Genomic DNA, 72,089 nt, shown 5'->3' with positions numbered 1-72,089 from the left:
TGTGTGTGTTGTGTCAAATGGTTAAGGGCATTAGCAATTGTGTGTGTGTTGTAGGGGTGTTGAAAATAATCGTTTCTACGATGCATTGCGATGCGGACGTGAACGATTCGTTCTCGATGCAGTGACGGAAGATAATCAGTTATAGCGTAGTAACGTTGCTTCCTGATTTTCCGGCCGCGGCTTTACTATAACGTTTTTTTTTTTCTGTCACTTTAATATCAAATCGGTCGGTGACGCAGAGATCAGGGAACAGACGTGACAGCGGCACAGCAACACCAAACACGGAGCAGTCTGCTTTATCCACCAACACAACACCACCAGTCCAGAACCAACAGCAGAAGGACCCGCTCTGAATCACTCCGTGTCGCTGCGGCACAGGGATTTATGTTTTTCAAAAATAATCGCGTTACAATCATGTCAGGTTTTTGGTGGATTTAATGAAGTCTTGGATTGCAAAGTATGAATGTCCTCTAGCAATTTGCAGACGATATATACATGTGCAAAGTTTGTGAAGGCAAGAGGAAAAAAGCTTCCGCGATCACCGTCTCCTCTCCGTTCCTCCAAACCCCGCCCCCTCCCTGAAAATAATGAGTGACAGGCTGATAGTGACCCGATAGAAACTTTATTATTCACTGAGATATAATGAAGCTAACTTAATCTCATACATTCATGGGATTTATGCAACAGTAAGACAGAGAATGTAAGTGTGCACCCACATGCAGTATTTTTGTTTGTATATGCTGTTGTAAATACTCCTGTTGTCTGCTGTGTTCAGACTCAAGTCCTGTGTGTGATGCCTCATTCAGGACATTCAGTGTCCTTTCTTTAACAGAAGGCCGTTGCTAGAAGCTGCAGCTAGACTGCAGAAGCATTATTTTTTTGTTTTTGAGGATGGAACAACTTCACACACAGATATAGGGAGGCTAGACCTATACAATTCATTTATTTTGGTTTATAAATTAATGTCAAGACATTTATGTTATTGATTTCTGAAGCACTTTCTAAATAAAAAGAGAGTTCATATGTATTTACTGCATGTATGCATTGATGAAAAATAAGCCATGTGCAGTAATATAGAAAATTGAGGATGCAACGCATTGGTATGAATCGTGATGCATCGGGATATCGAATTGAATCGAATCGTTGACAGGATAATAGTAATCGAATCGAATCGTGAGACCAGTGAAGATGCACAGCCCTACTGTGTTGTGTCAAATGGTTAAGGGCATTAACAATTGTGTGTGCCAAATGAATAATACATTCTGGCAAGACCCGCCAAACTAGCAGCTAAGAATTTGGTTGTTCATCATTTCTCCTGTTTTGCAGGAATACTATCTGTCATCGCGCCCTGCATAAAGATTGTTACACAAACACAACAGTACGTTATTGTCCTTAGAAAATAAAAAAAATATTTTGTCTAGGGATGTCCCGATCACCTTTTTTTGCTCCCGATCCGATTCCGATCATTTGATTTGACAATCTGCCGATACCGATTTTTCCCGATCCGATCTTTATGCAATGCATTAAGAGAAAAAAAAGGTAACAGATAACGGCTGGTCATCCAACGTGATGAATTCAGCTATCTTGGCTGTTATTTTTTTGGCACTGTTCTGGGGCAGTTTCTCTTTCCTTTTAAAAGTCTCTGAAAGTGTTGGTTGTTTCAGTGCCGTTACCCGAGTGGCCGCTGTGTACTCGTCGTGTTGTTGTTGGTGTTTGTTTCTCAGGTAGCGTATTAGATTGGTCGTGTTGAACCTACGTAGCTCTGTTCTATTAGACACTGCACCCACTCTGTTGCCAGATGTGAGAGAAATAAGCAACCAGGGGCCTATACTACGAAGCTGGTTCAACCTAACCTGGATATGTTTGAGTTAGCCGGTTGGCCTAATCCAAAACATACGCGCTCTCGCTAAACTGTACTACAACGCTGGTTATCAAGTGGATCGCTCAAGCCAGCCGTGTCCTATCTAGTTAGGTGTTCACATGAAAGGGGTGGTATTTGGAGCATTCGCCCAATCACAAACATGGAGAAGCGTACTGACAGCGCAGCGTCATACTTCCTGAATGAAAAGTCAACTATAATATTAGACATATGAAGAAGTTAAACTTTAAACATCCATGACTTAAACACTTTATCCAGGATAAAAGCCACATAGCTGCACCTGCAAGGTGAATACAGCTGGGAACAGAACAAGTGTTTGAATGCGTACATTAACAGGTTTATGATATCACTGCCCCGTCTAAAACACGAGTGGATCTGACTTTAATTACATTTGTCTCGAGTGTTTCGTCAACTTAATGTGTTGCTTAAAATAATACTTCTGCATACAGTATGTGACACTGTGAGTGTTGCTCGGCCAGATACGGCTCAGCTGACTCAGATCAGGAGATATATGATACATTATGAAGTGATATGCCGCGGACTGTAGGCCTACTTAATGTTACTCTGATCCGGTTACTTATGTTGTGGCAGATATTTAAGTAAGCTTTCTTAACGCTAATGTTATAATAGTCAGATTGCTCTGAAGATGGAGGTGATATTCTATTAATGTTCACGTTCACACAGTCGGTGATTTTTGCCAGCCGTCTTTCCTGCAACGGCAGCTTTTCTGTATTTCCTTTCTCCTGTAATATGACTTGATCGCTTTAAACTTCGCACACTGAGCTCTGATTGGTCAGCAGGCAGTGCTTTCACTGAGTTGAGCTCTTAGCCTGCAACCTAACCTGGTCCCGACCAGGTTAGCTGCTAAGCATAAGTTACCATGGAGATCTAGCCTGCTAAAAAGAGAACCAGCTTCGTAGGACCGGAAAGCCGGAGTTTTCCCTGAATTTAGCCGGCTAAGCGAAAATCCTGCTTCGTAGTATACCCCCCAGGTCTATGAAAACAAGCCCAAAGAAAGCAACACATACATGATGTTGTGTAATTTTAAACCAAAACTAAGTCCTCAGGATGACTTTAAGACGTGAACATGGTCATTTTTGTTTTGTAACATTAAATAAAATACAAATATTTTATTAAAAAAAAATCTTTTTCAAAATTCCCAATCTCCGATTTTTTTCTCCCGATTCCGATCTTTTGAAAATCACGTGATCGGATCGGGACATCTCTAATTTTGTCCACCGACATAATACAGGCACCTTACCCTCAAGAGATCCTCACGTGCTATGAGAATCTCCCACAATCCATTACCGTAACAAAGCTAATGCAGGCATACGTTTGTGACACTAGATGGCGCAATTGTGTATGTGCGTTTGGGGAGTCTTGCAGTAGAACATTTGACTGTAGTGCAGCCCCGAATGTTTCCAGGTCCAGGCAACGCCCCTGTGGCAACCTATAACCCCTCTGTTTCCGTAACAACAATTCACGAGAGCCTCCCTTATCTCCTCCCCCCCCTTGACAATTCAGATTGCCCGGGAAATGTAAGTTTTGGGGTGGGCCCGCCCTGGTAAATCAAATGCCCGCCCAGAGACGTATGTCTGCCGCCAGGTCTGTGTTAAATTAGCTCTTTAAAGCTCATATCATTGATCCACATGATCTGAACCCATGAACATGTGTATAACATAGTAAAGCGGCTCACTACGGTCTCTGGATTATTGTATTTTTTGCATTTGCAACTATGGAGGAAAACATGTCTCTGCAAACTTTGTGGGACGCGATTCAGCAAATCAAGACCGACATGCTGACTCACATTGACTCAAAAATGGATCCCATTCAAAGTAGCTTGAGCAGGATACACAATTCCCTGTCTAGTTTGGGAGACCAGGTCACTTTGTTAGAGCAGCGTGTCATTTTTGACGGTTTTCACCCGATGTAACTTGAACGCACCAAAATGGCTGATCGGTGCAAACCATAGACTGTATATATAAATGGACGTAGGGTCCGTGACGTCACCCATAGGATTCTGCAGAGTTGCCGTGAAGCCCTTAGTAGGCGGAGCCGGCCACTAACGGCTCGACAGTGACGCCAGAGTTCAACTCCCGCCTTCTCCAGCCTGCTCCAAATAAGGGCAAAGAGGCGGAGCCGAGGCGGGACCTGCTGCCACCGAGCTGGAAGTGCCAGAGCTAGCTGAAGCTACCAAGCTAAGCTAACATGCTCCACATCTGCACGCTGCCGTCGCATTTTACGTTTCTAAGGTAAGCGGACATGAAACTATTCAGCAAAACTATAAATAATAATCTAAGTTATTGAGCTTTTAGCATAATACTTCAGAATCTTAAAACCCCTTAACGTTTGTATGCAATTGTGCTAAATTCAACACTGGAATCAAGCAAATATTAATATGTTTGCATGACATTAGTTATTTATATTTTGATATCACTTAACTATACGTTTAAGTCAAGCTAAGGTACATGTGATGGTAGCTAGTTAGCGCTCTTACCTGTGAGGCCTCCTCCAAACAGCATAATAACCAGACTATCATTAAAACTAAGTACCAGTTATAGATCCTTGACTTTAGACAAACAATTCAAAAGACAAAATGTATTTAAAGGCCAATCTTTATTTGAATGTGCCTCTTAACCTGAGATATTAGTTATACAGTAATAGTATTGACAATAAAAAAAAACTGAGCAACTCAACAGTCAACTTTATGTTTCTTATTGTCTAAAGCATTTATTATTTTCATTTTCCCCCTCTCATATTCAGTGTGGACGGATTGAGACAGCATGGTGTCCAGAGAGCTGCAGAGACTTCAGGGAGAAACCTCCATGTGATGGACGTCCTGTCTGTTGGTTTGGAGAGGACTGAGGGTCTTCCCTCTGCGAGGAGGACTGAGGGTCTTTCCTCTGCGAGGAGGACCAGGCCTGATGGAGGATCCCATGCTGGGCAAAGCTGATACCAACTGCACAGGCCTAGTCGGTCACTTTATTTGACTAAATGTGTTTAATACATTTAATAGGTTTACACCTTCTGTCCATATGTGCTTTTTATTTAAAACATTTGATTAACTTTTGGTTCACATTTCAATAAATTGTATTTGTCTTTGCACTCCTTTTGTCCATTAGTCTTACTGAAAATGTTAGATTACACATTCACATCCGACTGAAGATTGGCCCCATTTATTTGTGACGTTGCAAAACAAGGTACATGTTGTGAAGCTCATAAAGTGAGGCAAATAGAAATAATCAGCTGATGGAGTGTAGATGTGGAAATAGCTGCATTCGATCAGCTGACTGTTTTTACAATAAAAGTAGTTTCTTAGTGAATGTCCTGTACTGGTCTTAACATCTCATAACATCAGCTTTTAATGTTCCTCTTGGATGTTCTTCTTGACCCTCAGAGCAGGAGAAAATGTCCTGTCTTTCAGGCATGTCCTTTCCTAACAAAAATGACAGGAAGCATAAAACATATTATTGCAGAACAAGTGTGTTATTTATGAAAGCGGTGTGTTTGTGTGTTTAGGCTGTAGATATAATTATTTTGTAACTGTAATGTTTTTTTTTTTATTTCAACAATGAGCTACAAAGACAATCAGATTATGAATGAACAGTATGAAGTTCATCAACATTGAAATATATGTTATTATCAAAATAATATTTAACTTATCAAAACGTAGTGCAACTGTAGAAGCTTGCTCTGTTGTCTCACTGAAAGAATCACTTTTACCACGTTTTTTACAGACAATATTGAGAGATAAATAGTAGCAGTTCTCACTATGTGTTAAATATCTTTGCCTTCAATACATTACATTAGAAAGCTGACAAAGTCATATTGCTTGTTATCATCTAAATGTAACTTTTTGCATGGAAAAAACCCTCAACTTAACTGATGTGTAGGTGATCTAGTATTTAGTATTGTTTAATGGAATACATATCAGTGTATTAAAGTCAATACTTCATTTATTTAAACCAATATCTTTCTTGATTCTTTGTACAGTATGAAAAAAGAGTCTTTGTACCTGAGCTGAAGTTCACTGCTGTGAGGAGTCCAGTTCTGCCTCTCACTCTCTGGTCCAGCCTGTCTGCATCACCTGGACACTTTAAACAAACAGAGATATATATATGTAAAGTACCATGTGTACAAACAATATAACTGATTCTCTTCTATTGAACATGTTGGATTGTGTATTGTCCGAGTCAGGCCAACCAACCATATTGTAATATCTAAGTAATCATCTTGAAATATGACATTAATAATTGTAATATACACACATCTTATTGTGAGGTTGATTTCACATACACTACTTCGACGTTAGCTTGTCTACATACTTGAGCATAGCCAATTTAAATTAACCTTAGATGCATACAGTTCTACCTATATAATAAAATATCTCTAAGTTACAAGGATGTAACCTTATTTTATCAACCTCAAGCAGAAGCCGTTTGTTCAACAGTATTATCCCACTTAACACTTGTCTATTTAGTTGTAACCTTTATATATACAGTCTATGATTTTAACTTGGAGGCTACGATTACAATCGTTAGCACCAATGTAGCTACCACTAGCTTACATGCTAACCCAAGCCTTACCATTCATTACGTAGCTGATTAAAATCATTAACACATAAATAAAGCACTAGAATTTCACTTACCGCAAAACCGCATTCATGCACCGTCTGTTTTAACCGCAGAGCGAGTCACAATAGTCCGATATATAAGCATGAAGAACAAACAACCACGGCCGGCTACAAGTTGTGTTTCCTGGATGAACTGACCAGGCAGAGTCCCTGTAGCTTCACGGAGCAGCTAGCAGAGAGACAAGAAGCTAACAGCGGCAGGCACTTGACAGAGCCGTCACTCAATGTGACCACGCCCTAATTTATGCACAAACTTTAAGACCCGGGCTGCTTCTCAGGTCAACTATTTTCATTTCCTCGCTCCTCTTTCCTCGGTCTCACCGGAAGTTGATTTGTCTGCGCCATCTTGAGTACCGTCCCATGGCTCTTATTTCTGCCGGAGGACCGAGGATCGAGGAGCGAGCAGCGATCATGGAGGAGCGATAACCGAGGAACCACCAGACCATCCTCCGATGAAATCCTCAGATACTCGCCCCGCCCCCTTACTGTGTATCGCTCACTGATTGGACGAGGCAGTGCATGCACTGATCTGATGCTTCTTGACATGAGAGCAGTTCCCCAGCGGAGTGAAGAAAATACATGAACCTCACGGGACTCACTCCTCAGTTTATACCGTGTTTTGTTTCAATTCATGTTTCATTTATTTACAAATATGTGAAATATCTGAACAACAAAGTGGTCAAAAATCATTTTATTCATTTATTGGAAACATTTTCATGATCGTTTTTTTCGTTTTACATTTTCATTTATTGTCATTTCCATTCAGTCATTAAGTGCTATTAAAATGTTAATGTGCTACATATCCACACAAACACACAAAGTGTGCAATCCAATGAATGTTAATCTAACTGGGTTTTGATAGATAACATATCTGTTTTTGTTCTCTGAATAATTGTATTCCTATTGTGCACTCTAATCAATATTAATCAAACTATTGTTCGTTTAAATACATTTTAAGAATGACTTCTTATTTTATTTCATGTATTTGGATCTACAACAGATGATACTAATGTTTGTGTCAGTAAATGTGCACTAACAGAGGCGGGGGTGTGTGTGGAAATAACGGGTACAGAGCTGGCTGCTGCCAGACGAACAGCTGTGCGGCGTCATCACAAACGGACGTCGCTTCACGTGACGCTCCGGAGGAAAGGACGTCCCATTGCTCTTAAAACTCATTTCCCTGCTTCTCGTGGTTTCCTTGCGTCTCTCCATGCTTCCCTGGAGGGAGGGACTAAACGCAGGGAAACGACGTAAGTGAGGGAAGCAAGGATTTCATTTAATCGACCTGAGAAGCAGCCCTAATATAAATATAAAGGGTCGCGTTAGAAAACAATTCACTCACAGATCCATAATCATGAAGGTGGAATCTAACTATATCGATAATAAAATGTATGGAGCCAGGGGTAGAAACATGTTTTTTTCTGCTGTAAAATCGGGCATTTTAACATGGGGGTCTATGGAAATTGCTCCTTTCTGCAGCCATCGCCTATCGGCCAATATTTGAACTGCAGTGTGTGGCACTTCCGTATTGGCTTCCCGGTGTTGTGTCACATTATGCCTCCCTGTCATGAAATGCCCCCCTTGTCACGGGAACGCGCATTTCTAAATGACACGTTTACACCTCTAAATGACACGTTAACACCATAGGTTTACACCTTAAAACGATGTTTAAAACGAAAAGTAAACGTTCAGGGTTTTTATTAATGGTAATTTTCAGACTGTGAGTTGTTTAGTGGTAGCTCATAGTCTTGATTCTTCTGGTTTAACTTTTCGCTCCGTATTTGAGGTGTCGAAATTCGTTCGTCACTTCCTTTTCAGTTTGTTTTTTAAAATGTTTTTTTTATCATTATTGTTACGTCCTGTCTGTATAAACGTGCTTTAAAATGTATTGTTTAATTTTACATAGTTGTCATCTAATAATCTAAATATGTTTACAAATGTTACATAGTCTTTGTCAGCATATATGCTATGCGTACAAAATAAAAGTGTGACATTCATGAAACTTGCTCCATTTATTGGTACCAGTCCTAGAACCATACTCTGAAAAATTCTTGAGGGTGGGATTCATAGAAACCTCTTTTGGTGGTGGGGGGCATTATATGACAGGCCTGGCCGTCACAATATGCCCCCCCTTGCTATTTTACAAAATAAAAGTGTCACATTCATGAAACTTGCTCCATTTATTGGTACCAGTCCTAGAACCATACCCTGAAAAATGCTTGAGGGTGGGATTCATAGAAACCTCTTTTGGTGGGGGGGGGCATTATATGACAGGCCTGGCCATCACAATATACCCCCCCTTGCTATCTTACAAAATAAAAGTGTCACATTCATGAAACTTGCTCCATTTATTGGTACCAGTCCTAGAACCATACCCTGAAAAATGCTTGAGGGTGGGATTCATAGAAACCTCTTTTTTTTGGGGGGGGGGGGCATTTTATGACAGGCCTGGCCATCACAATATACCCCCCCTTGCTATCTTACAAAATAAAAGTGTCACATTCATGAAACTTACTCCATTTATTGGTACCAGTCCTAGAACCATACCCTGAAAAATGCTTGAGGGTGGGATTCATAGAAACCTCTTTTGGTGGGGGGGGGGCATTATATGACAGGCCTGGCCATCACAATATACCCCCCCTTGCTATCTTACAAAATAAAAGTGTCACATTCATGAAAGTTGCTCCATTTATTGGTACCAGTCCTAGAACCATACCCTGAAAAATGCTTGAGGGTGGGATTCATAGAAACCTCTTTTTTTGGGGGGGGGGGGCATTTATGACAGGCCTAGCCATCACAATATGCCCCCCCTTGCTATCTTACAAAATAAAAGTGTCACATTCATGAAAGTTGCTCCATTTATTGGTACCAGTCCTAGAACCATACCCTGAAAAATGCTTGAGGGTGGGATTCATAGAAACCTCTTTTTTTTTGGGGGGGGGGGGCATTTTATGACAGGCCTAGCCATCACAATATGCCCCCCCTTGCTATCTTACAAAATAAAAGTGTCACATTCATGAAACTTACTCCATTTATTGGTACCAGTCCTAGAACCATACCCTGAAAAATTCTTGAGGGTGGGATTCATAGAAACCTCTTTTGGTGGGGGGGGGGCATTATATGACAGGCCTGGCCATCACAATATGCCCCCCCTTGCTATCTTACAAAATAAAAGTGTCACATTCATGAAAGTTGCTCCATTTATTGGTACCAGTCCTAGAACCATACCCTGAAAAATGCTTGAGGGTGGGATTCATATAAACCTCTTTTGGTGGGGGGGGCATTTTATGACAGGCCTGGCCATCACAATATGCCCCCCCTTGCTATCTTACAAAAATAAAAGTGTGACATTCATGAAACTTGCTCTATTTATTGGTACCAGTCCTAGAACCATACCCAGAAATCAACCAGCGCAATGACGGTCAAGCAGCTGTTATTGACAGCTACGCTATGACCGCCATCTGGAAACACAAATTTGGAAGAATCCGGGTATGTACATGATTGGAATGACTTTGCTTTTGTAAATGTTGCAAATGTGCATTTTTCAACAGGAATGTAATACTTTTGCAACTACTCTCAGGTTGATCCAATGGCACACACAGTCATCGTGGGAATTGTGAACGAGAACCATCACTGGATGTTGGTGGTGAGAATAGGAGCATATTTTAAGCTCCAATCTGTATCTATAGTGCTGTATACACCATATATAATTAGTGATTTGCAAGATAACCGGGCCACACATACATGCTGTCACTTATTATTGATCAAATCTAAACAATACCCTACATCGTACCTGCGTAATGTATGGTTCCTGCCTAATGCATGTTGTGTTTCCATGTGAATAATAAAAGGTAATGTACCCCCATGAGAAGAAAACCCTCTTCTTGGATCCACTTGGAGAAGGGAAAGGCAAAACGAAGGTGTGCCTGCAGTCTACAAGGTACATTTGATACAGTGTACTAGTTCCGGTGTCTTATGAGTATTTTGACAATGATGTGCTGCATCTTGACACATGTACTATCTACATACTGTAGAGCCTTTATGAGGATGAAAGGCTGCAAGGTGTCAAGATGGACATGCAGCACCCTCCCCCATAATCGCCAACAAGACAGCACATCCTGTGGTGTCCTGGCCTTAAAAGTGAGTGTGAAATTTATTTAGCCAAACATTACTCTCAAACTCAAATTCAGTAGCAATTAGACTGAATATCTTGACTTGCTTTTATACATCTTGATCAAAGATGTATTGAATTGTGTCAAACTACACATATACAACATGTCATTCTTTAAATATGTTGGGTCATTTGTCTGTATTCCATTTGAGGGTAAAATCATAGACCATGCAGTCCAGATACTAATCAAGGTTCTCTTCAGTTTGCAGAGAACATTTTACTGGGGGAGGTAATTGAGTTTGAAACCTCACAGAAGGCAGTGCACGAGCTGAGGCTGGACATTGCTACTTCTCTCCTCAGAGAATCTGGTTTGTTACCTTTTCTCAACATTGTCAATGACTTCATGTAGTTACTTTTATTAATTGTATCTCATAAGTATGCATCAATAACCTAGTATATTAATAATGTGCCATGCAAATTGTTGTATTGTATCACTGCTTGGACCATTGGTACTGTTGGGTTAATGTTGACCAGGGACATTATCAGGGTTTTAAAAGCAACACAGTGGCTTAAGTATAGATTAGGGTAAATAGTCACTACATACAGTATATTGTGTATCTCAACTCCAAACAGATAACATATGAAGCATCGCAGGCAGGCATCTTCAACTGCAATTTCATATAGGCTACACACGTCACACTCTAACACACCCTTTCAATTCTGCGGTTTATTTAAGATGTGAGATTTCCCCATCTTCCTCCTTTCAATGTGCTCATTGGTGTGTATTACTTTTAACTGATATCCTCAGTTAATTTTTACCTTGAACTTATTATAATCAAAGCTGTAAAGCTAAGACATGTGATGAACAACAAAAGAACCATGAGAACCAAACTTAAATTGATGCGTACAGTGCGAAATAAGTTTTTGGATGTTTTGTAATGACATTGTGCAGGTTCCCATGATTCTACAGCGGGTAAGGAGAGAGTGAAAGAAGGAGCAGATGGCTCCTCTGTGCTCAGATTTAATCATTTAGAAAATCTATGTGTTTGTGTGTGTTTTGCCTTTTCTTCACACAAAATAATAAAAGACCACAACAAATGTGTCCTTATATAATTGACCTTTTAGTCAAAAATTGGAATGGGTCACCTTGACCCCAAATCTGCAATGTGGTTTATCTGAAGATATTGATTACGTTTTGTCTCAACAGATGATCTAAGCAGGCTTTGCTTTTACTGCGGGATGGAGGAGCAGGATGAAGAACATTGGGTAATTTCCTACTGCACATTACAAATAAAGAAAATTAGCAGAAATATGTTTCCAGACTTTATAACATTTGCGTTGGTAATTGCTACTATATTTGGCATCTTCAGCATGAACTGATAAAGGATTAATGTTTTGCTTGTTTTTCCATACATTTTTGTTGAAAATGTATTTCTTTCTCAAAACACAACATTTATGTTTTTGAAAGATTTCGATAATTGAAGGAATGGTTAGAATGTTAGTGGGAAATACATTAGAGATATTCTATTATCATAACAAAATCCCATAATGCATTCCTTACATAACAAGTATTTATTGTTTTCTCAGATTTGCTGTGACATTTGTCAGCGGTGGTACCACCACCAATGTGTACAAAGGCCGCCAGTTGATCAACCGTACTTGTGCCCTGGATGCACATAATGCCCCGAAGGAACCATCATTAACTGTCCACTGTCATTTCAACCAATGCAACTATTGTTTGGCCTGTCATAAAATGCACCCCACCCCAAAAGAGGTTTCTATGAATCCCACCGTCAAGCATTTTTCAGGGTATGGTTCTAGGACTGGTACCAATAAATGGAGCAAGTTTCATGAATGTGACACTTTTATGTTGTAAGATAGCAAGGGGGGGGCATATTGTGATGGCCATGCCTGTCATAAAATGCCCCCCCCCACCAAAAGAGGTTTCTATGAATCCCACCCTCAAGCATTTTTCAGGGTATGGTTCTAGGACTGGTACCAATAAATGGAGCAAGTTTCATGAATGTCACACTTTTATTTTGTACGCATAGCATATATGCTGACAAAGACTATGTAACATTTGTAAACATATTTAGATTATTAGATGACAACTATGTAAAATTAAACAATACATTTTAAAGCACGTTTATACAGACAGGACGTAACAATAATGATAAAAAAAACATTTTAAAAAACAAACTGAAAAGGAAGTGACGAACGAATTTCGACACCTCAAATACGGAGCGAAAAGTGAAACCAGAAGAATCAAGACTATGAGCTACCACTAAACAACTCACAGTCTGACAATTACCATTAATAAAAACCCTGAACGTTTACTTTTCGTTTTAAAACATCGTTTTAAGGTGTAAACCTATGGTGTTAACGTGTTATTTAGAGGTGTAAACGTGTCATTTAGAAATGCGCGTTCCCGTGACAAGGGGGGCATTTCATGACGGGGAGGCATAATGTGACAACACCGGCTCTACCCCACAGTTTGCCGCTTGGTGCAAACTATTGATGTATAATAAGAACGCTGCAAACACAACTTCTTCTCCAATAAAGGCTCAAATCCACAAAGTTAAAATCATATACCCGGCGGGCTGTGCGCGAAAAATATGATAGATAGTTAGACATCGTGTCTTAATTTGAAAAGCGTGCATCATAATGTAAGCATCCTTTTAAAGCACAGCTAAGGTTAAAACATCAGCATTTACAAACTGAGGCTGAACAAGAGGACTTACCGAACAGCGGAGCACCAGCCGGATCACCGGGGGATCACCGGGTGGTCAATGGAGGGTCACCGGGGGATCACCGGGGTCAGAAAGTCTCCGGTTGTTTCCGTTTGTTTGGCCTGAAATTCTGTCGAGCCGCTGCAGCACCGTGAAACTCCACCTTAAAGGGCCGCCTTCAGGGACGCGTCGGAAATTTCGCTTCTACAGTCATTTCATTTAAACTGAGGAGGTATAAGTACTCAGATCTGCTTCTTAGGTAAAAGTAGAAGTACTCAGATCTGCTTCTAAGGTAAAAGTAGAAGTACTCAGATCTGCTTCTAAGGTAAAAGTAGAAGTACTCAGATCTGCTTCTAAGGTAAAAGTAGAAGTACTCAGATCTGCTTCTAAAGTAAACGTAGAAGTACTCAGATCATTAGCTACAGTACTCCTTGTCGATTCTACTTACTATTGTCCGCATTAGCCCCGACCAAAGCCATATAATAGAAGAGTTACGACAACGGAAGTCCAAAAACGGTTATCGTCACGTGGTTCATGTAGAAGAGGATCGTTCCCCGGAAGTTCATGGCGGGCAATGTGAATGCATTGATAACAGGAGATAGAACTACGATTTTTGGTAATTATTAGTGAATAAAGGTTTTGATTTGCAATATTTATACAAAAAATCGATATGTGTATGTATTTACATCAATATGTTTTAAAAAATAAAATAGAATTTGCTAATATTAAGTGATAATATTAGGATTAGTGTGAACAACTAGTTTACATGTTAGGCTAACAGTGCCTTGGTTAAAGAGCCTGTTGCTGTTTATTTATAGCTTTGAATTCTTTAAAACCAATATTATCTTCTTAAACTTGTATGGTAGTCAGGAGCATCACTTTCTAATGTGTATTGATATATTTAGAGGGAGGGGATCTAAAGTAATGCTTTAAAATTCAGATTAGATTAATGTCTACCATTTTCTTAAATTCATGGTAGTTTCAGTAACCATGGTAATTGAGGACACAAGTTATCTAAATGACTAATGTCATCTTTATGGCTTTCAGAAAGGACAGGAGACCGACAGCTGACTATCAAAGGACTAGCAGCAGCAGCATGATGATGATGTTAAATGTGTTGTTTTAGGAACATCCATTGCAAATACATGGAATTCAATAAACATTGAATAGCATATCATGCAGTTTGTCTGTGCCTTTTCCTCCGTGTTGTCCTGGTTTGCTGTGCTGCCTCTTAGTCGCCACCATGGTGTGCTGTGCTGCCTCCTAGTCGCCACCATGGTGTGCTGTGCTGCCTCTTAGTCGCCACCATGGTTTGCTGTGCTGCCTCCTAGTCGCCACCATGGTTTGCTGTGCTGCCTCTTAGTCTCCACCATGGTTTGCTGTGCTGCCTCCTAGTCGCCACCATGGTTTGCTGTGCTGCCTCTTAGTCTCCACCATGGTTTGCTGTGCTGCCTCCTAGTCGCCACCATGGTTTGCTGTGCTGCCTCCTAGTCTCCACCATGGTTTGCTGTGCTGCCTCCTAGTCGCCACCATGGTTTGCTGTGCTGCCTCTTAGTCTCCACCATGGTTTGCTGTGCTGCCTCCTAGTCGCCACCATGGTTTGCTGTGCTGCCTCCTAGTCGCCACCATGGTTTGCTGTGCTGCCTCTTAGTCGCCACCATGGTTTGCTGTGCTGCCTCCTAGTCGCCACCATGGTTTGCTGTGCTGCCTCCTAGTCTCCACCATGGTTTGCTGTGCTGCCTCTTAGTCTCCACCATGGTTTGCTGTGCTGCCTCCTAGTCGCCACCATGGTGTGCTGTGCTGCCTCTTAGTCGCCACCATGGTTTGCTGTGCTGCCTCCTAGTCGCCACCATGGTGTGCTGTGCTGCCTCTTAGTCGCCACCATGGTTTGCTGTGCTGCCTCCTAGTCTCCACCATGGTTTGCTGTGCTGCCTCTTAGTCTCCACCATGGTTTGCTGTGCTGCCTCTTAGTCGCCACCATGGTGTGCTGTGCTGCCTCCTAGTCGCCACCATGGTGTGCTGTGCTGCCTCTTAGTCTCCACCATGGTTTGCTGTGCTGCCTCTTAGTCGCCACCATGGTTTGCTGTGCTGCCTCCTAGTCGCCACCATGGTGTGCTGTGCTGCCTCTTAGTCGCCACCATGGTTTGCTGTGCTGCCTCCTAGTCGCCACCATGGTGTGCTGTGCTGCCTCCTAGTCGCCACCATGGTGTGCTGTGCTGCCTCTTAGTCGCCACCATGGTTTGCTGTGCTGCCTCCTAGTCGCCACCATGGTTTGCTGTGCTGCCTCTTAGTCTCCACCATGGTTTGCTGTGCTGCCTCCTAGTCGCCACCATGGTTTGCTGTGCTGCCTCTTAGTCTCCACCATGGTGTGCTGTGCTGCCTCTTAGTCTCCACCATGGTTTGCTGTGCTGCCTCCTAGTCGCCACCATGGTTTGCCGTGCTGCCTCCTAGTCTCCACCATGGTTTGCTGTGCTGCCTCTTAGTCTCCACCATGGTTTGCTGTGCTGCCTCCTAGTCGCCACCATGGTGTGCTGTGCTGCCTCCTAGTCGCCACCATGGTGTGCTGTGCTGCCTCTTAGTCTCCACCATGGTGTGCTGTGCTGCCTCTTAGTCTCCACCATGGTTTGCTGTGCTGCCTCCTAGTCGCCACCATGGTTTGCTGTGCTGCCTCCTAGTCGCCACCATGGTTTGCTGTGCTGCCTCTTAGTCGCCACCATGGTTTGCTGTGCTGCCTCCTAGTCGCCACCATGGTTTGCTGTGCTGCCTCCTAGTCGCCACCATGGTTTGCTGTGCTGCCTCCTAGTCTCCACCATGGTTTGCTGTGCTGCCTCTTAGTCTCCACCATGGTGTGCTGTGCTGCCTCTTAGTCGCCACCATGGTGTGCTGTGCTGCCTCCTAGTCGCCACCATGGTGTGCTGTGCTGCCTCTTAGTCTCCACCATGGTTTGCTGTGCTGCCTCTTAGTCGCCACCATGGTTTGCTGTGCTGCCTCCTAGTCGCCACCATGGTGTGCTGTGCTGCCTCTTAGTCGCCACCATGGTTGCTGTGCTGCCTCCTAGTCGCCACCATGGTGTGCTGTGCTGCCCTCTTAGTCGCCACCATGGTTTGCTGTGCTGCCTCCTAGTCGCCACCATGGTGTGCTGTGCTGCCTCTTAGTCTCCACCATGGTTTGCTGTGCTGCCTCCTAGTCGCCACCATGGTGTGCTGTGCTGCCTCTTAGTCTCCACCATGGTTTGCTGTGCTGCCTCCTAGTCTCCACCATGGTTTGCTGTGCTGCCTCCTAGTCGCCACCATGGTGTGCTGTGCTGCCTCCTAGTCTCCACCATGGTGTGCTGTGCTGCCTCCTAGTCTCCACCATGGTGTGCTGTGCTGCCTCTTAGTCGCCACCATGGTTTGCTGTGCTGCCTCTTAGTCTCCACCATGGTGTGCTGTGCTGCCTCTTAGTCTCCACCATGGTGTGCTGTGCTGCCTCTTAGTCGCCACCATGGTGTGCTGTGCTGCCTCTTAGTCTCCACCATGGTGTGCTGTGCTGCCTCCTAGTCGCCACCATGGTTTGCTGTGCTGCCTCTTAGTCGCCACCATGGTGTGCTGTGCTGCCTCTTAGTCGCCACCATGGTTTGCTGTGCTGCCTCCTAGTCTCCACCATGGTTTGCTGTGCTGCCTGGGGATGCTCAAATCGCTCAGAGAAAGGAGTACGAATGTACGGCTTCCCCACTGACACAGAGCGGAGGAAGCAGGAGCAATTTCACGACCAACAGCAACAAAATATGTGATTTATATACAAACACTGCATTTGCACTTTTTCACAAAACGAAAACCACACCATTGGGAAAGCTTAATGTTTTTGTTTAATACAAAAAAACAGGGAAAGGCTTGAAAAACACTGAGAGTTGAGACTCAGGGTGCAGGGTGAGGGTCTCAGTGCAGGTATTCAGGCTCCATTGAATCCCCCTCTGGTTCTTGTGCTGAAAGAGGGATAAACAGACAGGAGAAAGGGTTATACACACCTATATAGCACACCTATATAGCACACCTATTGGATGGGAAATTGCCTTGGGGAGATAAGGTGTGGTCTTTGTTCCCAACTGAAGTTATGGAACTTTATTATTTGTGAGTTTAACAAAGTATGACACATGGCATCAGTAGCAGATGTGATATGCATTTCTATAAAGTTGTCTCACATTCTTGGTCATATTGTATATACAGTATGTAATGAGTATAACATGTCCAGTAAGTATAAAGTGTTTCCTAATACTGTGTATTCAACCACTATGGAATATGTATGTGGGCAGACAAAACTGAGTTGTTCTGTGTGTGAAGTAACCTCAAGTCACTCCGCAGGCACATTTTGATGCAGACCAGTTTGTCAAGACAAAAAAGGGCAAGACTAGGCTGAGAGCAGAGGCTATACCCACCATCTTCATGCATCGCCCTGTGGTCAAAAAGAGAAGGGCCCCTGCACCACGATTCACCCCGTGACCTGTATCTACAAAGCCCATAGCTCATGATCACAGCGATAGTGTGAAAGGTGACACAGGTATAATAAGTATGAACTCTTAGTAACAAAAGTAATATTTGTTATTTTTAAGTGGTATAATATTTTAAATGTTGGAACATTTACAGTGCCATGTCTTCTACTTACATTAGTCTCAAAGATTGAGGGAAGAAGGGAAGGGATCACTGCCCTCCACCTGCCAGAGGAGCGCAAACAACAAAAACAAGCAAGGTGTCCCGTCATGTACCTGGAAGTTTGGGTTGGCAAAATGGAGTAAGAGAGGGACTTGAAAAACCTTGGTAGCCGTCTACTCATGTTGTTACAGTTGTCTTGGTTACAGCTCTCGTTTCTTTTTTGTGCCATTTCCACATCTTTAGAAAATATGAAAAAAATTGAAGTGAAATCAACCTCTTCTCTGGAGAACACACTTTGAGTTCTCTGTCTTGTGAGTTTGCAGTCTTGCAGTCTTGCTCCTCCACCTGTAACATCACTGCCCCTCCACCTGCCATACAGTAGTATTAAACGTACCTTGTGTGTTCACTCTCACTTAAGTTCCTCTCCCTTTGCCATCAATCCAAAATCAGCTGAGCTGCAACATTATACACACAGGTAATAATCAACATAATCACAAGGACACAATATGGCTCTGCTAAAAACACTCACTCTTACACGCACCAAAGTTATATTTATCTAATATTTAACTCCCTCCACCCCCGCATACAATCCCGTTTAGAAGCCCCTCTTCTCTAATTCAACAACGTTGGACGAAATGACATTAAGAGAATGGAATTTACAATTAAAAGGCTGTTCAACGTGTGTTGCTAACTTGCTTCGGTATCCTAGCTTGATCTGTTATCTGTAAACGTTCCCTAAATCTACTAATTTAGGGATAATCCACTGACATCCTTTAATACACATGTTCAATTGAATCAGATGTACTGATAATATCCGCAATATAAATCTTTAAACTTCTTCTTACCTTTAAAAGTCCGTCACGAACGGTCTATTATGCTGCAACTCTACAGCTCTGCTAGCCTTGGCGCTAACTTCCGGGGAACGATTGAGAGGCTCCACGATCCGCCATTGCTGTAAAAAAGTGGTTCATTGGAGTGAACGGAGATGTCATAACTCTTCTATTATATGGCTCTGGCCCCGACACGCTGCTCTAACAAATTGACCTGGTCTCCCAAACTAGACAGGGAATTGTGTATCCTGCTCAAGCTACTTTGAATGGGATCCATTTTTGAGTCAATGTGAGTCAGCATGTCGGTCTTGATTTGTTGAATCGCGTCCCACAAAGTTTGCAGACATGTTTCCCTCCATAGTTGCAAATGCAAAAAATACAATAATCCAGAGACGGTAGTGAGCCGCTTTACTATGTTATACAAATGTTCATGGGTTCAGATCATGTGGATCAATGATATGAGCTTTAACCTGTTAAGCCCCGAGCCTGTTTTTCAGGTTTCAGGCTCGAAAATGACATGCCCAGAACAAATGACTATAACTTCACTTCTAAAAGGTTTATATGAATAATTTGTTATCAAAGCAAGGTTACATCTGTGAGTTGGATGTAGAAGTGTAAGAATCAATATAGATGTTTCTGTGTCAGAGTAAATTCAGATGGAACATAGCAAAAAAATGTAAATTCCTGTCTCCGCCTAAAGAAAACCCATTACTTATAGTGAAGACCAACCTTGAATGATGGGTTAGTAGCCTAAAAGCTTTAGGAATCCAAAGTATAACATATAATAAGTACCCTGTATCAAGATTGAGGCAAAACAAGTGACATTTGACCTTTTTAGAGAGGTTTATGAAATAAAAGTCCAGGCGGAATAAGCTTTGGGCACATTTGGTTCCATTTGACCTTTTTCAGGTACCAGACTATAAAAATCATTGTATTACATTTAATCATCACTATAGGTATTCATTCCACCCAAAACAAAAATAAAAAAAATAATATTTTTTTTAAAATAATTTGTTTTAAATATATATTTTTAAAATATATATGTGTGTGTGTGTGAGTGTGTGTACTAGGTGTGTGTAAGTGTAGGTGTGTATGTGTAGGTGTGTGTAGCTGTGTGGGTATGTGTAGGTGTGTATGTGTAAGTGTAGCTGTGTATATGTAACTGTACCAACGCACTATACAATAAAACCACACTGTAGGTCATTGTGTGTAGGTGTACTTGCACAATAAAAAAAAAAAAACAGAAACATAGGTAACATTTGACTCCAACTGGGGCAGATTTATTTCAAACATTTTACCAACACACTATAGGCATGTAAAAACAAACATTTTACCAATGTACTATACAATAAAACCACACTGTAGGTTTGTAAAAACAACAAATATTTTACCAACACACTATACAATAAAATCACACTAGGTATATAAAAACAACAAGTATTTTTTTTTTAAATAAACACTCGCAAAACGTTATACCTACCTGAACTTTATACCTACCTGAATGTTCCAGTATTTAGGTCGTGCCACTCCCTGAAACAGTTCTTTTTGACAGTGAAGCACAGAGGGACCTGGCACTTCCTGCAGTACACAGGTGTCTTCACCCTTTTGAGTCCAGCATCTAGGCCCCTCCTGCAGTTCTTCCTGACCTTGGTGGCATCTTCCCCATAATACTTGGACATGCATGTGAGTGTTGGAGGAGGAGGTGGGGTGGTGGAGGTGCAGGGCCTTCAGCAAACTCCAACAATTCTGCAGCAAGCTGCTCCCTGAAGGACTTCTGGGTGTGTGTGGCTTTGTCCTGCTGGGGTCACTCCTCATCTTGTGCAGCTCCTTGTGGAGAAGGAAGCTGTTCACCACTGCAATGTCCATGAAATGGAAAAAAAAAGTCTTGAACCATTTCATGGTTTTGTGGAGAACGCTGTAGTACCCGATCAAAGCGTCGGACACATCCACGCCGCCCATGCTTTGGTTGTAGTCCACCACAGCGTCAGGAACGGGAACGTTCTTGGTTTGCCACACGCCAGCCCGTTTCACTTTCCGCTGGACCGTCTGACCGCTGAAGGCCTCGTGCACGGTGGAACACTTGGACACTTCACGGGTGTCCATCCACTTCACAAACAGGAGTTTGCCTTTCCTTATCCACCGCAAATCTCCCCTTTCAGCCTTCTTCGGAAGGGCGTTCAACTGAGTTTGTGGAAAACCAACTTGATTTTTCCGAATGGTCCCACAACAGCCAATGTTTTTAGTGGACAAATCCCCAAAGAGGGTGGGGCTTGCGTAAAAGTTGTCCACAAAGAGTGTGTAGCCCCCACCGAGCAGACGGAGTGGCAGGAGGTCCATCACGGAGGAGTAGCTGAGTCCCTTGCCTTCGGTGAACTCACTCTTCCCTGTGTACATAAAAAAATTCCAGGTGTATGCCGTTGAGGAATCCGCCAGCACAAACAGTTTGTATCCCCACTTTGTTGGCTTGTCTTTCATGTACTGCTTCATGCTGATGCGGGCCTTGGAAGCAACCATCCTTCCATCTATGGAAATCTTCTGATAGGGCTGGAAATGTGCTTTGCAGGCAGCAATGATGTCAGTGTACAGGGGCTTGATTTTGAAAAGTCTGTCGTACTCTGCGGTGTTCCTTTTGCGATCGTTTTCCTCGTCTTCTTCAGGGTTGCTCAGGTGCAAAGACCACATGATGGCTTCAAAGCGTTGCCGGGACATCCTATCAGTTGGGAATGAGAAGTAGTACGGCCATTTCTTCCTCCAGTAGTCCGATCGTTGGTGAACGTGGACGAGGCCTGTGAAAATGATAATGGCCAGGAAAGTGTAAAAATCCCTTGCAGTCAGCACTTTCCAAAGATATTTCTTTCCTGCCTGTAATCTCCTCAGGGCGTGGGCGTTCGTGTTCGCAATGATTATATTAACCACGGCAGTGCTAAAAAAAAGCCTGAAAATGGAGAGGGGAGACCATGCTGCAGTGCTGTCAACGGTTGGGCCTGGGATCCTGGCTGGTATGAACCTCAATGGCTCTGGTCTTCGGTCTTTCTCCTCTCTGTTGTGCCACCTGAGTTCTTCCTCGGTTGTTCTGGAAGAGGAAGACCCACCTCGGCCACGCTTCCTGGGTTTTAGAGATGTTTTTCCTTTCCTTTTGTATGGCAGCTCTTTGGGTGTCTCAGAATCAGAAGATGATGGCTGAGGAGGGGGAGCAGAAACCATTCGAGTGGAACGGCCTAGCTGAGTGGAAGCAGACGTTGATGAATGTGAGGGTGGGGATGGCTGAGTGGATGGTCGTGGCTTTGTTGAGGCAGGCTGAGTGGAAGTAGACGGCTGTGGATGTGAGGGTGGGGATGGCTGGGTGGATGGTCGTGGCGTTGTTGAGACAGGCTGAGTGGCAGATGGGGGTCCAGAAGCCATTTCAAACTCAACTGCATCACTGAAAACAAATGTGGAAAAACAAAGAGATTAGATTAATTCACTGGCTTATACTTATAGGATAATATTGGACTATAAATGAATAATATTACACCAAATAAATAAACATATATATATATATATATATATATATATATATATATATTCATTCACTGGCCATTCATTTAGAAAATGTAACTCCAAAAAGACAAGTAACACTATTTAGCATTTTGGCTAATCATTCCTGTAGCTTCTTGGTTAAACTAGCACTGTGACGCAGTTCCACCAAACACATAATATATAAAAACAGAGAGATTACATACCTTTCCCGTGGTGGAAGTTCAACATCCGAGTCACTACTGTCCGGATCCAGGTCTGGCTGGAGGAGATCTTCATCATCCGATGAAGAGTCATCTGGTATCATAGCCCCGCTATCGTCAGCTAGCATCTCTAGCACCTGCTCGGTGGTGAACCTCTCCCTTCTGGCTGCCATTATTTGCTAAAATGGAAAGAGGATACACAAGAAAAAGATCTAAAAGCAAATAAATCAACGTCCTTGAAATGTGCTCTGTTACCTGCTATCGTCGCTGCGTGCTGTGGTGATGTCCTGCTGTGGTGCTGTGGTGCTGTGGTGCTGTGGTGCTGTGGTGCTGTGGTGCTGTGGTGCTGTGGTGCTGTGGTGCTGTGGTGCTGTGGTGCTGTGGTGCTGTGGTGCTGTGGTGCTGTGGTGCTGTGGTGCTGTGGTGCTGTGGTGCTGTGGTGCAGTCCTGCTGCGGTAGGGTCCTGCTGCGTAATGCGTAATGGAGCCGGAGCAGGCGTAGTTTATACTACGCAGGATCATATCTTTGGAACCCATTGGTCGATTTGGGTGATTGACACCTTTTCTGAACCGTTAGAGCCAATAGAATCGAGTGGCAGTTAGTAAGTCCCGCTAAACACTTACGTCAAGAAGAGAGAGGTTCGCGTAAACAGCATGTGAGACAGCGAAACTTTATACCTACTCTGCTGCCATGAATGTAATGATAGATTATCAGGAACAATTCTAAAGTGACTAATAGACATTGGATTAACCTTAAACAGCGTTTTTATTCCCTTGAACACGAGCTTTGATCACAAAACAGCAACGGTAAGACATAATTATTGTTATGGTTTTGAAAACTGTGGTTTTTTTTCTTCTCTGTTCTGGCTGATATCTCAGTGAGTTTGTGTCCTACAGTGATGATACTTATAATAAAATAATCTGTGGAGTATCAGCTTCCAGATAATATGTAGTTTGTGCAGAAAATATTAAGTTTTAAAGATCGTTTTTGCTAGTTAGCACCGGAAGTAGCATCTGCCCGTTTTAGCTAAGGGCTAATGCTAACGCTTCTTGTGAGACTTGTGTTTTGTTTCGGTAAAAATAGTTCGTATAGTCAGTTAGCTGAGATTCTTCTCGTTAATCTGGTATAACACATTAATAGGTTTTTAAATATTAAGATGCCCTCTGCTTAATTAATTTCTCCTGTTCAACAGGTTAGTAGTGTGTACACTTATGTCATATTTCGATCTAAGAAGTGTCTTTGAAACTGTTTTATGTGTAGTTTAATGTCATTCTGTGAGCTACGCCACTAGCGTATGGCTAATGGCGTCCGCTAGCTTCTTTAACACAGGCTGTTGCTCCCTGAATAATGTAGCGCTCTACTATGTTACTATGTGTATGAGTCCCGTGCACTAGTCTGGCTTACATTTCAAGTTTATTCTGTTTGTATAAATATGTGAAATGCTGGCCTGAGGTCATAATTGTTCATATGATTTAAATGCTAAAGCGCTAATGCTATGCTAATATTGTGCCTGTACAACAGCCATGTTAAAGTGAGTACAGTCGGGTTGTGTGTGTTATCTGTTATATCACTGTATTATATACTGTAAATGAAAAAGGCTTTAATCCTTCATGAAAGTCATAATATGGCATCTGCATTTATGTCCATTTTTGATTAGAAAACGAAATATGTCAGACATAGTTATTTTGATTGGCTAAATGTATTTTTACATTCTCAGTTAGCTTCAGGCCTCAGAGGAGAAGTATTGAGGTAGAAAGCTGGTGAAGCCATTTCCTTATATTCTGTTTGCACAGATAATAAAGCTGGTTGGCAAGAAGAAAGTCATATTCATTCGACCACACAACACAACGCAGAGATACATAAATAGAGAAAACGGATATAATTTGTAAGTGAATTTATTAATGTGTTTAATAAATTCTGGCTAGGAAAACCACACAAACGGCAGCAACCTTCCCTCTGCTTCATTATTTTCTCCTGTTCAACAGGCTTATTATCTGATTACCAGCTCTGCACAGCGGACTTGTAACAGTAGCAGCAGTGGAGATGGAGCATCAGAAACTGGAGAATACAGCAACAACAACAAGGATCCATTTGAAGATAGGTAAATATTACAGTAATAGTGTACTTTCATTGTGTGGGTGTAACATAGTAGAGAGAGAGAGAAGAGAGAGAGAGAGAGAGAGAGAGAGAGGGATAAGAGAGAGAGAGAGAGAGAGAGAGAGAGATAAGAGAGAGGGATAAGAGAGAGAGAGAGAGATAGAGAGAGAGAGAGAGAGATAAGAGAGAGAGAGAAAGAGAGAGAGAGATACTCTCTCTCTCTCTATCTCTCCTCTTCTCTCGCTCTTCCTCTCTCTCTCTCTCTTCTAGCTCTCTCTGCTCTCTCTCTCTCTCTCTCTCTCTCTCTTCTGCTCTCTCTCTCTCTCTCGCTCTCTCTCCTCCCCCTTCCACTTGGAACTTTATATTTGAATGAACTTAGTAGTAATTATTGTCCTGTATTTCTTGTTCAGATTGTCCACAGCTGCAATAAACCCTTCATCTGTGCCTCCCGCAGTTCAATATCTACTCCGGGCTCAAGGGCCTTCACCATACAATCACCACAAGGACCCAGAGGAGCAGCATCACTAACAGCAGCCTCCACCTCCATCTGTGCCTGCCACAAGATTAAGATAACACCTCGGGTACAAAGGCCGCACCAACAGCCATCACAATCAACCCCGCCAGCAAAGAAGTCTCGCCTAGCACACCTCCCTCCCCGCCGACACAGCCACCAGCAGCCCATGCACCATCACCCCCACCTACACAGCAGCCAGACCCACTGTCTTGGAAGAAAGACAAAGACCATGGCACTGCTCCCCCTGTCTTTACGTTTATAATGAATAGTTGGTTGAGAAAGTTCTGATATTGTCAGGGTCCGTACAGTCATTAAAAACCTGGAAAAGTCATGGAATGCAATATTTTTCCCAAGGTTTTGGAAAAGTCATGGAAATATAAATAAAGTTGCATCAAATATAATTTATATGTTATCTAATCGCCAAAATAGTAATTCTATAATGATAATAAATACTGTATCGTATAATGAAACGTAAAATGGCAACTGTGGCAGTATTTCGCTGGTGAGAGATGTTTACAATCACGCCCTCTAGTCTACAGGAGCTACTATTTGATATAAAGATGCCAGGGAAGTGCAGTTTCAACAATGTATGGCTTCTAAAGAATAAGTACCAATTGTGGTTATCAAAAGACATTGACCCAAGACGTGCTAAATGCAAACTGTGTTGTAACATATTCAATATTTTGAATATGGGCGAGGCAGTGCATGCTAGCCACATGAAAGAGTCATTATAAAATCATTGGTGAAAAAAGTGTATGAACCCTGTATTGTAAACATTGAGATTTTACAGTTTCTTATGTTAACATAAATAGTTGGTTGAAAAAATAAGTTGTAATGCTCAATTTGTATTTGTACACATCACATGAACCTCAGTATGGAATATGAAGTCATGAATCAGTCCTGATGTAACTTTTCTGTGGTGAAAGTAGAGTGATAGAACTATTTTACTCCAAATTCTAATTTACACATTTTCGTTTTAGACATGAACAACACATTTATATTGGCCTATAGTGTAATTCATATATTTCACTACTTTTGTGAACCAAAAACGTTGGTAAACCAAATCTGAAACACCAAAAAAAATGCATGACATGAGTACATCTGTGTTTTCACAAGAGTTTTTAAGTTTTCCAAAAATCTGATTTCTAAGCTAAGTATCTCATAAGACAGTGCTCTAAGTCTAAGGTGAGTGACATTGCATTTCTAGCAAGACCAGAGACTGAACATTTTGATATGTTACACCATGCCATGTTATAAGAAGTACATTTAAAAGGTGATTTAAGGAGACATAAATACCCTTCACTTTAGTAAAATAAGGTAAGGCGATTTTATTTTAAAAGACAATGAAGGCAGGTTATATTGATTGATATATTTATTATATTGAAAGCCAAATTAATTCATAGTCCCCTGAATCTGGAATAACGTACAATTTACAGCGTCACAATGTCAGGAACTTTTCATCTACAGATTGCTTTGGTCTGGTTTTGCTCTTCACTGATTGGTTACTGAGACTTTGAACTTAAACGGACCTCCCTGTTTATAAAACGGACCTCCCCGTTTATTCGCGCGTAGTTTCGCGCGAATAAACGGACCTCCCCGTTAATCCGCGTGAAACTACGCGCGAATTGTGGCGCAAAGGGCGTTCCATAAGCGCCGTCTGGACCCGGGGAGGCAAGTGACCCAGGAAAATCTCCGTGAATAAAATTCGGGGATCATCCCCCCCTAGCAGATTTAGCATTCTCTCCATTAGCTGGGATGGCTTGCTGTCTCCTAGGCCTTGAATGTCAAGTATCTGGCGGACCCTCTCCTTAGCAGATAAGCTAAATGTCTTAAGGAGAAGGGCCTTAATCGCCTCATATTTGCCATGGTGTGGGGGGGCTGCGATGAATCCCACCAACCTGGACGACGCAGAGCTGCCCAGCGCTGCTACCACATGGTAGTATTTCAGGTCCCCGTCACGGACCTGTCGGCAGGCGAAGTGCGCCTCCACATGTGCGAACCATGCCTCCGCGGCGTGCTCCCAGAATTCCGGCAGCTTTATGAAAACATCGCGTTCAGCCATGCTCGTTAATTTCCCGGAAAAGTCAAGGTCACCAGTGTAGTGCCAGGAAAAGAGAGTCGGAGGTGGTGTATTAAGAACAGATTTCCAATCTATATTAGCCATTAATAACAGAGAGGTTATCGCATGAACCCATGTTGTCCCGAGCGGCGTTTCCAGCCAGCTCCAGGATCTCAGCGGTCAGGTACTCCAGCACAGCGGCCAGGTACACCGGGGCTCCGGCACCGACACGCTGGGCGTAGTTACCCTTCCTCAGATGCCTGTGGACACGGCCGACGGGGAACTGGAGCCCGGCCTTGGAGGAGCGGGTCTTAGCCTTGGCACGGGCCTTTCCTCCGGACTTTTTATGGCACAATTTTATTTTACAGATTCTGATTTTTATAAAAAATAAAATCAACTCGTGAATTATTTCGTATTTCAACAAAAAATAAACTACCAAGCAGCATAGCCAATACTGCTATTAAAAATAGCTCCAACTTTATCAGCTTCAATACTAAGGTGATGAACAAATTGAAAAATACATAATTATAACAAATATGATTTATTAATAAATGAATACTTTAACATTTGTAGATGTTGACACTGCAAAAAGTATAATAATTTGTAATATTTGTATTCTTTCTATATCCCTAATAATCTTCAAAACGCTTTCTGGTTCTTTGAAGGCTCTATCCAGACTATCTTCTGGTTATTGTCTGCATCAATCCCTATTATCTCTTACAACAACAAAAAACAACATCTTGGACATAACCGCAAGACTGTAACCTCTTCACATTCTGTTGAGATTGTGAGTCAATTACTAGCCATGTCTCACACATTGCTGTTTTGAATCATTACTATGTGGATGACAGTTGAACTGGATGATGTAACATGTCTGCCATCTGCTGGAAAGAAGACGTATCGCTCTGTTGGCGTCATTTGGATGACAAAAGCAGAGTGAAGCTCTCATTTCATAAACAACCTTTGAGTACAGACACCGTCCTGCAGAGAGCACACAGCCCAACAGCACCTTGTTGGTCTAGAGTCATTTTACAAAACGTTTGCATTAAGACACTAAGACTAGCTGGTCCATTGTAAAGGTCAGTCCACCTTAAATGAGCAGTGGTTCATCAACAGTCAGTGTTTAACGTAAACATCAGAATGACAAAAACATGAAACATATTGTCCACAGACAGATTTCTCTCACGTGTGAACAGTCATAAGACTTATTCATTGTCCTCTCCATCGGCTTCTGTTTCCATGTGTTCAGCTGAGCTGCTGATTGGAGGCTCTGCCTCTCCGTTATTTTCATTAAGCTGTGAGGACTGAAGACCAACACACTTGTGCCTTTTGAAAAAATGACGCCATTTAAATCTTTTGTCACAAACATTGCAGCTGTATATTTCCTCTCCTGTGTGGATTCTCATGTGTTCCTTTACAGTTTCCTTCCGTGAAAAAGCTTTCTCACAAACTGAGCATTTGAATGCCTTCTCTCCTGTGTGGACTCTCATGTGTTTCTTTACAGTTTCCTTCTGTGAAAAAGCTTTATCACAAACTGAGCATTTGAATGCCTTCTCTCCTGTGTGGACTCTCATGTGTTTCTTTAAATGTATATTCTGTGAAAAAGCTTTCTTACAGACTGAGCATTTGAATGCTTTCTCTCCTGTGTGGATTCTCATGTGTTTCTTTACAGTTTCCTTCTGTGAAAAAGCTTTCTCACAAACTGAGCATTTGAATGCCTTCTCTCCTGTGTGGACTCTCATGTGTTTCTTTAAACTTCCACTCCATGAAAAAGTTTTCTCACAGACTGAGCAGCGAAAGGGTTTCTCTCCGGTGTGGACTCTCATGTGTTGATCTAGTTTATATCTATATCTAAAAGCTTTCTGACAGACTGAGCAGCTGAATCGGTTCTTTCCAGCACTACGTCGGGGATCACTGACAGATTCTTGTCTATTTTTCAGTGAGTTTGAGCCTGAGGCAGGTTCTCTGGTCTCCTTCCAATCAGCACTGTCTTCAGTGTCAGGTTCAGAAGAGTCATCAGTGTCTTCAGAAGAGTCTCCAGTGTGGTCCTCAGTCTTTGGTTGTAAACTGCTCTCTGGATCTGAGTTGCTGGCTGGTTCTGGTCCTCGACAGTCCTCTCCATCAGCTTCTGTTTCCATGTGATCAGTTTGTCTTTGATGAGGCTGAGAGGACTGAGGTTTCTCTTCATCATCTTCACTCTTCACAGGGTCAGGAGTGAAAGTGGACTTGGTGATATCAGCCTCCTCCAGCTCCTGAAGCTGCTCTCCCTCCTGTTCCTGCTTAATGTGTGGGGGGGGCTCTGGGTCCTCCTGGTCCAGGCTGGTGCTCCCCTCCTGCTGGTCAGGGAGAGGCTCTTCTTTAACCACCACCAGCTGCTGGACATCTGCTCTGTGTATCCGAAGCTGAGGCTGTAAAACAGCGTCCAGTAGTTTCTGGAGTCTCTCGTTCTCCTCTTTGGAAAGAAACAGCTCCTCCTCGAGCTCTGCTATTGTTTGTTCAAACAGAGCAAATATCTCTTCAGCAGCAGCAGTGAGTCGCTGCTTCTTCAACGACAGCAGCATCTGGACTTTACTCATGTTTCCTAGATCACCTTTCCCTGCAGACTCCGTTAAACACACCGTTTCCCTCTCCGTCAAACTCTCAATCTGACTAGTGTTGCCAACGTGTTTCCAGCTAGCATGCTAAGCTAGCTCCTATAGTCCGAGGTAAACGCTCCAGAAAAAAGAGCACAGAGTCCATTCAGAGGTTTATCCAGACACACAGATGATGGATCAGTAGAGCTGGAGCTCACACACACTTTCTCAGGAACACACAGAGAGAGAACCGTAGCGACGAGACGCCGCATGCAGGGCTCGAGTTATGTGTGAGCCAATGGGAGCTGAGCTCCGGTCTTGCCTCTTCCTGATATATTTGATTTCTCGGGTTTTTGCAGAGGAAAACAAGACACTTCTTTGGTGTTTCAGAGCATCGTCTGCTGCGCTCTTCAGTCTGTGGGACAGAAAACAGAGTTTGAGTTAGTTAACAGAGACTTTGAAAACCCAAAACCTTTTACACCTTACTATTCTCTGTTCTTTGAAGGGCAGGGTATAGAGGATATACAAGAGTAAATAGTATATGCCACATAAAAGGGGTATACATGTAAGAGTTGGAAATATTAATATTAATTTAAGATGCAACTCAGCAATGTGTAACATTTTTTAAATTGTAAATCTCTAAGAAACATGGATCCATTCGAAACGTTTTACAAGCGCGTAAAGGCTTCAAACATTATGTTAGTTAATCATTATCATAAGATCTGATAAATTGTTCAGGCAATTTTTGAATTTTTAAAGACCCAATAAATTATGAAGAATTCTCAAAACCTCTCGAAAAAAACAAATGAAGAAGCCATGACCTTGAGCTTAAGTAGTACACCATAGAAACTTTTGACAGGGGACAATTTCTATCGTAATTGCATTTTTCGGTGATTAACCTCTTAACCTGTTAAGCCCCAAGCCTGTTTTTCAGGTCTCAGACTCGAAAATGACATTCCCAGAACAAATGACCATATATTTTCTTCTAAAAGGGTTAAATTAATAATCTTTTTTCTCAAAGCAAGGTTACACCTGTGAGTATGATGTAGAAGTGTCAGAATCAATATAGATGTTGTTATTTTAAAGTAAATTCAGATTGAACACAGTAAAAACAATTTAATGATTGTGTCCGTCCAAAAAATAATAATTACTTATAGTGAAAACCACCCTTGGATGATGGTATGGTAGACTAAAAGCATTTGGAATCCAAACTACAACATATAATAAGTACCCTGTATCAAGATTGATGCAAAACAAGTGAAATATGACCTTTTTAGACAGATTTAGCAAAAAAAACCCACTTCTGGTGTCATTTGGGTGGATTTTCCTTATCTCTTCGATTTTGACATGTGACATCTCTTTGACCGTTAGAGCCAATAGAATAGAAGGGAAATCTCCCCGCACACACTCATGTTTAAAAAAAAGATGGCGCTTTGCGCCCACAGTTTTGCTCCAGAGTGAAGCCGTCTCTAGGTCTGACATTTCAAAACCGAAAAAAAGATTTATTGCTCATGGATGATCAGAAATCATTTCAAAGGGACACAGACACATTGGATTAACCTATGGATTAACTTCAGCATCGTTTGTATCGTTTTAATGCCATTGAAGACCACTTTTGACCAGACTACCACGTAGGCAGTGGCGACGGGTCATTAGGGGCAGGTAGGTGGGGCACAGCCCCACCTAGTGTCAGTAGAAAGTATTACAAATAATGATTACAAAAAAATACTTAAAAAAAATAAAAATAAAAAATGAAATATATTTTAAGATCATGTTTAATCATCTGATTCGTCTGTACATTGCTGTTTTAGTCTGTGTTCTTCTAATTAGTGTCTACAGTGCCGTTTTGAGCTGTTTAGAGCCATGTGGGACAAAACTCGATCCTGCCCCTCCCTCTCACTGTCTAAGTGAACGGTGACTGTAAAAACTACACTGCGCATGCTCAGAGTATTTTCTATTTAATGTGTGTGGCAAAAAAATAATGACCATAGGCGCAAAGTGCTTCTATCCCTACCATACGTCATCTCACATAATTCAGAATTGATTGGCTGTAAGTACGTCACGTGTGCAGTGCTGCGAAACGTCACGTGTAGTTTGAAGAGGAGATGAGAGAGCAGCATATAGCTAACATCACCAGCCATTAAAAGAAGTAAAAAACTGAAAGAAAATGAATGAAGTTGACCATTTACTGGAGCACACATTTGAGACACTTAGTCTCGGAGAGAAACTGGAGGTAAAGCGCCTCGGTGCCCACCATCCACCGGATTTCCAAATGGTCCAGACTGCGGGCAAAGTTAAATGTGGGTTTAACGCTGAGTGGTTTGCTTAAAAGAAATGGCTAACGGCGAGCATCCAGAAGAATTCCCTCTTTTGCTTTCCTTGCCTGCTTTTTGGTGAAGATCAAGGTACTTGGTCGAGGACAGGTTACAAGGACTTAAAGCATCTTTCGGAGAGGACAATGAAGCATGAGAGCAGCAACAGTCATTTGGAAAATGCCGTAAAATTGGGATTACTTGGAAGGGTGAATGTTGCAGCTCAGATTGACAGCGCCTACAGACGCGGCATTGATGATCATAATAGGAAGGTGGAAGAAAACAGGTACGTGCTTGGTCGGATCATCACCTGTATTAAACTGTGTGGGAAATGTGAGACAGCACTGCGGGGCCACAACGAGTCGGTGGACTCTCTGAATCCAGGGATATTCAGGTCAATTTTCGAGACAATGTGTGAGGGCGATTCCAGGCTTTGACGGCACTACGAAGTTCAGCTTGTTTTCAAAGGGACATCAAGCACCATACAGAATGAACTCTTGGACTGCATGTATGATGTGTACAGGGAGGAAACAGCCAAGCAAGTGGACAACACATCATTTGTTGCCGTTCAGGCCGACGAGACAACCGATGTCTCCTGTAAATCGCAAATGGTGATTGTGCTGCGATACATTATGCCTGACCTCACAGTTACAGAGCGTTTTTTGGAGTTTGTGGAAGTAAAGGACACAACTGGTGTAGGTCTCTCTAACAGCATCAAGGCTGTTCTGGAACCCCTGAAGCTGAAAGAAAAGCTAATCGCTCAGACCTATGACGGGGCGGCCGTCATGAGCGGTAACGTGCGCGGGGTACAGACGGTGATGAAGGAGACGTACCCAAACGCTCAGTTAGTTCACTGCTACGCCCACCAACTGAACCTGACCCTGCAGCAGTTCAGCAAGGATGAGCATCCTGAAGGTGTTTTTTGCAGATCTAACTGCTTTTTCCTCTTTTTTCTCCGGTGCTCCAAAACGTGTTGCAGCTCTTGCAGAGGCAACACAGAGACGCATTTCACGGCCACCGACTGTGAGATGGAACTTTAAAAGCAGAACTGTGAACGCGGTTTGGGAGACCCGAGAAGCACTGCTTCAGTGTATGGAGCATATACGCGCACAACCAGGATGGGATGCGGTCACCATAAGTGAGGCATACGGCCTGTCAAAGAAACTGCGGGACCGAGCATTTATGCAGCTCCTGGAGTTTTTTCGTTGCTTATGCCAGAAGTGGATGTTTTATACAACACTCTGCAAAAACGAAGCATCGATGCACCTGGGATCAACAGCGCGCTCTGCCGTTTCAAGGAACATGTCCAGAAAATGAGGCAACAAACTGATGCATTGGCCGCCACCGCTCATGATGGAACAGACGAGCCAGGCCGACGAGTCAGCAGCACAGCGCCGGTGATGAAGAAGGCTGGTGACACAGTCCTTTCACAGGTGGAACAGAGGTTCTCACAGAGTGACCATTTGATCGCTGCAAAGCTCATTGACAGCTCATTCTTCCCACAGCATGTCCTGTCATTTCCTACAGCTGAGCTTGACTGCGCCGTGAAACTGTGGCCTGCGTTGGGAAACAAGGAGAAGTTGAAGTCTGAGCTGACCACGCTCTACCGCCACAGTGAGCTTCACACTGGAAACACTGCCCTGTCTCTGTTGAAATCCATTCACGAGAACAACTTGGAGGATACGTTTGCTGAGGCTATTATTTTGGTCAAAATAATAGTAACAACTCCGATGACGACATCCGAGTCAGAGAGGAACTTTTCCACCCTCAAAAGGATAAAGACTTTCACTCGCAACACCATGGGACAGCCGCGACTTAACGCATTGGCCATGCTTTCAATTGAAAGCCAGTTGATCCAGCAACTACAGGACTTCATCCCCAAAGTGATAGACACATTCTGTCAGAGGAAGGACCGCCGTGCCGCTTTTCTTTTCAAGTGAGCCTTCAGCTTTGGTAAGTTCATTTATGTCATATATTTTGTTGATCTTCTGTGTTTGGCCTCTGCTGGATCGATTGATATTGTGTCCTCGGTGATGAGTGTCTGTGTTTTCCTTATATTTACAGTCTATGGTGTTTTAATGCTAAAGCATTACGGTTGTTGTTATTGTTAAGAATTGCTTTGTGATGGTGACCTTTACTCCATGTATTAAGGTGCTTTACTATGACATCCCCACGCTGTGTACGTAAATGTATGCGCTCACAGTGTTGCTCCGTGTGGTCTTCAGTATGTAATTTGACACTCCCCCTCTCTCCCCCCCTCTCTTTCCCCCCTCTCTCTCTGTCCCCCCTCTCTCTCTCCCCCCCTCTCTCTCTCTCTCCTCCCCCCTCTCTCTCTCCTCCCCCCTCTCTCTCTCTCTCTCTCCTCCCCCCTCTCTCTCCTCCCCCCCTCTCTCCGCCCCCCCTCTCTCTCTGCCCCCTCTCTCTCTCACCCCCACCTCTCTCTGTCCCCCCCAGTTTTGTACACATAGAAACGCCACTGCACACAGGTTGCCGTTTTTAGCTACCTAGCGCCACATGTTTTGATGTGTGTTCTTGTCATTATCTCCGAGAGTTCGTATGATTGAGTGATAATGAGGGTACCCATCGATTCTGTGTCCCCTCACGATGTGAAACGATGGGTTGGATGTGAAGCAAAGATAAACAATAAGGTTTTGTGAGTGAATCTCGGTGCAGTCATCTGTTAGCATTTTTCGCTCGTTGCTAATTCAGAGGCTCAGCGTTAGCATTGTGTTTTTTTATTTTTTAAACAAATTAAAATGATCAGTTAGATGAGTTTATTTCCGTAACATGGATATAAAACATTCATAGTTTATTAAATGAACATGCCCTCAGACACTGTTTCCTGCAAGATGTTGCGGGAGGGCCCGGAACCGGGGTCTCTCGGGCTTAACAGGTTAAGAAAATGGTCCCACTGCAACAAAGCTAAAATCCAATCATCCAAAATGGTCGCAGCGTGAGTAAGCGCATCTCAAGCTCGTCTGGTTGTCACTGTTAAATTAGCTCTTTAAAGCTCATATCATTGATCCACATGATCTGAACCCACGAACATTTGTATAACATAGTAAAGCGGCTCACTACGGTCTCTGGATTATTGTATTTTTTGCATTTGCAACTATGGAGGGAAACATGTCTCTGCAAATTTTGTGGGACGCGATTCAGCAAATCAAGACCGACATGCTGACTCACATTAACTCACAAATGGATCCCATTCAAAGTAGCTTGAGCAGGATACACAATTCCCTGTCTAGTTTGGGAGACCAGGTCAATTTGTTAGAGCAGCGTGTCGGGGCTAATGAGGACAATGTACACAAGTGTGTCGCTCGAGTCAAGCAGCTTGAGAAAGACAACTCCTTCCTAATGTCTAAAGTTGATGACTTGGAGAACCTGAGCCGACGTTCTAACCTTCGCTTCGTAGGAATCCAGGAGTCCGCTGAAGGCAGTGACATTATCGGCTTCATGTCTCGGCTCATCCTGCAGCTCCTGGGGCCAGATGCCTTCCCTGCCGATCATTGAGAGGGCACACCGCTCGCCGACTACAACTGGAAACACATCAGCATATATCCCGATTTCAGTCCCGAGCTTACCAGAAGACGCCGGAGTTTCGATCCAGTCAAACGCAAGCTCCGTGAACTCAACATGAAGTACTTTCCCCTCTACCCGTGCACCCTCTGCTTTGTTGTTGATGGCACACAACAACGCTTCTCTACCCACAAAGACACGGAGGCAATCTTCATGTCTACCTCAAACTCTCCTGGGTGACGAACATCCCTAGAGATGAGGCTGCTGCTAATGGTAGCATGTAGATCCACTTCGATGGTGCAGCTAAGTGACTTTCTCCTCGGTTTCCTCTCTTCTCTTGTTTTTAAGTTTTCTCATCTTCTCTAAAAACAGAGACCTGTTTACGTGACGTGTGATGACTGCTGAGATGTTGTTGACACTAGTGTTAATTTCGTTGAATAAAAAGAAATATGTTCGTCAACAACCTTTTTGTCCATGACGAAAACGAGACGATGACGAGACGTTACCGACGGCAGTAAACAATAACTGCAACGAAATCATCATGCAATATCGTTGACGAAAATTAACGAGACGAAAATGTAGTTTACTAAATAAAAACTATGCCAAAATCTCTCTTTACTTTCGTTGACGAAAAATGAGGAGACTAAATATTATCAAAGATAACGTTACATTTCTGATAGTCAGTTTTTCTCCCAGCAGTTCCATGTCCGGTGCTGCGGCTGGGCAGCAGCTGTGTGTCTGTGCTGAGCGCGGCGGTACATTTGAATTACACCGGGCAGCGGCACACTGTGAACTGTCAGGAAGACTCGGGTCTAACTCATGGTCTAACTAACCTTATTTAACAGAAAATAAAATGGCAACAACAGGGCTTGGGAGCAGTGGTCGCACTCGCGTTAACCGAATACCCCCCCGTCAGCGCGAGTGATTGATGAATTGTGCACTCGACGGGTAATAATGGATTATGACGGAAATGTTACGATCCTGTCCGTCAAAATGACTGACAACGAAAAAGTCTAAAGCCACCACTGCTTGGGAGAAAGAAACAATGTGATATTTGGGCCCATTTTCGCTACAATGAGGCGGAGAAAAAAAGCGAATGCATTGTTTTATCAGAAGGGAAGCAATGTGGCCATAACACAAAAACACCAATCAAATCCGATTAAAGCTGAGGTTCCACAGATTATTTAGGTATATATATCATCACTGAGTAATCCGAACTCTTGACAGGGGAAAAAAACACAGACATCACAACACGTACCTTTACGGAGCTTTTACGGGAGATCTTCTCACCATAGCTGTCAATCTGATCAAAAGACTTGTTCAATGGCATTAAAACGAGAAAAAACGCGACTGAATCGGTTAATCCATAGGTTGATAATGTTTCTGTGTAATAAATGTTTTTATTTATAATCCATAATTCAATTTTTATGTAAAAATCGGAGAGTAAAAGTTAGCTTCTAATGGTAGGCACCAGAGTTATCGCAGCTTCCGGTCTTGGCTATGCGGCAGTCTCACACACACACATGACCAAATAAGGAGTATGTGGGAGTTCCCCTTGATTCCATTGGCTCTGACGGTTAGAGAGAGCGTTATAAATCAGCAAAATCGACCAAGATAGGTCAAATCCACCCAAATTACCCCAGAAGTGTTTTTTTTTGCTAAATCTCTCTAAAAAGATCAAATGTCACTTGTTTTGTATCAATCTTGATACAGGGTACTTATTATATGTTGTAGTTTGGATTCCTAAAGCTTTTAGTCTACCATCCCGTCATCCAAGGGTGGTTTTCACTACAAGTACCTACATTTTTTTACTGTGTTCAATCTGAATTTACTTTTAAATAAAAACATCTATATTGATTCTGACACTTCTACATCCAACTCACAGGTGTAACCTTGCTTTGAGAAAAAATATTATTAATTTAACCCTTTTAGAAGAAAATATATGGTCATTTGTTCTGGGAATGTCATATTCGAGTCTGAGACCTGAAAAACAGGCTTGGGGCTTAACAAGTTAATGGAAAAGAGTCTGACCTGTTGATCCAACAAAAGGGTGTACCCCAAGGATCAACTATGGGCCCACTTCTGTCCTCCATTTACATAAATGATTTATCTTCTTGTCTCATTAATTGTTGTACTCACCTTTATGCTGATGACACTGTCATACATCCAAATCAGATTTCTCACAAATTCAGATCTCTCTTCAATCGGATTTTAATATCTTACAGGACTGGCTATCACACAATAAACTACTGCTTAACAAAACAAAATCTTATACCATGGTCTTTGGTCCCAGGCAGAAGCTCAAATCCAAACCTAATGTAGTAATAACATGTAAGGATGGCACTTCTCTGCATAAAGTTGATATCTTTAAATATCTTGGTGTATGGCTAGATTCTGAACTTTCATTTAAACTACATATAAAGCATGTAATACAAAAAGTAAATTACGGAATCGGTGTTTTACACCGCTCTCGCAATTGTTTTACGCTCAGTGTCCGAAAGAGAATTGCTTCTCAACTTATTCTTCTGATTATGGACTATTGTGATGTTGTCTACCAAAATGCACATAAATCAGATCTTGCTCCACTCAACATAGCCTACAATAGACTATGCAGATTTGTTCTTGGTTGTCCTTTTCGTACACATCACTGCACAATGTATAACCAATTTAAATGGCCTTCTTTAAATGTAAGAAGACGCATTGGCTCCAGCTGATGCATTTATCTTAACTATCCCCCTTATTTAAAGCAGTATTTTGTACCCTACTCACCAAATCATCAAGTTAGACATTCTGTTCAGATTTATTTCTCTGTCCCCTCTGCAAAAAAATGGATTGGCAGAAGAGCGTTCATTTTCAAAGCCCCAACAGACTGGAATACTTGACCTGCTGCTATTAGATCTCTTGCATCATTGGGTTTATTTAAACATGCATTGTTATCTCACTTTCAACTGGTCTGTACTTGTTATTAACTGATATTGATGAAACTGATTTGTTCGACTGTCTCAAATTGTAATGATTGTGTGCATTGCTTGAATTTCAATTAACAGACTGTATGTGGTTTGTCTTGTGTGTCATGTTTTGCATTTTGTCTTTTTGTTTATGTATGTCTGTAAGTTGTTGCTATTGTTGGGACCCCCTTGAAAACGAGATGGTGCATCTCAAGGGGTTCATCCCAATGAATACAAATGTCTATATAAAAGGGGTCCGTTTTCTGCTAATTTTGAGGGTCTCACTTGTGTTTTTGGTTTGTCATACATACATTTATTTTAGTGCAGGGAAACGATTAACATTTGTTATTAATGTCAATTAATCGCATGATTGTTCTACGAAAAATTCTATAGTGAAAAAACTATTATGCACTTTTATTGTAATCGTACTGCTATATGAACACAAGTGCAGTAACATTTAGTTTGCAAACACTTAATAATTCAAACCGTTAATGCGCCATAAAATAATTGTCAGCGTTAATTAATTAATGCTTTAATTAAGTGAGTACTTCTACTTTTAGTCAAGTACAAGATCTGAGTGCTTCTACTTTTACTCAAGTACAAGATCTGAGTGCTTCTACTTTTAGTCAAGTACAAGATCTGAGTGCTTCTTCCACCTCTGCTACTTGGAAATATTCTGATTTTCAGTTTTGACGGTTTTCACCCGATGTAACATGAACGCACCAAAATGGCTTCTCGGTGCAAACCATGGATGTATAATAAGAACGCTGCAAACACAACTTCTTCTCCAATAAAGGCTCAAATCCACAAAGTTAAAATCATATACCCGGCGGGCTGTGCGCGAAAAATATGATAGATGGTTAGACATCGTGTCTTAATTTGAAAAGCGTGCATCATAATGTAAGCATCCTTTTAAAGCACAGCTAAGGTTAAAACAGCAGCATTTACAAACTGAGGCTGAACACGAGGACTTACCGAACAGCGGAGCACCAGCCGGATCACCGGGGGGTCACCGGGGGATCACCGGGGCATCAATGGAGGCATCACCGGGGATCACCGGGGGATCACCGGGGTCAGAAAGTCTCCGGTTGTTCAGTTTATTTGGACTGAAATTCCGACGAGCCGCTGCAGCACCGTGAAACTCCACCTTAAAGGGACGCCTTCAGGGACGCGTCGGAAATTTCGCTTTTACAGTCATTTCATTTAAACTGAGGAGGTAGAAGTACTCAGATCTGCTTCTAAGGTAAAAGTAGAAGTACTCAGACCTGCTTCTAAGGTAAAAGTAGAAGTACTCAGATCTGCTTCTAAAGTAAACGTAGAAGTACTCAGATCATTAGCTGCAGTACTCCTGGTCGATTCTACTTACTACAATACATTTGAAATAGTTGATTACTACAGTACTTTGTTTATTTCATAGCAAGAGGAGAGTTAAATGCTTTCCAATAGAATATTACATTATTATTATTATTATACATTTGTTTCTATCTTACACATTTGATTTAGGCTGTATGTTTTATTTCTCTTTTTGTATTAATGTGAAATAAATAGTTATTGTGATATCTATATGCATAATATCTAATGCATTTATTGAGTCATTACAAATGCTAAACATGAATAAACGTTTGATTTATCAGTTAATAACTGGAGGTATTATCACGTCAGCAATGATGTCTGCATGCTTTTTCACGCCGTCAGAATTTGACATGTGAAATATTGCAGTGGCTTAAAATACCTGTTTGATATGATACTGTATGTTGTCATGCCACACCTGACAGATGGTGTGCTTGCTATGTATTGATCTGTGTTTGAGCTCTTTCCAAACTCTTCCAAACATTCTATATTTCTCTGGAAATAGAGATTCACTTTGTAATGCAACCAGGTATCTCCAGCGTGTTCCACCACTTCATTAGACAACAGGTCAACTTCAGGATGTTTTTACAGGACAAAGCCAACTGCTCCAGCTACTGTTTCCAGACCTGCAGCCCCCTGATTGTTGCACCTGTGAAAGCTTATCATTACATTACATGTTACGTGTTAGACGCTTTTATCCAAAGCCACTTACATGTTATGTTTGTTTACCTCTTAATGTTTCATTAACCGTACAGTGTACTGTTTTAATGCAGATATTGTGTTTTTTAGTATTACTTCAGTACAGGGAATATATCGCAGTCATTTAAATTGGATTTGTCACATTTTAGTTTCAGGTTTAAGGGATTGTTTTCCTATTAATGTGTTTAAACCTTACAAACTTAACACATTTGAATATAATTAACATTCTCTGGATGCACTGAAAATGTCAACAAGTGTTTCTGTGGGGTTATTTATCAAACACTTTTTATATTAAGGGTTATGGTCTGGTTAAATATGTCCTGTTTTATTTTTAAATAAGAGCCGTGCCAACGTGAGCTCCCTTCTGATTGGACGATCGTCGATACGCTCGCTGATTGCCAATCAGAGAGCAGCTGGTGGATAAAAAGAGCCGCTGTGGCGACACAAACATTATTTAACAAGAACAGCCACTCAGGGCAATATTGCAATAGTAGTGGGCTCTAACGTGCCACTGAAGAAGAAGAAGTGACGTCAACGTCACTGTAAAATGTAAACAAACCACACAACTGAAAGAGCTGAGGTTACCTACTGTAACCCAGCTTCTATGAGTATTGGCGCAGCCCTCTAAGGCTATCGCTATTGGGTTTACCCTTCTGCGCTCCCGCGCAGTACTGAAAACACTTGTAGTCCACGCCCACCCGCTAGGTGGGCCCCACCCTCGGGCCTCCTTCCGGTATAAATAGGAAGGGTGCCCGGCGATCTGCTCCCATACAATATAACTTTTCTTCAGCTATTCGTAGAGCCAGTGGGGCCCAGCGCTTAGAGGGCTGCGCCAATACTCATAGAAGCTGGGTTACAGTAGGTAACCTCAGTTCTATTTCGTATATGGCTTCGCCCTCTAAGGCTATCGCTATTGGGTTAAGGGCGAAGCATGATGTAGTCTGCGCCCCACTGGGTCCGTCCAGCACTAGAAGCACAGACATACCTGCTTAATAACACCCCCTGCCTGTTGTGCCATGCGTAATGGCACATCCCCGTCCCTGGAGCAAACATACCTGTTTTCCTGACGGGGTGAAGGCTGGGAACAATACATACTGACCACTGTGAGAAAGTAGAGACGAAGGTCCCACCTTGTCCTGCGATCATAGAGGGGGAACAGCCGGTCTCTCCGTGTCAGACAGGTAGGAGAGCTCTCAGCTGGATCCCTGACGTCCAGTGGTGTAGTGGGGATTTTTTTACTGGGGGGACGCTATTTAAATTAGGTCATCCAAAACAATGCCGCGCATGCGCGCAGTGCACTCACACAACGGGCAGACAGGTCCACAGAAACTACCGATATATCAATTGACATATGACTTAGGCAAACAATATTGAATCTGGACTTGACATTATTCTGATTAGGCCTAGCCTACATTGCAAATAAGCAGACAGCGCTGCTTTTCACCCACCCCCAAACACACACACACACACACACACACACACACACACACACACACACACACACACACACACACACACACACACACACACACACACACACACACACCTTGGGTTTTGAAGGCTGATAAATCCGAAATGGATGAACAAACTTTGCAGCCCAGTTTCCCAGCTTTGCAGTGTATCCACGGGTAAGCCTCTTGTTTCCTCCGCCACATCTCCTCCGTCCCTCTGGGAAAGGTGAGCTTGAGCTAGCTAGCTCAACGTTGCTAGCGCAGCTAACGTGCACGTTAGCTGGTATTATCCACGTCTTTAGGCGGCTCTTATGATGATGTATTGTACTGCAGCTTCACTTGTAGCTTCGGTGCTGCTAGCCTCTTTCTTCTTGTGAATTATATTCTTTTTAGAAAATAAGTCAAGTAAAACATGTTAGCCTGCCATTATAGAGCTTTTTCGTTAGTGTTCTTGAGATTAAGAGCTGCCGCAAAATCTCGGGCGCGGCGAGCTGGCTCGCCGTGGGTGTGTCAGTGACCGCGGGGTCACGAGCGTGATGATGAATCATACTTTTTTAAGGAAATTGTTTTTATTTTGTATTATAATTAGGCTACTGTGAAATGTATTATGTTTTCGTCATTATTACAACAAATACACACTTGCAACTGATAACACTGGCAATGATTTTATATTTATTAGACTTAAAAAAAAGATCATGCTCCAAATAAGTGGGGGTACGGCGTACCCCCGCGTCCAACGCCCACTACACCACTGCTGACGTCACTCACTCTGACTGGCACTCCCTACGAAGTGTGTCAGAGGAAGGGGAACTTCCCTCTCCAACGAGGGGAAAAAGGGCCGCTCTCTGTGTGCCGCGAGGCAGGAGAGAGGCGCACAGCTGGATCCCTGACGTCACTCACTCTGACAGGACACCCAGTACAGGGCGTGTCAGAGAGGAAAGGGAGACATCCCTCAAATACAATTGAATAAATGAGCAGGGGGAAGACCAAGATGCAGCCGTGCAAATATCTTCCACTGACATTCCTCCTCCGAGGAGGAAATTCCTCTGGTTGAGTGCGCTTTGATATTCTCCGGGGGCTCCACCCCAGAGGAGACATATGCCTGTGACACAGCCTCACACAGCCAGTGTGACAGCCGTTGTGCAGACAGAGGTTGCCCGATCGAGCGCTCTCTGTAATGCAAAAACAGGCGCTGAGAACGACGCAATGCCGCCGTGCGCGCCACATAGCAGACAGCGCGCGCACCGGGCAGAGGAGATGAGATGTTTCTTCTTCCTCCGACCTGTGAGGAGGGGGGAAGAAGCCAGCCAGGGTGATCACTCTGTCTTGACCTAAAAGAGTTGTGATGACCTTATAGGCATGAAGCCGGGTTAGGGCGTAAAACAGCTGAACTGCATCTCCAGGGAGTGGCTATATACAGGACCGTCCTGTACACAACCCTCTGAAATGGCTATATACAGGACCGTACAGGAGACATTTAAAACATATGTCATATGTATTATTGCTACATAAACATTATATCGCAGTCTTAGTGTCGCCAACTCCGTTTCTAATATGCAATATGACTATAAAATGCGTCTATAATGTATTTTCGATCTTCCCAATTCAGACGAGAGATCTCTCCCCGCCTGCTTGCGAGGGGACGGGGCAGTTTACACACACACACACACACGCAGCTGCTACACGCAGCAACACACACACACGGAGGAGATGGCGGAGAGAACGCGCTCCGAGGTGTGGTTAAACTTTAGCCGTCTCGATGTGGACAATACTCGTTACCAAAAGTGCAATAAGAGTTTAGCATGTAAGGGCGGTAACACGAGCAATTTGTCTAAACATTTAGCAAAAGTGCTCCACATCCAGACGGAGGAATGCACCGGGTTCGACTGTCTTTCTAGCAGCTCTGTAGCTCCGTCCACGAGGAACGTTTCCACGTCAGGTGTTATGTATGCTAGCAGCAACACACAGAGTTAACTCAGTTATACAAACATGGGTTAATGATTAGAGGTAACTGAGTTATTTATTTTGTTAAAGTTTCAGCTATTCTGTTTACAGTTCTATCTTCACATTATTTAATATGATTTGTTAAAACATTGTTGTTTCTTTTGATGTGAAATATTATGCATTTAATTAAAATAAAAAGCAATGTTAGTTTTGTTCACAATTTGTTTAGTTAGTTTACCTTATTTCTTGTCAAAAGAACCGTTAATACTATCGTTAAAAGGACCGGATCGATAAGCAGTATCGATATAAGTAGTAGTACAGTTAAAACCTTAACGATCCGAATAATCGATTAATCGTTTCATTAATCGATAGATTAATCGATTATCAAATTAGTCGTTTGTTGCAGCCCTAGTTTGAAACCAGAGGGTGACCTTCACCAATTTTAGAAATGAAACCTGACATTTCATGGGATTTTCACGTCTTTATCGGCAGAAAAATCGAGTCGCTTTTTATGTAGTCTACAGAAATATAGATATAATTGGTGTACAATTAACGTTTACAGCAGGATAAATTACAAACATGTACAGCATACTACATACAATTCAAAATACGGTTTCTCCGATTTCTAAAATAAAAATGCCGGCGTAGCCGATAAATGATTTGTGTTGCTTTCAATGCAAAATCACTACACGTCAACGAAATGTCGGCGTATTCTTTAAAAAAAAACCTTCAGTTTTAATAAAACCGAGTAGTCTTTAAAGTATGCAGTGATATCCTTTACAAGTAAAACATTGTGCATTGGAAAATATAAAGTAGAAAATGATTGAAACAACATAAAAAGATAAGCCAAAAAAAAGACTGAAATCAGCATAAAAAGCTAAGCAATTGGCATGGAAAGAGATTTAATTGCCACAATTTTATATTGAGGGGAAACTCATTGAAAATAATGTTGTCGTGAGAATATTTATCTGTGAATCCTATCCCTACATTACCACCCACGAAACTTGCTTAAGCATGCTATAATAGCCCGGTCTGTATATAGTCATTTGACGTTAGCTGCAGGACGGTCCTGTATATAGCCATTTCAGAGACCTTATATACAGGACCGTCCTGTATATAGCCATGTCAGAGAGCTGTGTACAGGACGGTCCTGTATATAGCCATTTGGCGTTGTGTACAGGACCGTCCTGTATATAGCCATTTCAGAGACCTTATATACAGGACCGTCCTGTATATAGCCATTTCAGAGAGCTGTGTACAGGACGGTCCTGTATATAGCCATTTTAGATATCTTATCCACAGGACCATCCTGTATATAGCCATTTCAGAGAGCTGTGTACAGGACGGTCCTGTATATAGCCATTTGGCGTTGTGTACAGGACCGTCCTGTATATAGCCATTTCAGAGACCTTATATACAGGACCGTCCTGTATATAGCCATGTCAGAGAGCTGTGTACAGGACGGTCCTGTATAGAGCCATTTCAGGGCTTCTGTGCAGGACCGTCCATGCTGCTCCTCTGGTCCTTGGTGGTGATGGCTCTGGTGAAGGCCCTTGAGCCACGGTAGATCTTGACCTGGGTGCAGGCACAGATGGAGGTTCTTGCTGCTAGGCCCAGGCAGCTGTGAAATCGGAAAGAAATACAGGACAATCATTACTAAGTTCATTAAAATATAAAGTTCAAGTGGAATATTTCTCAAGCACAAATAACAATGCACAACTCAAAATAAAATGGGGAGGTGGGACAGGAGTCTCTCTCTCTCTCTCTCTCTCTCTCTCTCTCTCTCTCTCTCTCTCTCTCTCTCTCTCTCTCTCTCTCTCTCTCTCTCTTACAACCTATTTAACTAAACCCAAACAATGAAAGTACACTATTACTGTAATATTTACATTTACCTATCTCCAAATGGATCCTTGTTGTTGTTGCTGTATTCTCCAGGTTCTGATGCTCCATCTCCACTGCTGCGAGGGAATGTTGCTGCCGTTTGTGTGGTTGTCCTAGCCAGAATTTATTAAACACATTAATAAATTCACTTACAAATTATATCCGTTTTCTCTATTTATGTATCTCTGCGTTGTGTTGTGTGGTCGAATGAATATGACTTCCTTCTTGCCAACCAGGTTTATGATCTGTGCAAACAGAATATAAGGAAATGGCTTCACCAGCTTTCTACCTCAATACTTCTCCTCTGAGGCCTGAAGCTAACTGAGAATGTAAAAATACATTTAGCCAATCAAAATAACTATGTCTGACATATTTCGTTTTCTAATCAAAAATGGACATAAATACAGATGCCATATTATGACTTTCATGAAGGATTAAAGCCTTTTTCATTTACAGTATAATACAGTGATAACAGTCATCTTACAAAACGTTTGCATTAAGACACTAAGACTAGCTGGTCCATTGTAAAGGTCAGACCACCTTAAATGAGCAGTGGTTCATCAACAGTCAGTGGTTAACGTATACATCAGAATGACAAAAACATGAAACATATTGTCCACAGACAGATTTCTCTCACGTGTGAACTGTCATAAGACTTATTCATTGTCCTCTCCATCGGCTTCTGTTTCCATGTGTTCAGCTGAGCTGCTGATTGGAGGCTCTGCCTCTCCGTTATTTTCATTAAGCCGTGAGGACTGACGACCAACACACTTGTGCCTTTGGAAAACACCACGCCATTTAAATCTTTTGTCACAAACATTGCAGCTGTATATTTTCTCTCCTGTGTGGATTCTCATGTGTGTCTTTAAATTTCCACTCTGTGAAAAAGCTTTCTCACAAACTGAGCATTTGAATGCTTTCTCTCCTGTGTGGACTCTCATGTGTTCCTTTAAATTTCCACTCTGTGAAAAAGCTTTATCACAAACTGAGCATTTGAATGCTTTCTCTCCTGTGTGGACTCTCATGTGTTTCTTTAAACTTCCACTCTGTGAAAAAGCTTTCTCACAAACTGAGCATTTGAATGCTTTCTCTCCTGTGTGGACTCTCATGTGTTTCTTTAAACTTCCACTCTGTGAAAAACCTTTCTTACAGACTGAGCAGCTGTGTGCTCCCTCTCCTGTGTGGATTATCATGTGTTCCTTTAAACTTCCACTCTGTGAAAAAGCTTTCTTACAGACTGAGCAGCGAAAGGGTTTCTCTCCTGTGTGGACTCTCATGTGTTTCTTTAAATTTCCACTCCGTGAAAAAGCTTTCTCACAGACTGAGCAGCGAAAGGGTTTCTCTCCTGTGTGGACTCTCATGTGTTGATCTAGTTGTTGTCTATATCTAAAAGCTTTCTGACAGACTGAGCAGCTGAATGGTTTCTTTTCAGCACTACGTCGGGGATCACTGACAGATTCTTTTCTATTTTTCAGTGAGTTTGAGCCTGAGGCAGGTTCTCTGGTCTCCTTCCAATCAGCACTGTCTTCAGTGTCAGGTTCAGAAGAGTCATCAGTGTCTTCAGAAGAGTCTCCAGTGTGGTCCTCAGTCTTTGGTTGGAAACTGCTCTCTGGATCTGAGTTCCTGGCTGGTTCTGGTCCTCCACAGTCCTCTCCATCCGCTTCTGTTTCCATGTGATCAGTTTGTCTTTGATGAGGCTGAGAGGACTGAGGTTTCTCTTCATCATCTTCACTCTTCACAGGGTCAGGAGTGAAAGTGGACTTGGTGATATCAGCCTCCTCCGGCTCCTGAAGCTGCTCTCCCTCCTGTTCCTGCTTAATGTGTGGGGGGGGCTCTGGGTCCTCCTGGTCCAGGCTGGTGCTCCCCTCCTGCTGGTCAGGGAGAGGCTCTTCTTTAACCACCACCAGCTGCTGGACATCTGCTCTGTGTATCCGAAGCTCAGGCTGTAAAACAGCGTCCAGTAGTTTCTGGAGTCTCTCGTTCTCCTCTTTGGAAAGAGACAGCTCCTCCTCGAGCTCTGCTATTGTTTGTTCAAACAGAGCAAATATCTCTTCAGCAGCAGCAGTGAGTCGCTGCTTCTTCAACGACAGCAGCATCTGGACTTTACTCATGTTTCCTAGATCACCTTTCCCTGCAGACTCCGTTAAACACACCGTTTCTCTCTCCGTCAAACTCTCAATCTGACTAGTGTTGCTAACGTGTTTCCAGCTAGCATGCTAAGCTAGCTCCTATAGTCCGAGGTAAATGCTCCAGAAAAAAGAGCACAGAGTCCGTTCAGAGGTTTATCCAGACACACGGATGATGGATCAGTAGAGCTGGAGCTCACACACACTTTCTCAGGAACAGAGAGAGAGAGAACCGTAGCGACGAGACGCCGCATGCAGGGCTCGAGTTATGTGTGAGCCAATGGGAGCTGAGCTCCGGTCTTGCCTCTTCCTGATATATTTGATTTCTCGGGTCTTAGCAGAGGAAAACAAGACACTTCTTTGGTGTTTTAGAGCATCGTCTGCTGCGCTCTTCAGTCTGTGGGACAGAAAACAGAGTTTGAGTTAGTTAACAGAGACTTTGAAAACCCAAAACCTTTTACACCTTACTATTCTCTGTTCTTTGAAGGGCAGGGTATAGAGGATATAAAAGAGTACATAGTATACGCCACATAAAAGGGGTATACATCATGTAAGAGTTGGAAATATTAATTTAAGATGCAACTCAGCAATGTGTAACATTTTTTAAATTGTAAATCTCTAAGAAACATGGATCCATTCGAAAGATTGTACAAGCGCGTAAAGGCTTCAAACATTATGGTAGTTAATCATTATCATAAGATCTGATAAATTGTTCAGGCAATTTTTGAATTTTTAAAGACCCAATAAATTATGAAGAATTGTCAAAACCTCTCGAAAAAAACAAATGAAGAAGCCATGACCTTGAGCTTAAGTAGTACACCATAGAAACTTTTGACAGGGGACAATTTCTATCGGAATTGCATTTTTCGGTGATTAACCTCTTAACCTGTTAAGCCCCAAGCCTGTTTTTCAGGTCTCAGACTCGAAAAGGACATTCCCAGAACAAATGACCACATCTTTTCTTCTAAAACGGTTAAATTAATAATCTTTTTTCTCAAAGCAAGGTTACACCTGTGAGTATGATGTAGAAGTGTCAGAATCAATATAGATGTTTTTATTTTAAAGTAAATTCAGATTGAACACAGTAAAAAATGTTTAATTATTGTGTCCGTCCAAAAAATAATAATTACTTCTAGTGAAAACCACCCTTGGATGATGGTATGGTAGACTAAAAGCATTTGGAATCCAAACTACAACATATAATAAGTACCCTGTATCAAGATTGATGCAAAACAAGTGAAATATGACCTTTTTAGACAGATTTAGCAAGAAAAAAACCCACTTCTGGGGTCATTTGGGTGGATTTTCCTTATCTCTGGCCCCCCCCCCCTTCTTCGATTTTGACATGTGACATCTCTTTGACCGTTAGAGCCAATAGAATCGTTAAAAAAAAAAAGATGGCGCTTCGTGCACACAGTTTTGCTCCAGAGTGAAGCTGTCTCTAGCTCTGACATTTCAAAACCGAAAAGCTGATTTATTGCTCATGGATTATCAGAAATCATTTCAAAGGGACACAGACACATTGGATTAACCTATGGATTAACTTCAGCATCGTTTTAATGCCATTGAAGACCACTTTTGACCAGACTACCACACAGGCAGTGGCGACGGGTCATTAGGGGCAGGTGGGGCACAGCCCCACCTAGTGTCAGCAGAAAGTATTACAAATAATGATTACAAAAAAATACAATTTATTTTTTATTTTTTAAATAAAATATATTTTAAGATCATGTTTAATCATCTGATTCGTCTGTACATTGCTGTTTTAGTCTGTGTTCTTCTAATTAGTGTCTACAGTGCCGTTTTGAGCTGTTTAGAGCCATGTGGGACAAAACCCGATCCCGCCCCTCCCTCTCACTGTCTAAGTGAACGTTGACTGTAAAAACTACACTGCGCATGCTCAGAGTATTTTTCTATTTAATGTGTGTGGCAAAAAAATAATGACCATAGGGGCATAGTGCTGCCATCCCCACCATACGTCATCTCACATAATTCAGAATTGACGTCACGTGTGCAGTGCTGCGAAACGTCACGTGTAGTTTGAAGAGGAGACGAGAGAGCAGCATATAGCTAACATCACCAGCCATTAAAAGAAGTAAAAAACTGAAAGAAAATGAATGAAGTTGACCATTTACTGGAGCACACATTTGAGACACTTAGTCTCGGAGAGAAACTGGAGGTAAAGCGCCTCGGTGCCCACCATCCACCGGATTTCCAAATGGTCCAGACTGCGGGCAAAGTTAAACGTGGGTTTAACGCTGAGTGGTTTGCTAAAAATAAATGGCTAACGGCAAGCATCCAGAAGAATTCCTTCTTTTTCTTTCCTTGCCTGCTTTTTGTTGAAGATCAAGGTACTTGGTCGAGGACAGGTTACAAGGACTTAAAGCATATTTCGGAGAGGACAATGAAGCATGAGAGCAGCAACAGTCGTTTGGAAAATGCCGTAAAATTGGGATTACTTGGAAGGGTGAATGTTGCAGCTCAGATTGACAGCGCCTACAGACGCGGCATTGATGATCATAATAGGAAGGTGGAAGAAAACAGGTACGTGCTTGGTCGGATCATCACCTGTATTAAACTGTGTGGGAAATGTGAGACAGCACTGCGGGGCCACAACGAGTCGACGGACTCTCTGAATCCAGGGATATTCAGGTCAATTTTCGAGACAATGTGTGAGGGTGATTGCAGGCTTCGACGGCACTACGAAGCTCAGCTTGTTTTCAAAGGGACATCAAGCACCATACAGAATGAACTCTTGGACTGCATGTATGATGTGTACAGGGAGGAAATAGCCAAGCAAGTGGACAACACATCATTTGTTGCCGTTCAGGCCGACGAGACAACCGATGTCTCCTGTAAATCGCAAATGGTGATTGTGCTGCGATACATTATGCCTGACCTCACAGTTACAGAGCGTTTTTTGGAGTTTGTGGAAGTAAAGGACACAACTGGTGTAGGTCTCTCTAACAGCATCAAGGCTGTTCTGGAACCCCTGAAGCTGAAAGAAAAGCTAATCGCTCAGACCTATGACGGGGCGGCCGTCATGAGCGGTAACGTGCGCGGGGTACAGACGGTGATGAAGGAGACGTACCCAAACGCTCAGTTAGTTCACTGCTACGCCCACCAACTGAACCTGACCCTGCAGCAGTTCAGCAAGGATGAGCATCCTGAAGGTGGTTTTTGCAGATCTAACTGCTTTTTCTACTTTTTATCCAGTGCTCCAAAACGTGTTGCAGCTCTTGCAGAGGCAACACAGAGACGCATACCACGGCCACCGGCTGTGAGATGGAACTTTAAAAGCAGAACTGTGAACGCGGTTTGGGAGACCCGAGAAGCACTGCTTCAGTGTATGGAGCATATACGCGCACAACCAGGATGGGATGCGGTCACCATAAGTGAGGCATACGGCCTGTCAAAGAAACTGCGGGACCGAGCATTTATGCAGTTCCTGGAGTTTTTTTCGTTGCTTATGCCAGAAGTGGATGTTTTATACAACACTCTGCAAAAACGAAGCATCGATGCACCTGGGATCAACAGCGCGCTCTGCCGTTTCAAGGAACATGTCCAGAAAATGAGGCAGCAAACTGAAGCATTGGCCGCCACCGCTCATGATGGAACAGGCGAGCCAGGCCGACGAGTCAGCAGCACAGCGCCGGTGATGAAGGAGGCTTGTGACACAGTCATCTCACAGGTGGAACAGAGGTTCTCACAGAGTGACCATTTGATCGCTGCAAAGCTCGTTGACAGCTCATTCTTCCCACAGCATGTCCTGTCATTTCCTACACCTGAGCTTGACTGCGCCGTGAAACTGTGGCCTGCGTTGGGAAACAAGGAGAAGTTGAAGTCTGAGCTGTTCACGCTCTACCGCCACAGTGAGCTTCACACTGGAAACACTGCCCTGTCTCTGTTGAAATCCATTCACGAGAACAACTTGGAGGATACGTTTGCTGAGACTGTTATTTTGGTCAAAATAATAGTAACAACTCCGATGACGACATCCGAGTCAGAGAGGAACTTTTACACCCTCAAAAGGATAAAGACTTTCACTCGCAACACCATGGGACAGCCGCGACTTAACGCATTGGCCATGCTTTCAATTGAAAGCCAGTTGATCCTGCAACTACAGGACTTCATCCCCAAAGTGATAGACACATTCTGTCAGAGGAAGGACCGCCGTGCCGCTTTTCTTTTCAAGTGAGCCTTCAGCTTTGGTAAGTTCATTTATGTCATATATTTTGTTGATCTTCTGTGTTTGGCCTCTGCTGGATCGATTGATATTGTGTCCTCGGTGATGAGTGTCTGTGTTTTCCTTATATTTACAGTCTATGGTGTTTTAATGCTAAAGCATTACGGTTGTTGTTATTGTTAAGAATTGCTTTGTGATGGTGACCTTTACTCCATGTATTAAGGTGCTTTACTATGACATCCCCACGCTGTGTACGTAACTGTATGCGCTCACAGTGTTGCTCCGTGTGGTCTTCAGTATGTAATTTGACACTCCCCCTCTCTCCCCCCCTCTCTGTCCCCTCCTCTCTCTCTCCCCCCCATTTGTTTTATTTTTTAAACAAATTAAAATGATCAGTTAGATGAGTTTCTTTCCGTTACATGGATATAAAACATTCATAGTTTATTAAATGAACATGCCCTCAGACACTGTTTCCTGCAAGATGTTGCGGGAGGGCCCGGAACCGGGGTCTCTCGGGCTTAACAGGTTAAGAAAATGGTCCCACTGCAACAAAGCTAAAATCCAATCATCCAAAATGGTTGCAGCGTGAGTAAGCGCATCTCAAGCTCGTCTGTTTGTCGCTGTTAAATTAGCTCTTTAAAGCTCATATCATTGATCCACATGATCTGAACCCACGAACATTTGTATAACATAGTAAAGCGGCTCACTACGGTCTCTGGATTATTGTATTTTTTGCATTTGCAACTATGGAGGGAAACATGTCTCTGCAAACTTTGTGGGACGCGATTCAGCAAATCAAGACCGACATGCTGACTCACATTGACTCAAAAATGGATCCCATTCAAAGTAGCTTGAGCAGGATACACAATTCCCTGTCTAGTTTGGGAGACCAGGTCAATTTGTTAGAGCAGCGTGTCGGGGCTAATGAGGACAATGTACACGAGTGTGTCGCTCGAGTCAAGCAGCTTGAGAAAGACAACTCCTTCCTAATGTCTAAAGTTGATGACTTGGAGAACCTGAGCCGACGTTCTAACCTTCGCTTCGTAGGAATCCAGGAGTCCGCTGAAGGCAGTGACATTATAGGCTTCATGTCCCGGCTCATCCCGCAGCTCCTGGGGCCAGATGCCTTCCCTGCTGATCATTGAGAGGGCACACCGCTCGCCGACTGCCAGGCAAAACTCCCGTGCCAGCCCGCGGGCCATCATGATCGAGCTGCTGAACTTCCAGGACAAAGTAAAAATCCTTCGTCTAGCCAGGGAGAAAAAGTCTCTGGACTACAACGGGAAACACATCAGCATATATCCCGATTTCAGTCCCGAGCTTACCAGAAGACGCTGGAGCTTCGATCCAGTCAAACGCAAGCTCCGTGAACTCAACTTGAAGTACTTTCTCCTCTACCCGTGCACCCTCTGCGTTGTTTCTTGATGGCACACAACAACGCTTCTCTACCCACAAAGACACGGAGGCAATCTTCATGTCTACCTCAAACTCTCCTGGGTGATGAACATCCCTAGAGATGAGGCTGCTGCTAATGGTAGCATGTTGATCCACTTCGATGGTGCAGCTAAGTGACTTTCTCCTCGGTTTCCTCTCTTCTCTTGTTTTTAAGTTTTCTCATCTTCTCTAAAAACAGAGACCTGTTTACGTGACGTGTCATGACTGCTGAGATGTTGTTGACACTAGTGTTAATTTCGTTGACTAAAAAGAAATATGTTCATCAACGACCTTTTTGTCGATGACGAAAACGAGACGATGACGAGACGGCACCGACAGCAGTAAACAATAACTGCAACGAAATCATCATGCAATATTGTTGACGAAAATTGACGAGACGAAAATGTAGTTTACTAAATAAAAACTATGCCAAAATCTCTCTTTACTTTTGTTGACGAAAAATGAGGAGACGAAATATTATCAAAGATAACGTTACATTTCTGATAGTCAGTTTTTCTCCCAGCAGTTCCATTTCCGGTGCTGCGCTGGGCAGCAGCTGTGTGTCTGTGCTGAGCGCGGCGGTACATTTGAATTACACCGGGCAGCGGCACACTGTGAACTGTCAGGAAGACTCGGGTCTAACTCATGGTCTAACTAACCTTATTCAACAGAAAATAAAATGGCAACAACAGGGCTTGGGAGCAGTGGTCGCACTCGCGTTAACCGAATACCCCCCCGTCAGCGCGAGTGATTGATAAATTGTGCACTCGATGGGTAATAATGGATTATGACGGAAATGTTACGATCCTGTCCGTCAAAATGACTGACAACGAAAAAGTCTAAAGCCACCACTGCTTGGGAGAAAGAAACAATGTGATATTTGGGCTCATTTTCGCTACAATGAGGCGGAGAAAAAAAGCGAATGCATTGTTTTATCAGAAGGGAAGCAATGTGGCCATAACACAAAAACACCGATCAAATCCGATTAAAGCTGAGGTTCCACAGATTATTTAGGTATATATACAGGGCTGCACATAACTGTTGCGCAGGTGCGCAGGGCCCGTAGCCCTGGCTAGATGTTCGCCTAGGGCGCCAGATCTGTGGAGGCGCTGCGCTGGCTGCTCTGGGAGGGAAAAAAACATTTTTTACCGTTGGCGCTCATCCTAATTTTCGGCCTTGATGTAACAATATTCATAATTAAGTAAATGTAACACCCTTTTCACCCCGGTTACACGTTTCATTTGCCCTGTACGATGGGCGCTGTAAGTGATGAAAATGGGGGATGTTGGATTATCTGGCGCCCGCAGCTCACAGCCAAAATGCGAGTGAGCGAGGGAGAGAGGGAGGGTGCACCGGTACCAGCGCTGTTGTTATTATAATCTGGTGCCGTGCTAGCTGCTCTAACGGATATAAGAAGATGTTTCTACAATAATGTGGAGGGAGAGTCCTCTCCAGTCAGACTGATAACTACAGCTCAGTGAGGTAAAGGACTCCTAGTCTAAGTTCAAACGGTTTGGTCGCAATTTATGTAAACACATATTTCCAAGGCACGCCTTTATAATTATTGGGATAAACAGGTTTTAAATCATTCCAATGTATACTATAGGACAGTAACCAAAAATATCCTTTAAAACTGGAGAGATAAAAAAAATGCATAAATAAATAAATAAATGTTAAGGTAAAATAAGATATGAATGAACAACACAAATAAAATCAATTACATTCATTTGTTATTGGCTATGGTAGGTTATTGGTTATGTTCACATACTTATTTGATTACATCCACTTGTCTAAGATGACAACAGAGACTTTCAACCCAAAACCAGCTGTTGACTTGTGGATGCAAGCAGCTAATCACAGACTCAACCAGAGAGAAAGAAGTATGCCTACATCATCAGCTACCATGTCTGACAGAGAGGAAGACAGTGAGGAGAACAGTCAGGAGGGTAGTGATGACAGCTTGTAGGATTACTGGTCGTGCTAATGTTGTCTTGTGTTCACCTCTGCATGTGTGTTCTGTGTTCACCTCTGCATGTGTGTTCAGTGCCGTGTGTCTGGCAAATAAAGTCAAGACCCCCTCAAAAGTTACGGTTTATTTCATTTTAAGGATGAGCATCAAGCAACATCTCCAGGTGCTCCTTTGAGAACCAGGGCAAAAAAGTTATGTGCACCCCTGTATATATATCATCACTGAGTAATCCGAACTCTTGGCAGGGGAAGCAAACACAGACATCACAACACGTACCTTTACGGAGCTTTTACGGGAGATCGTCTCACCATAGCTGTCAATCTGACCAAAAGACTTGTTCAATGGCATTAAAACGAGAAAAAACGCGGCTGAATCGGTTGATCCATAGGTTGATAATGTTTCTGTGTAATACATGTTTTTATTTATAATCCATAATTCAATTTGTATGTAAAAATCGGAGAGTAAAAGTTAGCTGCTAATGGTAGGCACCAGAGTTATCGCAGCTTCCGGTCTTGGCTATGCGGCAGTCTCACACACACACACATTACCAAATAAGGAGTATGTGGGAGTTCCCCTCGATTCCATTGGCTCTGACGGTTAGAGAGAGCGTTATAAATCAGCAACATCGATCAAGATAGGTCAAATCCACCCAAATGACCACAGAAGTGGGTTTTTTTGCTAAATCTCTCTAAAAAGGTCAAATTTCACTTGTTTTGTATCAATCTTGATACAGGGTACATATTATATTTTGTAGTTTGGATTCCTAAAGCTTTAAGTCTACCATCCCATCATCCAAGGGTGGTTTTAACTATAAGTACTTACATTTTTTTACTGTGTTCAATCTGAATTTACTTTAAAATAAAAACATCTATATTGATTCTGACACTTCTACATCCAACTCACAGGTGTAACCTTGATTTCAGAAAAAAGATTATTAATTTAAGCCTTTTAGAAGGGAAGATAAGGTCATTTGTTCTGGGAATGTCATTTTCGAGTATGAAAAGAGTATGACCTGTTGATCCAACAAAAGGGTGTACCCCAAGGATCAACTATGGGCCCACTTCTGTTCTCCATTGACATAAATGATTTATCTTCTTGTCTCATTAATTGTTGTACTCACCTTTATGCTGATGACACTGTCATACATCCAAATCAGATTTCTCACAAATTCAGATCTCTCTTCAATCGGATTTTAATATCTTGCAGGACTGGCTATCACACAATAAACTACTGCTTAACAAAACAAAATGTTATACCATGGTCTTTGGTACCAGGCAGAAGCTCAAATTCAAACCTAATGTAGTAATAACATGTAAGGATGGCACTTCTCTGCATAAAGTTGATAGCTTTAAATATCTTGGTGTATGGCTAGATTCTGAACTTTCATTTAAACTACATATAAAGCATGTAATACAAAAAGTAAATTACGGAATCGGTGTTTTACACCGCTCTCGCAATTGTTTTACGCTCAGTGTCCGAAAGAGAATTGCTTCTCAACTTATTCTTCCGATTATGGACTATTGTGATGTTGTCTACCAAAATGCACATAAATCAGATCTTGCTCCACTCAACATAGCCTACAACAGACTATGCAGATTTGTTCTTGGTTGTCCTTTTCGTACACATCACTGCACAATGTATAACCAACTTAAATGGCCTTCTTTAAATGTAAGAAGACGCATTGGCTCCAGCTGATGCATTTATCTTAACTATCCCCCTTATTTAAAGCAGTATTTTGTACCCTACTCACCAATTCATCAAGTTAGACATTCTGTCCAGATGTATTTCTCTGTCCCCTCTGCAAAAAAATGGATTGGCAGAAGAGCGTTCATTTTCAAAGCCCCAACAGACTGGAATACTTTACCTGCTGCTATTAGATCTCTTGCATCATTGGGTTTATTTAAACATGCATTGTTATCTCACTTTCAGCTGGTCTGTACTTGTTATTAACTGATATTGATGAAACTGATTTGCTCGACTGTCTCAAATTGTAATGATTGTGTGCATTGCTTGAATTTCACTTAACAGACTGTATGTGGTTTGTCTTGTGTGTCATGTTTTGCATTTTGTCTTTTTGTTTATGTATGTCTGTAAGTTGTTGCTATTGTTGGGACCCCCTTGAAAACGAGATGGTGCATCTCAAGGGGTTCATCCCAATGAATACAAATGTCTATATATAAAAGGGGTCCGTTTTCTGCTAATTTTGAGGGTCTCACTTGTGTTTTTGGTTTGTCAAACATACATTTATTTTAGTGCAGGGAAACGATAAACATTTGTTATTAAAGAGCTTACGAAATGAAGGACAACACTGTTCTTATTAGGATAATAAATACTATTATTAATGGGAAATCATTTGTCATTGATGACAATATGCCCGCTGTATTTATAAATCGTGATTTATTACAACTTTCCATGCTCGCTTCCGATGTTACACGACTGCTCCGGACCAAACGGCTTTCGCCGGTTTGTTACGTCACGCACGTCACGAGTAGAACCCTTTTTGAATAATACACTTACTATATGGCTGATGTCGGACTCTGGCTCGGATATTTCGACACAATCGAGTGACAGTGAGTCGTCAATAGACTCGGTGCACTTTCAAGAAGAGGAGGATTTTATTGAAGAGGATGCCGGTGAGTCTAACGTGGTGGAACCATACCAGTTTGAGCCACAGTATTCAAGTAGCGGTAGAGATACTGACTTGTGGTGTATTTGTGGAGGGGGGTCCGTTTGCACATCAATTTCATTCTGAAATGTACAAAACACAGCACAACTTTACAAATACATTTTTGAAACTAGCTTGAAATTGTACTATATTCTAGTCGTAAGTATAATATGCCCACGGCTGTGATTGACAACCTGGACAGCCAGTCAGAAGCTAGAATGCCAACCTAGAGAGCCAATCAGAACCTAGAACGGGCTGCAGGGCTGTCCAGACTATTATATTGTGCATAAAGTTAGATGCATTAGAATGCTAAACTTTTTCATGACGGTTTTGGGTGGACCTCTGACGCGGGCCTCGCTCTCTCCCGGCCCAGCCCCTTCAGTTAATGTATTAGCCTACTTTCAAAAACATAAGATTGACAACCAATCAATAGCTCCGTAGTCTGTATTCTATCTATATGGCGCTGGTCTGTAGGCCTATGCAATACAGTGTCAATGTAACTGATTACTGTGAAGAACGTGAATACATGGAGGTTCTTCCCACGGCACCCGAAGCCCCGTTTTCATCCTTTTCCCCCGTGAAATGTCTGGGCAGCTGGTCACCGGCTGACAACGAGCCAAGTCGGAAACCCAAAACTACGGTTTCGGTGCCGAGATACCGTTAGTAAATAAGGTAACACACGTTTATACATAATATAATATCTAATAACATTCATAATACAACATGTGGTTGAATTGATTGAGAGAGCAATGCTATAAAATCAAACAATTACATATATGAATTATGTACATACATGTGATGAAGATACAAATGGTATTTGTACAGTCCGTTCTGTATACTTACTGGTGTAGACACAGTTTCCCCCCCAGTGTGGATGTCCAATAGATTGTTGCTATCCTCAGTTCGGTCAGTGGCTTAATTTAACAAAGTTTCCAATACCTATGTAATAATATTGACATTTTTCAGAATTTGAAGCGGTTGTATGAGGTATAATTTTACATCAACTCATAAATGTGTGAGATTTTACATGTCATTTTGATTCAGGCTTTATGCTTGTAAACATTGAACAACAAATAGCGCGGCTTACCTTCGCTCTCTCCCTTTTGGAGAATGCATTTCGCCGTCTCTTTAGTGGAGGACTCTGCATCGGGGGACATGTAGGAATCGGCGTGGTGGCTTGTGCTGGCATTTGGGGTCTTGGCAGTATTGTTGGAACAGCATCTTTGTTCAGTTTGAAATTCTTTTTTAATCCAATTTCCTTAGCGAGCATTGTGGACTGGTCGAAACACGATCTTTCAAAGTGCTGCCCACAAATTGTAGGTTTCATCGACCCCGGGTTACCTGGTCCAGCAAAGTCCGCCCTCGTACGACGCACTTGTTTGGTCCATATACGCGACATTTGACAATTTTTTTGGCCACAAAAACATCCCATAGCCAGATTTGGAGACATCCCCATACCACACATCGCTTGCCGATTATTCTTCGCGTTTTGTTGTTGTGCATCCTTTGTTTTAATATTTGCTGCTTCAAGGCATTTAAACAATGGTGACTCAGCTGTGTTCTGCTCAGCTGTGTTCTACTCATGACGTCACCGCCGGAAATGACCGAAGTTGTTGTTTCCAGAGCGACGAACGATTGTTACTAACTGACAACATTTGTATGCTGTTATAATCGTGATTTATTAAAAAATACATCAATAATGAAAAATCATATGGCACATTTCACAATACAAATGTAACCTCTATCATATACCAAGCCCACGAACAGGTGCTAAAAGCATTTCGTAAGCTCTTTAATGTCAATTAATCGCATGATTGTTCTACGAAAAATTCTATAGTGAAAAAAGTATTATGCACTTTTATTGTAATCGTACTGCTATATGAACACAAGTGCAGTAACATTTGGTTTGCAAACACTTAATAATTCAAACCGTTAATGCGCCATAAAATAATTGTCAGCGTTAATTAATTAATGCTTTAATTAAGTGAGTACTTCTACTTTTAGTCAAGTACAAGATCTGAGTGCTTCTACTTTTAGTCAAGTACAAGATCTGAGTGCTTCTTCCACCTCTGCTACTTGGAAATGTTCTGATTTTCACCCGATGTAACATGAACGCACCAAAATGGCTTCTCGGTGCAAACCATTGATGTATAATAAGAACGCTGCAAACACAACTTATTCTCCAATAAAGACTCAAATCCACAAAGTTAAAATCATATACCCGGCGGGCTGTGCGTGAAAAATATGATAGATAGTTAGACATCGTGTCTTAATTTGAAAAGCGTGCATCATAATGTAAGCATCCTTTTAAAGCACAGATAAGATTAAAACAGCAGCATTTACAAACTGAGGCTGAACACGAGGATTTACCGAACAGCGGAGCACCAGCCGGATCACCGGGGGTCACCGGGGGATCACCGGGGGATCAATGGGGGGTCAATGGGGTCAGAAAGTCTCCGGTTGTTCAGTTTATTTGCACTGAAATTCCGACGAGCCGCTGCAGCACCGTGAAACTCCACCTTAAAGGGACGCCTTCAGGGACGCGTCGGACATTTCGCTTTTACAGTCATTTCATTTAAACTGAGGAGGTAGAAGTACTCAGATCTGCTTCTAAGGTAAAAGTAGAAGTACTCAGACCTGCTTCTAAAGTAAACGTAGAAGTACTCAGATCTGCTTCTAAGGTAAAAGTAGAAGTACTCAGATCTGCTTCTAAGGTAAAAGTAGAAGTACTCAGATCTGCTTCTAAAGTAAACGTAGAAGTACTCAGATCATTAGCTACAGTACTCCTTGTCGATTATACTTACTACAATACATTTGAAATAGTTGATTACTTTGTTTATTTCATAGCAAGAGGAGAGTTAAATGCTTTCCAATAGAATATTACATTATAATTATACATTTGTTTCTATCTTACACATTTGAATTAGGCTATATGTTTTATTTCTCTTTTTGTATTAATGTGTTAAATAAATAGTTATTGTGATATCTATATGCATGATCATGATGGCAGTCGGCGAGCGGTGTGCCCTCTCAATGATCGGCAGGGCAGGGAAGGCATCTGACCCCAGGAGCTGCGGGATGAGCCGAGACATGAAGCCGATAATGTCACTGCCTTCAGCGGACTCCTGGATTCCTACGAAGCGAAGGTTAGAACGTCGGCTCCGGATCTCCAAGTCATCAACTTTAGACATTAGGAAGGAGTTGTCTTTCTCAAGCTGCTTGACTCGAGCGACACACTCGTGTACATTGTCCTCATTAGCCCCGACACGCTGCTCTAACAAATTGACCTGGTCTCCCAAACTAGACAGGGAATTGTGTATCCTGCTCAAGCTACTTTGAATGGGATCCATTTTTGAGTCAATGTGAGTCAGCATGTAGGTCTTGATTTGCTGAATCGCGTCCCACAAAGTTTGCAGAGACATGTTTCCCTCCATAGTTGCAAATGCAAAAAATACAATAATCCACAGACCGGAGTGAGCCGCTTTACTATGTTATACAAATGTTCATGGGTTCAGATCATGTGGATCAATGATATGAGCTTTAAAGAGCTAATTTAACAGCGACAACCAGACGAGCTTGAGATGCGCTTATTCACGCTGCGACCATTTTGGATGATTGGATTTAAAGGGATAGTGGAAATGGAACCTCAAATAGTTTCGTTTTAACTTATATACAAGCATAATTACGTACCAAAACAATCACACCTGATTAAAAAAATATAATAATTGCCTTACGCATGTTAGAAGCACTTTATTGCAGCTTCCCCGAAGTTTTTTAGAAACGAAATGTTTCTCAGCCTAACCGGAAGTGACGAAAACTCAGGAAGACGATACGATAACAAACCATGGCGTCTATGCAGAATGAACGTGGAAGGGCAAATATACCAGACAAAGAAGAAGGATTGTACGAGGTATCCAGTGATGATAGCGAGTCAGAAACATCCTCTCGGCTTTCCTACGAAAATGTCGTTTTAGGAACTGAATCTGAATCCGGTTCAGTAAGCGACGATGGTGACAATATTGAGCCAGACGATGGACCATTACGTCCTTATTTGTTCAAGCCCGAGCCCGAGGTGATGGTTCACGGCATGGGCAATGGCGAGGATGACCAGGACCAGGCGCCAGATGATGCACCCCTACGCACAAATAATCTTGACTGGTAGGTCCCTAAGCATAGCTCACGCATCTTAAGATCACCTGTAGCCTTTACAAATATGAATCATTGTTAACCAGTTAAGGCCGAAGGTCCCCCCAGTGGACCCCTCCCACCGTTTTTTCTCTCTCACATGTCTCAGGGCTTCTTAACATTTATGAAACTATTAATGTTTCATACCCTTTTAAAGGTAAGAAACTCCGCTAACTGACAATAAGAACAATTGTTAGCTAGAAAAAACACAAGAGTAATACCAAGCCTTTGAATTAGTATTGAGCGAAACAATGCTAACTACTGCTAACGCTTTTTTACACACAACACACGGTAGAAATGCCCTTATTACTATCTTAACTGCACAAACAAGATATACGATTTAAAGCTGAGACTCCACAGATTCCACACATGTAATGTCATCATCACTGTAAGACCTCGAATTCCTGGAGCTATCAGCCAGAAAAGAGAAAGTAAACAACATCCGGTTCCAAAAATATTACAATAATTACGTCTTACCTTTTTTGATTTGTGATCAAAAGTTGTGTTCAACGGAATAAAAACGCATCTCAAGGTTAATCCAATGTCGTTGTGTCACGTAGAATTTTTCTGTCGCACTACAGCCATACAAAACACATCTATTCACCATAATAAAGGTCGGCTATTCACATGCAAATGCTATTGAATGTCCGCCATTGTTGTGCCCGTCTTCCTGTGTTCTCGTCATCACCCGAAGATTCCCGACGATTCCCGAAGTATTTCGTTTCAGTGAGAGGGCGCAGTAAAATTGAAAATAAAATGAAACTAGGCGCATGAAATTAAAAAAAATTGTTTAATATGCTTCTTTTTAATAAAAATACATAAGTTAAACCCAAAATTCGCGGATTTCCACTATCCCTTTAAGCTTTGTTGCAGTGGGACCATTTTCTTAACCTGTTAAGCCCGAGAAACCCCGGTTCCGGGCCGTCCCGCAACATCTTGCAGGAAACAGTGTCTGAGGGCATGTTCATTTAATAAACTATGAATGTTGTATATCCATGTAACGGAAAGAAACTCATCTAACTAATCATTTGAATTTTTATTTTTTTTTAAACACAATGCTAACGCTGAGCCTCTGAATTAGCAACGAGCGAAAAATGCTAACAGATGACTGCACCGAAAGTCACTCACAAACAGGGCCGCCCCTCCCTACAGGCCAATCACGCAGGCTGCATGGGGCCCCGCCTTGCGCAGGGGGCCCCGCCCAGAGGGCCTCAGCTGCTGCGCTCAATTCTCCGCACACCCCCGGCTGACACGCGAGAGTGAGAGGTGACAAGGGGAGCACGTCTGTAATCTGACACCGTTGCAATGAATCGACATCTGACCAATCACGGCTTTGATACGGCCACTAGTGCAGGTGAAGAGATGTCGGTGAAAATACAGTTTCACTCCGGCGCAAGCTAGAGGGAAAAAAAACAAAACTTGAAGAAAATAGAGCATCACTCGAAGGTGGGTTATTGTATGAGTCAAATGTACAACTTGCGAATGTTGTATAAGTCAAATTGCCAATTGCCATATTAAAACATCAGCTGCGATTCACGACATGAAGAAGGCAGTCTCTGCAGAGCATATAGGCTAATGGAGATGAAGTTATTTCCAGCATTCTTTATTTACCATTCATTCATTATGTGATGCCTTTTATCTGCTAATGTACAGGAGGAAGAGTGATACACTGTCTGTCTAGTTGGCTTACATAACAGTTAAAGTTTACAGCCTAAAAAACATGGAGCATTTTTTCCGCTTATATTCATTTTTATGTCAATTTGCACATTTCATGGTGACGCTCAGCCTCTCCCCTTAACTCCTAACAGTCATCATCATGTCAACCACAACACAGAGAAATACTGATAGAAATGTGTGTGTAGTTGTTGATACATTGCTGACAGAGGGAACTAGAATACAGATTTAAGAAATATCAGTTTTTGAGCATGTCATAAGCATGTTTTGTCTTGACTATATTACAACTATATTATAATAAAATAATATAGTATTAATATTATTGAATTGATTATGATTATTATTATAAGAAGTAGTTTATTTGCATTAATTATATTTTAATCTTTTTGAGGCTAGTATTTGGCAGGAAATGCAGACGTATTCACCTGTAAACTGAACGACATACATGCACAACCATTTACCTCACTGCATAAAAAAGTGTTGATAATAATAATAAACAGTAATTATATTTGCAAAGTAGCCTACTTTGTTTAAAAAAAAAAATGTTTTCACTCCCGTCGGTTGGGGGGGGGGGGGCTCATCTCACAATGTCGCTTGGGGCCCCAAGTTGGCCAGGGGCGGCCCTGCTCACAAAACCTTATTGTTTATCTTTGCTGCACATCTCAACACATCGTTTCACATCGTGAGGGGACACAGAATCGATGGGTACCCTCATTATCACTCAATCATACGAACTCTCGGAGATAATGACAAGAACACACATCAAAACATGTGGCGCTAGGTAGCTAAAAAACGGCAAAATGGCTCACCGGTGTGCAGTGGCGTTTCTATGGGCCCCTCACTTCGGTTAAATGGATTCCTTGCGTCCCTCACTTGCGTCGTTTCCCTGTGACTCGTCCCTCCTACCAGGGAAGCATGGAGAGATGCAAGGAAACCACGAGAAGCAGGGAAATGAGTTTTAAGAGCAATAAAGAGGCGAAGTCCCTCCCCTTCCGGGAGCCTCCATGGGACCCCGGAAGCGGAAAATTATACATTGAAGTCAATGGAGAGAGAAAGGTTATCTTTTGATCCCGTTTGAATTGTGCCACGAATGACACATATGATGTTTGTCAATTTAAAAGAACATTTTGCAAGTCAAAAAATAAAATGTGTCGTAAAACTGTGAAGTTACACATTTTTTTGTGTGAAACCGCTCAGTGAACTACAGTCAATCAATCAATCAATGTTTATTTATATAGCCCAATATCACAAATGTTACATTTGTCTCAGTGGTCTTCACAGTGTGTACAGAATATCAGTATGACAATACGACACCCTCTGTCCTAAGACCCTCTGTCCTTAGACCCTCTGTCCTTAGACCCTCACATCGTACAAGGAAAAACTTCCGAAGAAAACCCACAGTTTAAAGGGAAAAATGGGAGAAACCTCAGGGAGAGCAACAGAGGAGGGATCCCTCTCCCAGGACGGACAGACGTGCAATAGATGCCGTGTGTAAATTGAAAAGATAATACATCTGCAACATAGGTAGTCCAAATGTTTGGAAATGCATGTGTGTATAATAGGAAGATGAATCCACGAGGATATCCATCCAGGACCTATGATCCAGGACCACAGCCACGACTCAAGATCCATGGCTCGCGATGCAGGACACAGGAGCGCAGGATCATCCATGACTCCGGATCCCGGCGTATATAGACACCAAAAAGAAAGACATTTGGGGAAGCTGGGTTAATAAGAACATGAGAGTACACAGGTATAGACAGAGAGAAGGAAGAAGTAAGATGTCCCCTGACAAACTAAACCTATCAGCAAAACTAGGGGCTGAATCTAATCAGCCCTAACTATAAGCTTTATCAAAAAGGAAGGTCTTAAGCGCACTCTTAACAACGGATAGGGTGTCTGCCGCCCGAACACAAACTGGAAGCTGATTCCACAAATGTGGAGCTTGATAAGAAAAGGCTCTGGCTCCCATTGTACTTTTAGAGACTCTAGGAACAACCAACAACCCTGCATTCTTGGAACGCAATGCCCTAGTAGGACAGTAGGGTATAATGAGTTCTTTAAGGTAAGATGGCGCCTGCCCATTAAGGGCTTTGTAGGCGAGAATAAGCATTTTAAATTCTATCCTGTGTTCTATAGGGAGCCAGTGTAAGGCAGCCAGAACAGGAGTAATGTGGTCCCTTTTCCTAACTGAAGTGAAGGGTATTTATGTCTCCTTAAATCACCTTTTAAATGTACTTCTTATAACATGGCATGGTGTAACATATCAAAATGTTCAGTCTCTGGTCTTGCTAGAAATGCAATGTCACTCACCTTAGAGCACTGTCTTATGAGATACTTAGCTTAGAAATCAGATTTTTGTAAAACTTAACTCTTGTGAAAACACAGATGTACTCATGTCATCCATTTTTTTTGGTGTTTCAGATTTGGTTTACCAACGTTTTTGGTTCACAAAAGTAGTGAAATATATGAATTACACTATATGCCTATATAAATGTGTTGTTCATGTCTAAAATGAAAATGTGTAAATTAGAATTGGAGTAAAATAGTTCTATCACTCTACTTTCACCACAGAAAAGTTACATCAGGACTGATTCATGACTTCATATTCCATACTGAGGTTCATGTGATGTGTACAAATACAAATTGAGCATTACAACTTCTTTTTTCAACCAAATATTTATGTTAACATGAGAAACTGTAAAATCTCAATATTTACAATACAAGGTTCATACACTTTTTCACCAATGATTTTAAATGACTTTTCCATGACCAAAGAAATGACTCTTTCATATTCGAAATATTGAATATGTTACAACACAGTTTGCATTTAGCACGTCTTGGGTCAATGTCTTTTGATAACCACAATTACTTATTCTTTAGAAGCCATACATTGTTGAAACTGCACTTCCCTGGCATCTTTATATCAAATAGTAGCTCCTGTAGACTAGATGGCGTGATTGTAAACATCTCTCACCAGCAAAATACTGCCACAGTTGCCATTTTACGTTTCATTATACGATACAGTATTTATTATCATTATAGTATTACTATTTCGGCGATTAGATAACATATCAATTATATTTGATGCAACTTTATTTATATTTCCATGACTTTTCCAAAACTTTGGGAAAAATATTGCATTCCATGACTTTTCCAGGTTTTTAATGACTGTACGAACCCTGACAATATCAGAACTTTCTCAACCAACTATTCATTATAAACGTAAAGACAGGGGGAGCAGTGCCATGTTCTTTGTCTTTCTTCCAAGACAGTGGGTCTGGCTGCTGTGTAGGTGGGGGTGATGGTGCATGGGCTGCTGGTGGCTGTGTCGGCGGGAGGGAGGTGTGCTAGGCGAGACTTCTTTGCTGGCTGGGTTGATCGTGATGGCTGTGGTGGTGGCCTTTGTACGAGGTGTATCTTAATCTTGTGGCAGGCACAGATGGAGGTGGAGGCTGCTGTAGTGATGCTGCTCCTCTGGTCCTTGGTGGTGATGGCTCTGGTGAAGGCCCTTGAGCCACGGTAGATCTTGACCTGGGTGCAGGCACAGATGGAGGTTCTTGCTGCTAGGCCCAGGCAGCTGTGAAATCGGAAAGAAATACAGGACAATCATTACTAAGTTCATTAAAATATAAAGTTCAAGTGGAATGTTTCTCAAGCACAAATAACAATGCACAACTCAAAATAAAATGGGGAGGTGGGACAGGAGTCTCTCTCTCTCTCTCTCTCTCTCTCTCTAAACCCAAACAATGAAAGTACACTATTACTGTAATATTTACATTTACCTATCTCCAAATGGATCCTTGTTGTTGTTGCTGTATTCTCCAGGTTCTGATGCTCCATCTCCACTGCTGCGAGGGAAAGTTGCTGCCGTTTGTGTGGTTGTCCTAGCCAGAATTTATTAAACACATTAATAAATTCACTTACAAATTATATCCGTTTTCTCTATTTATGTATCTCTGCGTTGTGTTGTGTGGTCGAATGAATATGACTTCCTTCTTGCCAACCAGGTTTATTATCTGTGCAAACAGAATATAAGGAAATGGCTTCACCAGCTTTCTACCTCAATACTTCTCCTCTGAGGCCTGAAGCTAACTGAGAATGTAAAAATACATTTAGCCAATCAAAATAACTATGTCTGACATATTTCGTTTTCTAATCAAAAATGGACATAAATACAGATGCCATATTATGACTTTCATGAAGGATTAAAGCCTTTTTCATTTACAGTATAATACAGTGATAACAGTCATTTTACAAAACGTTTGCATTAAGACACTAAGGTCCATTGTAAAGGTCAGACCACCTTAAATGAGCAGTGGTCCATCAACAGTCAGTGGTTAACGTATACATCAGAATGACAAAAACATGAAACATATTGTCCACAGACAGATTTCTCTCACGTGTGAACAGTGGCGTTTTTATATGTACAAAAGTGGTGGGGCACAAAAAACGTAGATGTCTATAAGCTTCTGCAGTGAGGTTCATGGCTGGTGAGGCACTGGCACTTACTCTTCAGGTTTACAAATATTATATTTTGACCTTAATCAAAATATAATATTATTTTCAAAAGCTTTTTTTTATCTGATGCTTCAATTAATTTTAAACAGACAGTTCAACAAAAGGATACCCAAAAGATGTAATTGTATCATTTAAATATGTAATTGTTCTCTCTTAGTAAGATCCCATTTTCAATAAAATTGTAGTCTTACCTTGACATGAAGATGAAGTCCATTTGCCTATCCCTCTGGACAAAAATCTCTATTACTTTTTTGTAAAAGTCCTCCTTATCTTCTTGTAGTTTCAAAAGTCTATCATAAATCTAATCTAATCAATAGATTTATGATTCGAAAATTATAAAAGTAGGGTAGACATGTGGATATTATCCGGCTGAACAAAACGTGCATTTATCTAACAGGTTTGTTTCCCACAGATCTTATTTTGAGCTATTTTCTAAAATCCTTTGGAGAAATATCATTGCTTTTTTGTCGAGGGAAGCCATGCGCAGTTTACTTCCGGGTTGTAGGACGCGTCACTGCAGCTCTCTCGTCTCCTCTTCACACACCACACTTTTCGCGGAACACGTACTTACAGCCAATCAGCTCTGAATGATGTGAGATGACGTATGGTGGGGATGGCAGCTCTATGCCCCTATGGTCATTATTTTTTTGCCACACACATTAAATAGGACAATACTCTGAGCATGCGCAGTGTAGTTTTATACAGTCACCATTGACTTAAACAGGGAGAGGGAGGGGCAGGATCGGGTTTTGTCCCACATGGCTCTAAACAGCTCAATAGGCACACACTGTAGACACTAATTAGATGAACACTGACTAAAACAGCAATGTACAGACGAATCAGATGATTAAACATGATCTTAAAATATATTTTATATATATTTTAATTTATTTTTTGCATTTTTTCTTAATCATTTTTTTTAATACTTTCTGCTGACACTAGGTGGGGCTGTGCCCCACCTGCCCCTAATGACCAGTCGCCACTGCGTGTGAACAGTCACAAGACTTATTCATTGTCCTCTCCATCGGCTTCCGTTTCCATGTGTTCAGCTGAGCTGCTGATTGGAGGCTCTGCCTCTCCGTTATTTTCATTAAACCAACACACTTGTGCCTTTTGAAAAGATAACGCCATTTAAAGCTTTTGTCACAAACATTGCAGCTGTATATTTCCTCTCCTTTGTGGATTCTCATGTGTGTCTTTAAATTTCCACTCTGTGAAAAAGCTTTCTCACAAACTGAGCATTTGAATGCTTTCTCTCCTGTGTGGATTCTCATGTGTTTCTTTACAGTTTCCTTCTGTGAAAAAGCTTTCTCACAAACTGAGCATTTGAATGCCTTCTCTCCTGTGTGGATTCTCATGTGTTTCTTTAAATGTATATTCTGTGAAAAAGCTTTCTTACAGACTGAGCAGCGAAAGGGTTTCTCTCCTGTGTGGACTCTCATGTGTTTCTTTAAACTTCCACTCCATGAAAAAGCTTTCTCACAGACTGAGCAGCTGTGTGCTCCCTCTCCTGTGTGGATTGTCATGTGTGTCTTTAAATGCATATTCTGTGAAAAAGCTTTCTTACAGACTGAGCAGCGAAAGGGTTTCTCTCCTGTGTGGACTCTCATGTGTTGATCTAGTTTGTTTCTATATCTAAACGCTTTCTCACAGACTGAGCAGCGAAAGGGTTTCTCTCCTGTGTGGACTCTCATGTGTTGATCTAGTTTGTTTCTATATCTAAACGCTTTCTCACAGACTGAGCAGCGAAAGGGTTTCTCTCCTATGTGGACTGTCATGTGTTGCTTTAAATGTATATTCTGTGAAAAAGCATTCTTACAGACTGAGCAGTGAAAGGGTTTCTCTCCTGTGTGGACTCTCATGTGTTGATCTAGTTTTTGTCTATATCTAAAAGCTTTCTGACAGACTGAGCAGCTGAATGGGTTCTTTCCAGCACTACGTCGGGGATCACTGACGGATTCTTGTCTATTTTTCAGTGAGTTTGAGCCTGAGGCAGGTTCTCTGGTCTCCTTCCAATCAGCACTGTCTTCAGTGTCAGGTTCAGAAGAGTCATCAGTGTCTTCAGAAGAGTCTCCAGTGTGGTCCTCAGTCTTTGGTTGTAAACTGCTCTCTGGATCTGAGTTGCTGGCTGGTTCTGGTCCTCGACAGTCCTCTCCATCAGCTTCTGTTTCCATGTGTTCAGTTTGTCTTTGATGAGGCTGAGAGGACTGAGGTTTCTCTTCATCATCTTCACTCTTCACAGGGTCAGGAGTGAAAGTGGACTTTGTGATCTCAGCCTCCTCCAGCTCCTGAAGCTGCTCTCCCTCCTGTTCCTGCTTAATGTGTGGGGGGGGGCTCTGGGTCCTCCTGGTCCAGGCTGGTGCTCCCCTCCTGCTGGTCAGGGAGAGGCTCTTCTTTAACCACCACCAGCTGCTGGACATCTGCTCTGTGTATCCGAAGCTGAGGCTGTAAAACAGCGTCCAGTAGTTTCTGGAGTCTCTCGTTCTCCTCTTTGGAAAGAGCCAGCTCCTCCTCGAGCTCTGCTATCGTTTGTTCAAACAGAGCAAATATCTCTTCATTAGCAGCAGTGAGTCGCTGCTTCTTCAACGACAGCAGCATCTGGACTTTACTCATGTTTCCTAGATCACCTTTCCCTGCAGACTCCGTTAAACACACCGTTTCTCTCTCCGTCAAACTCTCAATCTGACTAGTGTTGCTAACGTGTTTCCAGTTAGCATGCTAAGCTAGCTCCTATAGTCCGAGGTAAACACTCCAGAAAAAAGAGCACAGAGTCCATTCAGAGGTTTATCCAGACACACAGATGATGGATCAAAAGAGCTGGAGCTCACACACACTTTCTCAGGAACACAGAGAGAGAGAGAACCGCAGCGACGAGACGCCGCATGCAGGGCTCGAGTTATGTGTGAGCTCCGGTCTTGCCTCTTCCTGATATATTTGATTTCTCGGGTCTTTGCAGAAGAAAACAAGACACTTCTTTGGTGTTTTAGAGCATCGTCTGCTGCGCTCTTCAGTCTGTGGGACAGAAAACAGAGTTTGAGTTAGTTAACAGAGACTTTGAAAACCCAAAACCTTTTACACCTTCCTATTCTCTGTTCTTTGAAGGGCAGGGTATAGAGGATATAAAAGAGTACATAGTATACGCCACATAAAAGGGGTATACATCATGTAAGAGTTGGAAATATTAATATTAATTTAAGATGCAACTCAGCAATGTGTAACATTTTTAAAATTGTAAATCTCTAAGAAACATGGATCCATTCGAAATATTTTACAAGCGCGTAAAGGCTTCGAACATTATGGTAGTTAATCACTATCATAACATCTGATAAATTGTTCAGGCAATTTTTAAAGACCCAATAAATTATGAAGAATTCTAAAAAACCTCTAGAAAAAAACAAATGAAGAAGCCATGACCTTGAGCTTGAGTAGTACACCATAGAAACTTTTGACAGG

The 72,089-nt window shown here is 42.2% G+C and overlaps 1 protein-coding gene across 1 annotated transcript; it reads right to left on the bottom strand.

Moving 5' to 3' along the window:
• Positions 1-27,724: 27,724 nt before the first annotated feature.
• Positions 27,725-70,851, bottom strand: LOC117557735 (zinc finger protein 845-like). The gene is made up of 4 exons (XM_034233705.1): positions 69,737-70,851; positions 53,223-53,462; positions 46,710-47,273; positions 27,725-29,085 (listed from the first exon to the last, which is right to left on the bottom strand). The coding sequence occupies exons 1-4, from the start codon at positions 70,808-70,810 to the stop codon at positions 28,405-28,407; spliced, it is 2,559 nt and encodes an 852-aa protein (XP_034089596.1). The 5' UTR covers positions 70,811-70,851; the 3' UTR covers positions 27,725-28,404.
• Between the last annotated feature and the right edge of the window lie 1,238 nt (positions 70,852-72,089).

This window comes from Gymnodraco acuticeps, unplaced genomic scaffold (genome assembly GCF_902827175.1).
Source record: "Gymnodraco acuticeps unplaced genomic scaffold, fGymAcu1.1, whole genome shotgun sequence".
NCBI lineage: Eukaryota > Metazoa > Chordata > Actinopteri > Perciformes > Bathydraconidae > Gymnodraco > Gymnodraco acuticeps.
The sequence above is the reverse complement of the archived record's forward strand: the minus strand, read 5'-3'. Positions and strand labels throughout refer to the sequence as shown.

Coding starts and splice junctions, on each gene's coding strand:
- LOC117557735 (XM_034233705.1), bottom strand. CDS start 70,810: ATGGAAACAGAAGCTGATGGAGAGGACTGTCGAGGACCAGAACCAGCC. Junction 47,274..53,222: donor TGGATTCCTACGAAGCGAAG/GTTAGAACGTCG, acceptor TCAGTCTGTCAG/AAAGCTTTTAGATATAGACA. Junction 29,086..46,709: donor GAATCCACACAGGAGAGAAA/ATATACAGCTGC, acceptor GCTGGAAAGAAC/CGATTCAGCTGCTCAGTCTG.